General features: G+C 42.5%; 1 protein-coding gene across 1 annotated transcript; it reads right to left on the bottom strand.

The window, feature by feature from the left end:
• Positions 1-15,179: 15,179 nt before the first annotated feature.
• NLN (neurolysin) lies at positions 15,180-70,068 on the bottom strand. Its single transcript, XM_075269817.1, has 13 exons — positions 69,992-70,068; positions 66,009-66,265; positions 64,308-64,456; positions 63,653-63,760; positions 60,872-60,974; positions 58,350-58,510; positions 56,593-56,728; positions 55,082-55,448; positions 54,123-54,324; positions 21,642-21,828; positions 20,434-20,562; positions 18,163-18,299; positions 15,180-15,864 (listed from the first exon to the last, which is right to left on the bottom strand). The coding sequence occupies exons 1-13, from the start codon at positions 70,027-70,029 to the stop codon at positions 15,733-15,735; spliced, it is 2,106 nt and encodes a 701-aa protein (XP_075125918.1). The 5' UTR covers positions 70,030-70,068; the 3' UTR covers positions 15,180-15,732.
• Positions 70,069-72,089: the final 2,021 nt, after the last annotated feature.

The following is a 72,089-nucleotide window of genomic DNA, read 5'->3' as shown; positions in this document are numbered from 1 at the left end:
TTGTCTTTTAAACTGTTGTGTCCACAAAAGAGCAAAAAGGTGATAGTGAGAAGTTTTGAATCTTCACAGCGTGGGTATGGGAGGTCACGGAGGGGGAGACGGCCACTCACCCTCTGTCGCCTCGCCAACCTACAAGTTGGGGTTTTACCCCAAGTTAAAATCTTTGTGCAAAGGTTCACGGCACACAGAGATTGGATTACTGGTATCATCTATGTATTACAGAGAATATTCTGATTTTTACTTGTTTGGTTATATTTCTATGTGTTTATGTCTTATTTATGGGAGTGGGAAATAATGAGATGAAACTTCTTCTTTGTGTCTTATCCCATAGTTATGTGTTGAAATTTATGTTGGAATTTTATATCCCGTTGTGTTCTGCTAATTATTCTAACGTGTCTTCTTCTTGTCTAAAAATTTACCATAAGAGACCAGAATCCTTTTCCTGAGCTGACTCAGATCGCGGTTATGAGGGAAGGTAACTCATCTGGTCTGTGCTGTATTTTAATCTTTGTATATTAATCTTTATAATTTGTATCATACAGAAGTGTGCACAATTTCACACTAGCTTCCGTTCTCTTCTTATGTAGTCACTGATCCCACATAGAATTGTCTTAGTAAAGCATTTGGTGTTGCCTTCTTTAAAGCCGTACCCGACCCCTTAAGATAGTTGGAAAAACATATAGTGCTATAAGAGGGGTACGGTAGAAGGTTTTTCTTGTTAGGACTGTGTTGTTAGCAACATTTTGATCTTAAAAGTAAAATTTTAGGAAAATTCTGATAATCTGGAATTTTGAGACGTCCATCCAATAATCCGGAATATAGTGTGAAATTGTGTTAAACATGTATCTTAGTCAATGAGTGGTCACAATGTGTTAGATTATGTGAATCGTGAAATGAATGGTTGAAAAATGTTGATGTAATGAAGAGGTGCCAGAAAGTGGAAAGAAACAGGAGGTTTAAGTATGTTGTCTAAGTTTAGGATGTCAAAGAGATGGAACTTGGAATGTTGAAACATAAAGTGATGTGATAATATGCACATAATAGGATGGGTATCGGATTTTAGGGTGAAGCAAGTGGAAAGATTGCTCCAGCAAGTGAAGAGATTGCGCAAGAAAGTGAACATAGGTTGAGATAAGCTGATTGAAACCAGGATTGTCCCCATTATAGGAAAACTGTTATTGAAACTTAGAAACTCAGTAAGGTGTCCGAATTTGAAAACGTGTGTGTGTATGTTGATAAAAAAAAAAGACGTAGAACAGATTATCTTTGTAATGATGTTTTGGTTGTAGGAAAAAGGAAAGAGAGAGAAAAATTCCTTTGTGTCTAAAAAAAAAAAAAAAAAAAAAAAGAATTAGAAGTCACTCTCATACCTGTTGTATAGTATTCTGTGTGTATGATTTTGTTGTGTGACCAGGAGATTGATTTGATCCCTCAGTTAATGTTTCTGCTTTCTCTGCTGATATATATATATATATATGTTCTATATATGTTCTGAATATGTGCCTAACCTTATTGTATTGATATTATGAGATTGTACAAATGTGTTTCTGTTTCTTTAAGAGAGATTGCTGAAGTCTGTAGTCCTACACAAGACACAGCTATGAGATACAGGGGGGGATACCCAGCCGCAGCTATGAGTGGGATGAGCAGCTATGTGAGCTGCAGCATGATAAGATAGTACTGGCTCTTCTTGTATTGTCTAGCTTTGACCTTGCAGAGACTCCTGCGCCCCGTCAGACATGTATCTCTCTCACAGAACATGAAGTACTTTTGGAAAAAAAAAAAAAAAAAAAAAAAAAAGGGTCCAGTCCACGTAACATTAAGATTGTGTTAAAGTTCATTTTTCTGACAAGTCACATTTGCTTGCTGCATTAGAAGGTTTTTGTTTTGTTTTTGTTTGTTTGTTTTTTTGTTTTTTTTCCAGGGGGGAAAGACAGCACAGTCATGTGTGGGATGTGTAGCTGCTTGCACAAGAAGACACTGATTAAATCTCACATTGGAAGTAAAGATGGGAATGAGTCTTGTTGAAGTGTGTCGTGTTTATGTCTCCTAATGTAGCCTTTCCACTCTGCACTAAAAGTTCTTTTTAACTGGTTAACTGTCAGGATCTGAGTTGTTTGGGAAATTGTTGTTTGTTTTCCTGCACGCCCCATCCTATTTGTTACCGTTGGCAGCTGCACCTATTCTTTCATTAGGGGTGACCATCTTTAGTATCCCAGTCCCTAGCCTCTTTCAGCTCTCACCCCACCTGTCTGTTAGGTCTTCGTGTTTAGAGAGCCAGAAGTTGTCGGGGCCAAGTTTAGCTTGGGAACAGCTGACCAACACCCGCAGGCAGGGCCTAGTCAGCCAGTAGCGCCAGGGAGAGTTTTTCTACCCCATTCCCATAGAGGTGCATGCAGCATTCAGTATATGGTTGTTTGGGCATTGACACAACCGAACCGTGATGTTATCAATATCTTCAAGGGGGGGGGGGGGGGTGAAGAAGCATAAGATAACTTAAGAAAACTTTGCTGATATGAATCTGTTGATAACTTTTTTGATTGAGCTCTATTATAGATGGTCTTATATTTGGGAAAGATGGTGAATCCTGCATCAGATATGCCACAGTCACCGTATATGAGGTAAACCAAGCGTAAGGAGACCTATTATGGGACTCCACGGGTCTCAGGTGAACTTGAAGCCATCGCTTGAACATGGTACAATGTCTAAGGGTAGGTGGTTGATATAGTAGAATTATGGTCCGATCTGGAGGGCAAGAACTTTTGTGTGATGGAGACCCTGCGGCTGCTCATAGGTTGGTATAGTCAGAAGTCAAGGCTGATACGAAAGAAAGTAGAGGTAGCATGTGGGCAGACACTGCCATTAGCCCAGCTGCGGAAGCCTAGGGGACATGTTTTACTGGTAAGACCCAAACCTTTTAGCTCTCTTTTCAGGTTTTATGACACTGATGCACCGTAGATGGTCCAGGAGGAAAGGAGACTTGGAAAGAGGATGTACAAGTCCTGGTGTCTGGTGGTAAGAGAGTATGTACTGAGAACATTGTTCCCACTGATGGCATAAGCAGATTATTATTATTAAGTGCACTGTTTAGTAGTAGCCATGTGTGACCTGGTAAGCGGAGGATGGGCAGCTGCAGGATTTAGCATCACTATAGTCAGATATATAGATATATATGTGAGCCTGCATGGCATGTGCTAGGCCGGAGAGCCAGGCCTGAAGCCCTTGTACCTGTTCCAGAGATTGCAGGTTGAGTATATACAGTGAGACGGTATGAGTACGTGCTTGTGTGTAGTTGTCTCCCTTCAGGATGGCTTGGGGCATATCTGGTGAGGAAAAACCACCACAAACAGTCCGTGTACAAAGTCCACTAGTTCTGGGGCAGACGTGTCTACGCGTGTCATTATTGGTTACCTGAATCTATTGTCCATAAGTATGCAGTGTGTTTCACACTAAGTTGAGAAGAAGGAAAATTGATATTTAGCCCTGTCTTTGGATTGTATTCTTTTATAAATGTTCCAGATGTAATATGTTGTACTGACTGACTATGTGACGAATCATCAAAGACATATGATTAATGTATATTCTCGAGTTTTTCCCTTTTTCCCTCCAGATTCTAAGTCAGTGGAAGGAACTTCTAAACTAAAACCCAAAGATTGGATGGTGATAAGGAGATATATGAGATTCAATGGTCACTTCCGGTTCCTGTTGATCGCCAGTACAGCTGTGAGAGTATAAGGAAAACCTTAAACCTTCGCCCACTTGATGATGTTCTTGAAAATAAATGGGACAATAAACTGTTAGAGGATATGGACTTTGAGAAGAGAAAATTTGAAGACTGTTGGATCTATCTGAACTTATATTCCTGTTATGTTTCTATAGTTATTATATTCATATTGCTTATAGGTCTGACAATAGTCAATGTATATGCTTTCTATAAGATCTGAAGGGTATTTCCTTACAGTCCAGTAGTGAGAGATAGGGACAGACATCCCACCCTGCATTCCCTTTGTCTGGAAGCTGTTTCAAGGGGGGACTATTAAGGTCATGTGTATATACATGCTGGTAACTATACCTGTTTTACTGTCATTGAAACATCTGGAGTCAAACTAGGCATATTTGGCTCTGACTTCTGCATGGAAAACTCTACCACACCCTCCTCCTCTCTCCAAACCCGTCTAGCTATAGATATGATCACAGCAGAAAGAGGTGGAGTCTGCTCCATGATTGGTGAAGAATGTTGTACTCACATTCCAGATAACACTGTGTAGGGAAAGAAAAATATAATTTAGGGGGGAATGTGAAGGTAGACCATGTCCATTCTTATTTTTATACATGCTTTATACTGCTTAAGAAATTATATTTTTCTTTGTGCAACGTTTATACATTAAGATGGCGCCTGTATCCAGTACCGCACCCAGATGCTGACGCACATGATCGTCATGTGGTTTACAAGAAAGACAGTATCATTTCCTGGGAACTCGAAAGCTAAGAGATGTTGAAATTTAACAGCCAATGACTGATCGCCAGTGTATTCGGATACAAGACGTATATGCTTACAGCCTGCCTTTTTCTTATCTTTCTTGCATTCCTGTATAAAAACTGTAACTTCCTCAATAAACCTCAGTTCTGTGTGAATAGGCATCACGCTCATTGCATGGACTGAGATTGAAACTGCATCAATGTCAGTGTTTATCTTTGTCAGCGCGCACATGCATGATTGATTTGGAGCAGGTGACTGACCACTGTAAGTGACCCGTATTCTGGCGGGGGTTCTCCCTCAACAATATGAATAGGGCTTTATATAGCTTTGTTCCACTGTGACTTCCACACAGTCCAATCTGCTTCACAGTGACCCCCACGCAGTACAATCTGCTGAACAGTGGCCCCCACACAGTACAATCTGCTGCACAGTGGCCCCCACACAGTACAATCTGCTGCACAGTGGTCCCCACACAGTATAATCTGCTGCACAGTGGTCCCCACATAGTATAATCTGCTGCACAGAGGTCCCCACACAGTACAATCTGCTGCACACTGGTCCCCACACAGTGCAATTTGCTCCACGGTGGCCCCCACACAGTATAATCTGTTCCACGGATGGGTGGCCAAAGAGAGGGCTCTGATTGCCACCTCTGGCATCTGTACCATAGGTTCGCGATCACGGGGATAGGTCATCAATTAAAGACTTGCAGGGGTCTTACACTTGGCACACCAGCTGTTTCAGTGAGCGCTGCCTCTTCAGTACTGACCATGCACAACACTGTATATTGTATAGCTACTGTGCTTTTTATCATCGTCTAGCCCATTCACTTGAATGGGACTGAGCTGTGATCAAGTATGACCAATAAACATATCATCATATGGTGTTTGAAACAGAAGCAGTGCTCAGGGGCTGTCGCTTTAAATAGCTGATCCGTGGGCATCCCATTGTCAAACCCCCACGTATATTCAATTGAACCCCTATCCTGTAAGTGTTCAATTAAAGAGTCCCTTTAATATTGAGCTCTATACAGAGGTAAATCCTCTTTTTTTCCAATGCAGAGATCCTATGTTCATTTACATAATTATTTGGGTGCCTGCAACATTCTGCCTGATTGCAGCTACCACTAGAGGGAGCTCAGTGCATAGGGGTTTATGCAGCTCCCATTGAACTCAAAAATTTTCCATAAAATCTTGGGAAAACTCTAGGATGGGACTCCATACACTAGGAAACCCCCTCTAAATCCACTGCAAGTGGAGGACCACAAGTGCAATGGAGTAATTTATTGACCCTGATAGTGGTTAAGTCAACATTCAGTGTGTAAATGTAAAATCTAGCATTCAGTAATATATCATCAGTCCTGTTTTTTGCTATGTTATTTTTCAGTTCATTTTCTATTTCACGGAGGGAAGAAAAACCTCCTGTTGCTACCTGCCGCAGACAGATCTCATTATGACTTAATTCTTATTATAATGATGGTTTGTGTGAATATCCAGGGCTGCTCAGGTCAGTATCCTATGAATCCTATGAATATCTGTCGCTCATTAACACATCCACATCCTATCATTACCATATGGATGAATACTTGGTATCCATGCAGGGGGTATGAAGATGTTAATGAGACAATCAGACCCATCGCCCCATTCAGAACTGGGCACAGTTACTCACTAAAAGTACGACATTGGTTTTAGGCGCTGTTTTAGTGTCTGTATTTCAATCACAAGACTTGGACCCTTGTGGTTCTGCTACATGTCTACTTCAGGTACAATTCAGTAGAATTACAAGGTATTACATGTACGGGGTATTCCCGCCTTGGACAACTATGAGACGACAAGTCCCAGAAGTGGAACCCGCACCTATCTCAAGAATAAGGAGTCCCCTGACCCATTTGGTCGCCATAGTAAATGGAGAAGTGGACCTTGTAGGTACAGCTCTTTCCATTGTCTTCTATGTGAGTTCCGAAAAGAGCGGAGCAAGTACTCCATTAAAGTCAATGAAGAGGGTCATGTAAATGTACCTACCTCTCCATTTACAGCAGCTGCAAGGTTAGGGCTTCCTATTTTTCAGGTAGATGTGAAACCCTGAGGTAGGTTATGCCAAAAATATCAGAGATGGGAATACCTATTTAACCCTTTACAACGTCAACTAATTTACAATTTCCATTTTTTACTCCCAGCCTTCCACAAGCCATAACCTTTTTATTTTGAACATTTATAGGGCTTAATTTTTGCTGGACAAATTGTACTTTTTAATGGTACCATATAATAGTCCATACAATGTAAGGAAAGTGGTGAAATTAGAGAAAAATTGCATTTGTGCGGCATTCTTATTGGCATAGTTATTAGTATGTTCACTGTGTAGCCAAAAGGACAGGTATCCTGTATTCTGTGGGTCTTTATGACTAACTCTTGGTTCACATCTGCATTCGGTAATCCGTTCAGGGAATCCGCATGGGGATCCCCAAACGGACTACCGAACGTATTTGCAAGCGGTGTGAAGTGAAAGCACACGGACCCCATAGACTATAACGGGGGTCCATGTGTTTGCAGCAAGAGCTCCGCGCAGAACATGTGGACATGAAAGTAGATTGTGAAGTTTCCTGTCCGCATGTTCCTGCAGAGATCTCACGGCAAGCACACAGACCCCATTATAGTCTATGGCAGGGGTGCCCAATACGTCGCTCGCGATCTACCGGTCGATCGTGGGATGTAGCCAGGGATCCCCAGTGTCAGCTTGTTCACAGTGCAGGCTGAAAGTCATCTCCGGACACTTGAAGGCGGGGCCGCCGCAGCCCTGACTGTGAACGAGTGCAAGGCCCTTGCACTCATTCGCAGTCAGGGCTGCAGCGGCCCCGGCCTGCCAGTGTCCGGAGATGACTCTCAGCCTGTGCTGTCAACAAGCAGCACCCCGGCTCCCTCCATCCCTAAGAGCGGGGAGCGCGTCATCCCCCGGAGCTGCTGCTGCCCGGCCTGCAAGTGTCCGGAGTGCTTGTTCACCGCGCAGGCTGAGAGTCATCTCCAGATGACTCTCAGCCTGAGCTGTAAACAAGCAGACACCGGGGATCCCTGGGCAGCCGCCTTGCTTTCATGTTGTGGGCATTCTGTGGCTTCCCATCATGCTGAGCGAGGGCCATTACTAGGCAACCACAGAATGCCGCTGCCTCCTGCTCTCACACTCTGCCCCACTCCGGCCACGCCCACAGGCCCAGCCCACAAGAAGTGGGTAGTAGATCTTTGGACTTGGTCATGTTATAAAGTAGCTCACATGCTGAAAAAGTGTGAGCACCCCTGGTCTATGGGGATCCGTGTCCCCATGCGGACTGCCCAAACGGATTACATAACACAGATGTGAACAAGGCCTAAGGCAATACAAAATTTATTTAGTGTTTATCATGCTTTAACATAAAAATACTAAAAAATACTAAACTTTGACTACTAAACTACTAAACTAAACTAAACTAAAATTCTGTTTTTGAAGGACCAGATGTACTTTTTATTTATACTGTTTTATAAAATTTTTCGGGGGAGGCGAAATAACAGCAATTTGGCCATTTCGGTTTTTGGGCATTTTTGGACTTGGGAATACATACTGTATATATAATTTACTAGCTTTTACCCGCGACTTCATCTGCGGTGATTTGAGAATTGGGCGGACACAGACGTGTGAAACTGTAAAAGTGCTCTAAAAAGTTTGGTAGGATAGCAAATGTGATATTTTATATTGTGTATGTAGTAATACAGACAATGTGATCTGTTATATTGTGTATGTAGTGATACAGACAATGTGATCTGTTATATTGTGTATGTAGTAATACAGACAATGTGATCTGTTATATTGTGTATGTAGTAATACAATGTGATGTGTTATATTGTGTATGCAGTAATACAGACAATGTGAACTGTCATATTGTGTATGTAGTAATACAGACAATGTGATGTGTTATATTGTGTATGTAGTGATACAGACAATGTGATCTGTTATATTGTGTATGTAGTGATACAGGCAATGTGATCTGTTATATTGTGTATGTAGTGATACAGACAATGTGATCTGTTATATTGTGTATGTAGTAATACAGACAATGTGATGTTTTATATTGTGTATGTAGTGATACAGACAATGTGATGTGTTATGTTGTGCATGTAGTGATACAGACAATGTGATCTGTTATATTGTGTATGTAGTAATATAGACAATGTGATCTGTCATATTGTGTATGTAGTAATACAGACAATGTGATGTGCTATATTGTGTATGTAGTGATACAGACAATGTGATCTGTTATATTGTGTATGTAGTGATACAGGCAATGTGATCTGTTATATTGTGTATGTAGTGATACAGACAATGTGATCTGTTATATTGTGTATGTAGTAATATAGACAATGTGATCTGTCATATTGTGTATGTAGTAATACAGACAATGTGATGTGTTATATTGTGTATGTAGTAATATAGACAATGTGATCTGTTATATTGTGTATGTAGTAATACAATGTGATGTGTTATATTGTGTATGTAGTGATACAGACAATGTGATGTGTTATATTGTGTATGTAGTGATACAGACAATGTGATGTGTTATATTGGGTATGCAGTAATACAGACAATGTGATGTGTTATATTGTGTATGCAGTAATACAGACAATGTGATGTGTTATATTGTGTATGTAGTGATACAGACAATGTGATCTGTTATATTGTGTATGTAGTAATACAGACAATGTGATGTGTTATATTGTGTATGTAGTGATACAGACAATGTGATGTGTTATATTGTGTATGTAGTGATACAGACAATGTGATCTGTTATATTGTGTATGTAGTGATACAGGCAATGTGATCTGTTATATTGTGTATGTAGTAATACAGACAATGTGATGTGTTATATTGTGTATGTAGTAATACAGACAATGTGATGTTTTATATTGTGTATGTAGTGATACAGACAATGTGATGTGTTATGTTGTGCATGTAGTGATACAGACAATGTGATCTGTTATATTGTGTATGTAGTAATATAGACAATGTGATCTGTCATATTGTGTATGTAGTAATACAGACAATGTGATGTGCTATATTGTGTATGTAGTGATACAGACAATGTGATCTGTTATATTGTGTATGTAGTGATACAGGCAATGTGATCTGTTATATTGTGTATGTAGTGATACAGACAATGTGATCTGTTATATTGTGTATGTAGTAATACAGACAATGTGATGTGTTATATTGTGTATGTAGTAATATAGACAATGTGATCTGTTATATTGTGTATGTAGTAATACAATGTGATGTGTTATATTGTGTATGTAGTGATACAGACAATGTGATGTGTTATATTGTGTATGCAGTAATACAGACAATGTGATGTGTTATATTGTGTATGCAGTAATACAGACAATGTGATGTGTTATATTGTGTATGTAGTGATACAGACAATGTGATCTGTTATATTGTGTATGTAGTAATACAGACAATGTGATGTGTTATATTGTGTATGTAGTAATACAGACAATGTGATGTGTTATATTGTGTATGTAGTGATACAGACAATGTGATGTGTTATATTGTGTATGTAGTGATACAGGCAATGTGATCTGTTATATTGTGTATGTAGTGATACAGACAATGTGATCTGTTATATTGTGTATGTAGTAATACAGACAATGTGATGTGTTATATTGTGTATGTAGTGATACAGACAATGTGATGTGTTATATTGTGTATGTAGTGATACAGACAGTGTGATCTGTTATATTGTGTATGTAGTAATATAGACAATGTGATCTGTCATATTGTGTATGTAGTAATACAGACAATGTGATGTGTTATATTGTGTATGTAGTGATACAGACCAATGTGATCTGTTATATTGTGTATGTAGTGATACAGACAATGTGATCTGTTATATTGTGTATGTAGTAATATAGACAATGTGATCTGTTATATTGTGTATGTAGTAATACAATGTGATGTGTTATATTGTGTATGTAGTAATACAGACAATGTGATGTGTTATATTGTGTATGTAGTGATACAGACAATGTGATCTGTTATATTGTGTATGTAGTAATACAGACAATGTGATGTGTTATATTGTGTATGTAGTAATATAGACAATGTGATCTGTTATATTGTGTATGTAGTAATACAGACAATGTGATGTGTTATATTGTGTATGTAGTAATATAGACAATATGATGTGTTATATTGTGTATGTAGTAATACAGACAATGTGATGTGTTATATTGTGTATGTAGTGATACAGACAATGTGATGTGTTATATTGTGTATGTAGTGATACAGACAATGTGATCTGTTATATTGTGTATGTAGTGAAAGCTATATGTAAATGTGAGTGAGTAGAGTGAGGGCTACTCCTGAGGTGACAGTAAGGAGTGTGCAGGCAGGTTGAGGCAGGAAATGCCAGGCAGTGTGTGTGAGTCTATAGCTGGGGCTAGGAGTCCTGCTTTTGTGAGTCTCCTGCTAGGAAGCCATGTTGTTTAGTGGCACGAAAAGTAGCCTGTGACTCAATCCTAAGGGAAAACTATGTTTGTGGAAAATTGCACGCAAATCTGTCCAGGCGTTTTGAGGAACAAACATCCGAATTCACAAACATGCAAACATCCAAACACACAAACTTTCACATTTATAATATTAGTAGGATACATAGTTAATATATAGATAATTTGTTCATGTTTATTTTGGTTTATTTGTCTTTACTTGAGATTTAGGGAAGGGTATCAGTTTCAAAGGGATGATTCCAGATATTACAGACGTGTTTCCACTGTACAAAACAGTAGAGACCTGGTGCCTGTTTAGCTTCTGAGTGGCTGCCATGTTTTAAGACCTGACATCCAGTGAATAGTAGGAGATAAAGGGGTTCTCCAGCCCTAACTCATTTTTTCAGAAGATCTATTACATTGATGCTAAATAAGTGTAGAGTTTTACTACCGAGTACGTAATAGATTTGTGTATATCATGTGCATCAAAAAGAAATCTTATTTTATCCTTAACTATACTTAATCATGTGAGCCGGCCTCTCGTCTAACCTTCCCCAGCCGTTCCTAGGAAGTCTGAGGTGTAACAGATCCCCCTTAGCCAGCGTGAAGAACATAAATCTGAAAAGCCCTGACTGTCTGCCAGCCGTTCCTCAGGGACTCTGAAGTTAAGAATTTAATATTCATACACGGCCAAGACAACTCGGCTTCAATGTGTGACCTCTAAAATAATTAAAGTAACTTAAGGCATCTGTGGACGTGACGGAGATTACCAACACGCTGAATACAGATCTTATTAGGAGGCACTTTATAGAGAGCTTGCAATCTAATTTCTGGCCTGGTATGTAAAATAAATAAGATAACCTCTTAAAGAGACTGTCTTAGAATTAAAGAGGTTGGCCAAGAATGATCTGATCGTGAGGTGTGGACAGGCAGGCCCCCGGAAGGATCAGCTGTGTGAGGCCACTTCCGGCTATACTATACACTGCAAGGAGCCAGATGCAGTTGGCTCTGGTCCCTGTATAGTGGGACTGACGTGCCCGGTCACTATACAGCATAGGGAGCCATCTGCATTAGGCTCCGTGCACTATATAGTACGTGGTCAAAAGCTGAGCGGAGGTCGTCCTATCAGGTCACATATTTATGGTCTATCCTAATAGTCCATAAATAAAAATTTCTGTTCCAACCCATTTACTATTACATAACTGTCAGATCAGGAAAACATACATTTTCAGTTGGAATTACATTAAAAAAAATTCTACTGTCTAGATATCGATGCGATATACTTGCTATTGCACCCCCTGATGTTCAGTGCTAGATATAATGAGCCACTTGTAGTGCGTCCATGCTTACTGGCTGGCCCACACAACAGGATTCACTCCAATGCTCATGGAGGATCTGTGCGGTGAAACAGGGCGACTGAGCATGTGTGACCACGGAGTGCTGGACACAGGGTCTTAGAGAGAATCAGCAGAATACCAGGGGCACCATAACAAATATCAAACAATAATATCTGGATGAAGATGTACTTTAAAAAAGGGATGGCTTATAGATATGCACCATATTAATAAAACATGGAATATACGTTGTATGATTTGTGCCAAATTTATCAAATATTGCACTAAGAAAACAGACTTAAAAAATTTCTCTTTAAAAAATTCTGCCTATTAAGGGGCAACACGGTGGCTCAGTGGTTAGCACTGCAGCCTTGCAGCGCTGGAGTCCCGGGTTTGATTTCCACCAGGAAGGAGTTTGTATGTTCTCCCCGTGTTTTCGTCTATTTCCTCCCATACTCTAAAGACATACTGATAGGAAAAAAATGTACAATGTGATCCCTATATGGGGCTCACAATCTACACATCCTAGGTGACCTTTACCGTAGAAATAAGAGGTATGGTGCACAGACCTAAAGATGTCCATGGTGGCCACGATCAGTAAATTAGGTCCCCAGGCAACACCATAGTAAATAGTTATGCTGTATGTACCATAAGCATTGTCCTTAATCTTGAACCTTTATTGCAAAGACCATTGTATGGCAGGACAGACCTTCTAGCTAACAGTAGTGTTACTTAGCTGTCTGCGGAGAGGATCTCCTGTAATGGAATATAAAGTTGGATAGATAATACAGAAGAAAAACACTCAATGTAATTCACTGAATTAAAAGGATGTTTGGTTTAGAGGATGTATAACACAGTCGTAGAGGAGAGTCCCCCATTCAGGACCCTTATCTACTAGTCACTGTAGAGAGCCACTTCATACAGACTCTCTCTGACGGACTAGTCATTAGCAATTGTTGTAATATACTGTATTCATGGATTTTGTCTCCCGTCTGTAAAATTCTGTTCTGGAATCCATTTTCTTTCCAGTTTGTATTCTTTCTCCTGTTTTCTTCACTGCTTCTTACTGGAGTGTAAGGCTAAGGCCCCACAGGACGTCCAGCAGCAATAAAGCACTGCTGGAAAAAAAACGGTGGCAATGCATCGCCATTCTTCCTGCAGCGCATTAGACAGAAAGTTCGCAGAGTGTTCCTCCGCAGACTTTCTGTTACAATTATACCTATGGGAAAACCGCTAGCGTTCCTGTAGGTATAACTGACATGCTGCAATTTCCAAAACCGCACCAGTTTTTACCGCAAAGTGGGCATGGGATTTGCTAGAATACTATCCACTTTGCCATTACTGTAAAAAGCCATGATTTTTCCACCGCGGGCAAATTGTGGTGTTTCCGTCCTGTGGAACCCTAGCCTAAAGCAGGAAAACTTATAGCATCAGTTATAATTGGGGTATTATAAAGCACAGAACAGTGATTCTGGTGTCATATGAAAGATTAGATTCTATCTTATTTCCAGAAATATTCCAAACTGAAAACACAGTCAGGATTTATATTTATAGTTCTATGTTTTATAAAAATGATACAACTTTCTCATTTTTCCATTTACCTAGTTATATGAGTCATACAACTTGTACTTCAAAATGGTACCATTTATTATTCTGTACAACGTACTGGGAAGCTGGAAAAAAATTCAGAGCAGACACCATAGTTAGTCACGTGCACCATGTTGTACACATATGTCCTGGTGCACATAGGGATCACTCTACTCCCCTTACTCACAGCCAGAAGCTATGAGGATTTCTGCTGCCCATAACAGGAGAAAGAATACAGAGTCGACGGATTTCACATTTTCACGGAATGACGTCAAAAACCATTAATATAGAATATTATAAAATGTAATAATAACACGAATGTTAACAAACTCAAAAGCTGTGTAATTCACTGTGCCTTATATAGGTCACAATGATTTACCGTATATACTCGAGTATAAGCCGACCTGAATATAAGCCGAGGTCCCTAATTTTACTACAAAAAACTAGGAAAACTTATTGACTCGAGTATAAGCCGAGGGGGGGCGGGAAATGCAGCAGCTACTGGAAAATTTCAAAAATTAAAATGGCCGGAATTTTTGGGTGCAGTACATGCTGGGCGCTGGGGAAGGGGAGGGGGTGTTTTGGTTGTCTGTCTGCCCCTTCCCTGAGCTTGAGGACTGTTTTTTTTTCCCCCACTTGGAATTCAGGATGGCTTGAATATAGGGTATCTGCAGTGCTCCTATTAACCCCTTCCCGATGGAACAGAAGCACTGCAGATCCCCTATATTCAGTAGACCGGGCACTGTCTTTGTGTTTGTGTTTCAGTAATTTTCTACTTTTGTGTCTATTCTAGGGAAAGGAGGGATTTACAACTGTCATATTTTTTTTTTTTTTTTAAAGCTTCTTTTTTGTTTCCACTATTTTATGGGAGATTCTATACATTGATATTTCAGCTGGTCATAGACAAATCCCCCCCCCCCTCCTTAAAAAAATTTTTTTTTTTTCCTTTTTACTGACTCGAGTATAAGCCGAGGGGGGCTTTTTCAGTACAAAAACTGTGCTGAAAAATTCGGCTTATACTCGAGTATATACGGTATACTTCTGTAATCGCTAAAATACTACAAATATGCCATATTGTATTGGTATATGGGATTGTTATGTGACTTATCAAATCCAGAAATATTCTGGTTTCTATATTTAGCAAATGCGAAGCGCACGATATGAAACATTTACCGTTTTCTTTCTGCTTTTCACCTTTAGTTTGTAAACTGAGACAGAACCAGCAGAGTCATCTCATAATCACAAGTTTTGATGCTGTTACTGGGACATGTATGAGATTAGATGGCAGTGTACTAAAAGTGGGCAGACATCTTCATTATGAGACATATATTAACTTCAGTAAGATTAGATTTATAGACCACCGGCTTCTACACCATATTTTTTCTATATACTGTGCTTTAAATTCACCGGCAATTGCCTCATACACTGCAAATCCATTATATAAACCGTACATGCACTTTATACAACCAAGCTCCATCTTATTAGCAGCCCACATCTGATCCTTTCCCTTTGTGACCACAACATCACATAGAGGAGTGAAGTAAGGAATGTCAAAGTCCGGCTGTCAAGTCATTTCTACCTGCTGGATTGTAAGACGCGCAGCGGGGCAGTGAAATGCCTGAGCTTAGATCTGTAGAAAACGAAAAACCTGATTGTTCTTATTTTGGGAAATGCCATAGACGATGGAGAGGTCAAGCCTTTTATGTACTATAAGCCACATTTGGCATAACATTGTGACACATTTGTGTATGGTTTGGCACATTGTCAAAACGGTTCATTTCCAAAAGGCCTATTAGAAAACACAGTGAGGAGGGTTAGATGTGTTTTACGGGCTCAGTCCTTTACTCAAAAGAAAAGCTTTTTGGTTTGGCTCACAACCTAGAAATCCTCGCAGTAAATCCATGCCATCTACGGAACCTCCGGGTTTTAGGATAAGGTTTCTGTATTTCAATCCAACCTAAATGAGAATAAGAAAACATGTAATACATTTATTAAGAGGAGTATGTAGATAGAAAGTGCACAGCTGAGACCGCAGAGGGGAAGGTGCCAAAGGAATATATAACTATTACCTAAGAGGCAAAAAGGATAAAGGGTTTGTCCAGTCGGAACAATGTCTAAATGCAGAATCCGCTGCTGTAATCTCCAGCAAGCTACAGACAGCCACACATGTAGCATTGCACAGTGTCCATGCAAATGGTCAAGGTTTTGTCTAGTCATCCCTTCGAAATAACAAAGGGGAGTCACATTAGAGAAAGTCCAAATGGCACTAAATCTTTAAAGGGGTATTGGCATTTTTGATGTTGACGAACTATCCTCAGGATAAGTCATTAGTGTCAGATTAGTGGTAGTCTTAATACCTGAGCCCTGCACAGATAGGCTGTCCCAGGAAGCCTCTAGTTCCAGAACCGAAAGCAGAGAACTCCCTTTACTGTATAGAGGTGGTGCCAGAGTATTGCAGCCCTGCTCACATTCAGGCCTCCTGCATGCGGGAAAATCCAGGCTAGAAAATCCAAACCATATACTGCCTGCAATTCCCAAACTGAATTTGATCTGGAGACCAAGACTCCTTGCATTATAGTGAAGTATAATGCTAGCAGTCTCCATGTCCCAGTAGCTCTCAGCAGTACTGGATGGAGTACAGGACAGTAGAGTCAAGGAGGGGTAGGGACCCCTAGATTCATAGATTTGTCCAGGGTCCGGATGCAGGATTACCACTAATCTGATACTCATAACCGATCATGAAAATAAGTGATCAGTATCAAAAATGTGCCCCATCCCAGACACCCTTTTAAAGACTGGGTTCATACACTGTGGACAAAATACGGTAATTATGGTGATACTATGTTTCAACAAGGCTTTACAATGTAGGAATTAACTATGTGAACCAAATAATATTAATCCTGAATATAGGAGTATGAATGGGGCCTTTACCATATCTGCAGTTGTATAGGGGCACTGTAGGCAAATGCGCGCTATAACCTTAAAAAAAAACAACAATTAGTGCACTGTATAGTTGTATGTAAATGATTGAAAATAATTGCCATGGCTCAAAATGACAGGGGATATCCAATCCACATAAGGAATGGACCACTGAATGACATTGGCATTGTCGTGTTATTATTTGCTTATGATCCCAAATATAGGATGTAACCTTAAAGTCTTTGAGCTTCTAATTCCCTTCTTAAATCTTAAAGGGATTTTCTTGGCAAAAAATGTTTTCTTTTTTTTTTCTTTTAAAAAAAGGTCTGTTAGTGCTATTGATAGGTTAATAAGTGCACCCAAATACCTTTATTAGTGTTTTGTGTGATTTCTGGGTGTCTCTGGGAGCTCCTGGCATCCTCTGCATTTGTTTACCTGGTGTAGCTTCCTGCTGTCTTAGCTCATGTAATGTATCATGGTATTTGTAGGCTGACTCAAACTACTTCCTTCTCACTCCTCTCACATCCCCTCTCGGTCTCCCTAGTTATCCCGCCCACTACTAGCCCTTCCCAACTAACTCAGCCCACTCCTCCACCCCATACTTACCCGTCTTCCTGTCCAAACTTCCCTTCTGTAGGGGCGGCTCCTCGTCTTGTTTGACTCTGTTGGTGCATGCACAAGCCGGAGGTCCCTTCGAGGCCTGTGGAGCAGATATCGAGCACTGGCAGAGTCAAAGAGGAGGAGGAGCTGTCCCTGCAGAAGGAACTCTGGATAGGAAGACAGGTAAGTATGATTGGGTCAAGTGTGTGTGTGTGTGTGTGTGAAGTACTGGTGACATTCCCTTTCCAGAAACAGGGAAATGTACGCTATACATAGTAACGACAATATAAACCACCCTGGTCCCTTGAGGTGTCATGGGGCACCATGTATCTACTGTGTCACTCCACAATGACTGCTGCTCTCTGCTTCTCCCCATGACATCCTTATGCCTTAATAGAGCATGTGGGCAGGGTTTTGGATTCCTTACAGGGTATATCATACAACCATTGCTCTCCATTGAGAATAACTATTCACATACATTTTAGGAAGCGACAAGGTGCAAATAACAGAATTATACATAAGTTGTTCTCTTTATATCAGTTTTTGATGTATCTAGGTTAATCGAGCTTCCGTTCAGCTGTCAGAAGATTTTTAGTCACAGCTAAGAACTTTGATGTTGCTGAAGAAGACTCAAGTCAAGTGTCATTGAAGAAAAAGCATGGCCTCTTTTGAAGGACGGGGAGTCTTTGTCCTTGCTTCAAAGAGGAACTAATGATAGGAAGACAACATGACTTACCTCAGGGTTCATTATTCCTTTCTGTTTAAAGCAGCTATAAAAGATATCCATTGAGAAGACTTCACTCCACAGGTATCCATAATACTGTCCATCATATCCTCCAGCCAGGTGACCAAACGTTGCCGGCATGTTGGTACCTAAGTCATAAAGGCACAAAAAAATTCAGATGTATAAAATATATACATTTAATAAGCAAATGCATATAGTCTGAGCAGCTCATTTCTTCAGGGTAAATAGCAGACAGACCATGGTAGTATGCACTATGACCTATGTTTGGTGGAGTGGTTGAAAGATTATTCAGAAGAAAACATTATCATTGTAGAATAATGGACTTCAAAAACTTTGCAAATGGCCATATAACCTTACCCAAATTGCTTCTCTAAAATCATTGCTGATGTCTTTCCTCTTTAACATTATGTTAAATACACCTGAATGTGCCATACCAGCAAACTGCCAAAACTTCTGCTTTTATAAGGTGGTCACATAATCAAGGACATTTGACTAGTTACCATCTTAATCCACATAGAAGAAGAAATGGTGTACTTAATTTTTCACACACTGCCTTTGGTCTAGTTTTTGTTAAATAAATAATAAGATGGTGTAATCTGTTGTGTCTTGTAGTTTATCAGAGGGTGTCTTGAACTAATTTTAGGATTTTCTAAGGACCAGTTTTTTTTTATTTTTTTTTATTGAGTCATGATATGTAAATCCATAGAATTTGGAGAGGGTTTTTTTCTACTCGTCTCTAGCCTCCTGAATCCTGGCTGGTTGCCTCTCCTTCCCACCTTTCGAATTTCGGGGTTGTCCTCCTGTCCCCCCTCCTCTTCCTCTCTCTTCCGCTACCCCTTTCTCTTCTCCCTTCCTCCCTCCCTTCCGCCTCCTTTCTCCCTTTGTCCTGTTTTGATGGGTCCTTGTGTGTAGCTTGGTTTGCGGGTCCGTTAGTTCTGGGCCTTCCATGTTATTGTTTTGCCCTGTGTTTTGCTTATTTGTACATTGTTTATAAATAAAGAATTTATAAAAAAAAAAAAAAAAGAAGAATTTAGAGAGGGGTTTCTTTGTTTTTCTCACGACTCTATGCTGATAATTTCTAGGATTTCTTATACCTATTCATCCCTACCATAATAAATCTACATCCAACTGTTAAAAACCCAAATTTGGGTGTACATATGATTCTGTGCAGGTGTTTCTGTAGAGTTTGCAGCTACAATGAAATTAAACATAGGCAGAAACGGCATGAAAGCTGTCAGAAAGAAGTCCCATAGAGAACGAATTGCGCTTCCTGCTCTCTCTACCTTCCCGATTGCTGAGTACACGGAGCTTAAAAAGTGCTGAATGTGCGAAATTTCCAACGTGTATAAAAATGGGCGCGCTGGTCTAAATGAATAAACGTTATCACACGACGCGTTTCAAGTCCTTTTCTAAAGTGTGTGTGAATGTGCGAAGTACGGAACAGCAATGTCACATTCCGATTCAGTCTCAGGGATCACAGTTGTAGAGTAAGTGCAGGAACTTCTAGGTCTTAACAGATCTATTGCTACATGAACATGACTGTATGTTTTGGTCTGTGAGCTTTGACCATGATGTTCAAAGATCTGTGTTGGGTCTGTGAGTCCTAGGATATGTTCTATTATGATCCATTTGTGGTGTATGGGTCTGTGGAAAGCACATGGGCGTGGATGCCACTTGTGTGCCGTCTATTCTGTTTTTTCATGGACCCATACATACACAAGGTTGTGTACCTTTAGCCTTCTTGTTACTGGGGACTATAATTCAGTCCTAGGTAGGCCTCATGCATTTTATCTGCAGCTGCAAACATTTCAATGGGACCACTCCTTATGTCATCCCGTGATGTTTTTACTGAGCCATACACTACACATGGTCGAGTGCAGGAGGCCTTACAGGGTTAGAAAAAAAGACCATGCAAAAAATACGAAAATACATAAAAAGGCAAAGAAAAAAGGCCAAACCACAGTGGTAGCCACATCCCGATGACCTGAATCCATGCGTCAAATAAAAAATGGCCATAAAGAGGAGGAACGGCTTTGGCTTCATAGTTTTATATTTTCCCCTAGTAAAATAGTCAAAAATGTACTAACATGAAACAGTATGGAAATATGGAAACCCCAAGTATAACAGAGACAGAGGCAGAAGGTATTTGGATCACTGAACAAGAAAACCAGTTTGAGTCTTCAATCCTGCAATGAATGGATACTATATATCAGCTGCACGTTTTGTGCATGAACAGGCAGGTCTACAAAACTCATACAATACCCGATGTGGCCGATATGCCCAGAATCTCCTCCGAAAACTTGGCATATTCACTGGCTGTGTCAGCAGATGACTTTGTGTGGAGACACTGGTCGAGTTTACTGAGTACAATCTGTCGAAGAGTCAGAAGACCTGACAGACACAAAAATGCAAAGTTTTAAACATAAGGCTTTATTAGATGATATTCACAGTTTCATCAGGTTTTCTTAACAATAGTCAGTACTTTTAATGTTGTTCATGTCCTCCTGCACATGCGGTTTTATATACCGCTAGAAATCCGACAGTGCACTGGCTTTCCTGTTATGTGCCCCTGGGCTGGAGATATCAGTACTCTTATGGTCAGCACCGATCTCTGCCCACTGTCAGAAGGGCATTCCTGACAGTCTACCTGGGCTGTGAGCAACGCGCCCCTAACAGTACTCGTCTATAGACTTGTACTGGGGAAGGGGCTGACCCTCACAGCTCAGCGTCATTCCTGGGCGGTAACGAACGCCGCCTCTGACTATACAGGGCTATGGGCGAGTATTGTAAATGGATTACCCATTGTGCTTACGTGACTGGTGGCCCATTCACTACTACAGGGCTACAGAGACTGTACCACCATACCCGCAGCCCCACAGAAGTGAATGGAGAATTGGTCTGGCTAGCACACTGGTATTCCACTCACAAGTGGGCCTTTAGGAGGACTTTTGGTCCCTCATTCTCCTGAATGAAGGTGGCTAGACCCGCACAGATCAGTTTCTGCAGCATTTTTTAGACTAAGGGGTCGTTCACACTACCAATGGAGACCGTCAGTGGTGTCCATTGTTAGTGTTCGTTACAAGATTTTAGCAAGGGGCACTAGCAGAGCCATCACAAATCCTTTAAAAATTTCATTGATTTCAATGGAATTTTATCAGCTGTCCATTAGTGCCGTTAGTGTCCATTTACACCAAATACATCACATGTCCATTATATTTTGCAGACAAAAAAATCCTACATGGAGGACTTTGTGTCCGGTTAAAAAAAAAACAGTTTCCCCGCGGACAGGCAGAAGACGTTCACGGGCAGTCACCTCTGCAAACCCATTCAAGTGAATGGGCTTGTAAACTGACTGCTGGGTTTCCGTCCCCTGTCCAGTTTTGCAGGGCAGAAGATGCAAACCGCCCAGATTGGCTAAACCGGAGACTGGGCACAGATGTGAACCTGCCCTTAATGACTTATGTATGTACCTGTGTTGGCCAGTCTGGATTCAATCAGTTTGTCCAGTAGTTCATCTGGTATTGGGCTGCCATCTACATAATGTGCGGACATTCTCTGTAGAGCTTCCTTCTCCCACACCCAGTTCTCCAGCATCTGTGATGGCACCTCAACAAAATCTGTTTCTACATTTGTTCCACTAAATCGAGCAAACTTTGTCTAAAAGCAGAGAAAAATACTGTAATTCACATTATTAAATAAATTATATAAAATTATTAAATACATAAATAAATAAATTTGTAAATCATATCACGGTCCCATCAAAATTTAGCACCCTTATCTGTTACACAGAGAGGAGAGCTGCTACAAAAAGTGTCTCTCGCTCTGGAGGACCAAACAGAGACAGAACATTCATTTCAGTGAGAATCGTGTAATACCTCACTTCACCTCTGGTGTCACTGTAGGGATCACATGTTGTTGTGATCATAGATAAATTACATTTGATCAGGGACCTCTCCAGTCCCCAGAGTAATACAGTCTTTTTATCTACATATAATGTATACAGTAGAGAGACGCATCTCTAATATTAACACAATATGTATATAAAGAAGTATATTGAGGTTTTCAAGCTCACACAGACACCAGTGCAGCCTGGTCATGACATCATGTCATCAGCTTATTGTTGAGGCACCCTACTAATAAAAAAGGATTGTCCTGTTAACATTTATAGTGTTGTGTCCTCATTGAAAACGAATATTCACTCCTTGTAAAAGGCTCTTCCTGACATACTCTACTTATATTCTTAAGGCCTCTTCCCCTATAAATCATCACGTCCTTGCTCCGGCGTACATATCATACATTAGCATTCTGTTATTCAGGTTGTGTTCTCTTTTCCAGATTCAGATCCGCCATTGAACGGAAGAGACTATTATGGCTTATAAGAGGAACAAATACAGCATGGTGTGGCAATACAGAAATGAGTCACCCTAACATAATTGACTCTAGCTAGGTGCAACAAGTGAATTCGGCATCTCAAGTGTCAGTTTATTAGTACATCCTGTGTCAGGAGAATGAAGAAGAATGAGATCATCTCTCCTCCAGCAGATAGCTATAGAAGAATGGAGGAGATACGAGGCCACATCCCGTGTGGTCATTATTATGTCCATCTATCAACAAGAGTTAGCCAAAATCGGTGCTAAAAATGTACAAGAATAGATCTATGGGAATGTTTATTGACATTTTATCAACTCATAGATCAAAATAAATAGATTTGTATTATCACATCATACAACCTGTGGGTCCCTGTACAAGAACAGCAATGGGCCCCTTGTTTTCCAATATCTCAGCATAGAGCACCCCCATATGTCTCTCTAATAGGGTTGAGCCGATCTTGACTTTTCAGGATTGATTTTGAAATCCGATTTCCGATAATTTTTCATTTGAACCTGATCTCGAGCCCAATTCCGATCATAATGCAAGTCAATGGGATTTTTTTTTACTAATCGGAGATCGGATTTTAATAACAATCCTATTCACTATACAGCATGGAATCTAACAATTGAACGCTTTAATTGTTAGAATCTTTTTTTAATCACTAAGTAGCCAGAGGATTTTTTTTTTAATCCTCTGGCTACTTAATCCCCCCTGGTGTCAACTTACCTGCAGAGATGGCTGGTCCAGTGCCCAGTGTTCTCATTCTTCTTCGCCTCTCTGCCCCTGCCTCCCAGGTTAGGAGAGTGTGGGCGGGTAAAGGGAGGGGAGATGTCACGTCTCCCCGCCCTGTACCTGCCCACACTCTCCTAAGCCACAAGCCCCGCCTTCTTCCTAGCTCTTTAACACTAACCTGGGAGGCGGGGGCAGCGAGGTGAAGAAGACCGAGAACACCGGGCACCGAACCAGCCATCTCTGCAGGTAAGTAGCTACTAGAGATATTAGCTAGTCTCCCATTAGAATGAATGGACGCAGCCAGCGCGCAGGAGGTTAAGGCTGTGTGCCGGCTGCTTCCATTTATTCCTATGGAACCTCAGCGGAGCCTTCACACTAGGTATACACTCCGCTTAGAATGAGCGGGGCGTATACTCAGTGTGAAGGCTAACATTGTTAGCTTTTCCCACAATGCTTGGCCAGTAGCAAAGAATTGTGGGAAATAATCACCGATCTCGATCCCACCTAAAAAGATCACTCAACCCTACTCTCTAACAATCCACCAGTAGTTGTTAAGCATAAAGTCCTTAGCTTAGACATGTACCTGCAATCTAATAGACAGTAATAAGCTGCTGCTAAGGTGACAGGGCCCCTTGACCTATTGGGCCCCCGTAGAGTGGCACAGGTGGCACCAATGGTAACCCAACCTAACCCTGATGTATGGCCCAGTACGGAATTGTTACTGCTACAGGGCTTTAGCCTAAATGAGCTTTCAGGGACTTGCTCATTAACGACATATCCTTAGAATAGGTCATCAATTAAAGATCAACAGAGGTCCAAAAATTGGTCCCAGGCCAATCAGCTGATTGAACAGGCTGCAGCGTTCACGTGAGTGCTGCCGCCTCTTCGGTACTTACCAAGTACAGCGCCAATGTTTATCGGCAACATGTAACTGATGTATGTAACGTGACAGGGCCTAAGAAGCAGAAGTGCTACTGCCACATCAACCATCACCAGGTCAAGGGAACCCCCCTCCCACAAATCTATAACTGATAGAATAGGCCATCAACTAGAAGTCACAGAAAATTTCTTTAAACAAGAGTGGATTGCTAAAAAGAAAAAACAAACGAATACCGGAGTCGCGTGTGGTCAAGCAAGACTATCTAGAAATTCTGGCGTGTTAATAGCTTAGAGATGAGAACCACTCCTGCCTAAAACTACACATAGAAGAAGTTTATTAGCTGAAATTATAGTGTGTCAAGAGCACGCCACAACGCAGGAATGTGTAGCTGTATCATATCCTCCAAAATAGGAAGACAGACTTGTAAGATCTAAGAAACCACTAAGATATTCACTGACAGATCTGCATTCACAGAATAATATAACTATGGAAGCAGAACATGATAGGAGCCAAAACACAAAAATGTGACACGTCCTGCTCATCTTATTTAGTTAGGGGGATTAGTTTTATCATCTGAAAGATTCATCAAGGTCACACATGTCCACCAGAGGAATCTCCAATGGGTCCAAAAGTCCACCACAAAGTCAGTGGTTAGCACTTCTTATGTGCAGAAGGACGTTGCTGACAGACTGTCAGAAACGCCCTTCTAATGATGAAGAACTACGGTACCGGCACAGACTGTGAAAGCAGACAGTACGCAGAATTCAGTGCACTGTTGGCTTTCCAGCAGTATATAGAACTGCCTGTGCCCCAAACCATGAAAGGTCCTCTTTAAAAGAAAAAGTACTATAGCCTTCAATTTTTAACTCTGACCACCAATCCTAATAATAAACTGAGACTTGCTAATTCTGTAGGGGTTTTCATCGCAGCGATTACTTTATTCAAATACCAAACAAGGCAGATAAAATAGCAATTGAAGCTAACTCCTCTAAAGATAATACCCAAAGTGAGACATCATTGCAACCATTAACAGTAGGTGATTTGTACTCCGGTCTAGAAAACTCTCCCATAGACCTCAATGAGTTGGTTCAAGACTTTTGCTGACTAAGGCAACAATTATACTGTGAAGCATATCACTAAATGTTGTTAACAAAACAGGAGACGCTCAAGCAACATGGCGGCTCATAATCATATAGAGAAAATAGAATTAAAAAATCTACAACCTAAAAAAGTGATATTTTCTGGAGGGTTTTCGCAATTCTACTGGAACTGTTAGGGGGTTAAACAAAAATATTTGATGTAAATGTGTCAATGTGTCCTAAGCCTGAATAAATGCAGGGGGGGGGGGAGGGGGGGAGGGGCCTGGTTTCCTGTGGTGGGCCTAAGGTAGAGTAGTCACTCAACGCTGTGTTTGTAGGGGTATATGGCGGGTCCTATAAATGACTGATCCGCAGATCTTCACATAAAACAAGGATAAAGCCGCATATTAATCCAGGAGTTGTGACTGTAATTTTTCTTTAATGTTGTCATCAGACCATGCAAACACTGTACTAAGCAGAAATAAGAAAGTCCTGAGCGGCCATCATTAAAGGACTATAAAACATAATAAACTTAAACAACCGCTATTTCCATGCGATTAATTTTCATGGCTCTATTGTGGATATTACATCCTCCTAGAGGTGGTTAATAGGTTAACTTCTTAGATTACATAAAGGAGGGTGTCCATTCTAAAAAGCCTCTTAGCCTAAAACCGACAGCAGCACGTCTTGTAATCGAGAAGGAACTGATCAGAGCCGGAATCTCCTATAGGTCATATAATGGGGTTTCGGAGAGAACATGACCATTTTAGGTTCCCCAATGCAACTGTTAAAGGGACAGGCCATGGAAAAATATGGTATAAAATAATGTCACTTTCTTTGCTGTTATTTGACACATACTGTATTTTCTACTGCCCTTTACCAGCACAGGTATACACCTCTACAGAGAGTACCATTCTCCATTCTTGTCACCTTATATAGGTCAGTATGGTTTTTCTATAATGGCACTGAACATAGCTTATGTACAGTATATTCTGGGGTTCCGAGGATGTCACTGTTAATGTAGATTCTATGTCTCTTATGGTTATTGATCTTTCTACCAATATTGTCATTATTAGGAAGCTGCGGCAGTCACTTTACCTAGGGGTAATGTAGGGGTTATTGCTGTTTGTTGTGTTCCCATGGCTGTTCCTATTACTGGAGGTCCCAGGGTTGATACTATTACTGGAGGTCCAACTAATCCCAAAGGGATAATACGGTTATTGAGAGTTTTGCAGTGACTTTTTCTGGATACACTTGTTGAAAGGAGTAGATAGCAAAATAGCAGACATAACAGCTGTCTTCTCTACTCAGGGGACCCATTTCTATTCAGACATCAGGTGCCATTCGTGATAACCAAGAAAGGACGAATGGGGTGTCTCTGTACATGGCTAGCACTCTTGTGTGCAATATCCCATCTGTGGATTCTTACTTTTTGCATTATTCATCATCGCACTATACCTATACAGTAGTTCTAATGCATACATGAGAAACCATTATATATTGTCTGATCACTGCTTGTTTAAGTCATAGACTGTTTATTGATAAATATATATAGTGACAAGAACAAATAAGTTTCTACCGTAAGACACACCTACACTATTGGTATAAATAATTGACACATACACATATGGACTACACAGTGGGCTAGGGAAGAATCCTCTAAGATAACAACTGCACTGTGACATTGTGACATCACTGAGTGCATCAGCTCTAAACTGTGACATCACTGAGTGCATCAGCTCTAAACTGTGACATCACTGAGTGTATCAGCTCTGTACTGTGAGATCATCACTATATTATCCCTGTACTTTGAGACAACTGTGTTTGTTATCTTCTTATTGTGACATCACTGTATACACTATCTCTGTACTGTGACATCACTGTATACACTATCTCTGTACTGTGATATTACTTGTAATGTAACAGTGTGCACGATTCATGATCCCACTACTGTGCACAGTACAGAGAATAATGTATACAGTGATGTCACAGTACAGAGACAATACACACAGTGATATCACAGTATATGGATAATAGTACACAATGGTAATGTTACTGTATGTATTATCCATATACTGTGACATTGTGTATATTATTCTGTACTGTGATATTACAATATGTATTATCCCAGTGCTGTTACATCACTGAATACATTATCCCTGTGCTGTGACATTACTGTGTGCACATTCCCTACTTTGCACATGGTCACACTACTGAGACACCATTGTGCACATTATCCCTTTACTGTGACATGACTATATGCATTAACCCTGTACTGTAACATCACTGAGTTTATTATACATGTGCTGTAAGGCCCTGTTCCCATGGAGTAACACGCTGCGCGTATCACATTGAAAGCAATAGGGAAAAAAGCCTCCCATTGATTTCAATGTATAGCGCCCGTAAGTCGACACATTGAAATGAATGGGATCTGTTTTGCGCGCTCACACTCTGACACGTGTATACGTGTCAGAATGCGCGCATGTTATCTCCGTGTCAACGGAGCCTTACGCCCGCTACAAATTGAAATCAATGGGTTATAAGTTATGAAGTCAATGGGATCGGTTTTGAAGCGCCTCACACAGACACGTGTATACGTGTCTAAATGAGCAGCGCATTACTGCGTGGGAACGGGGCCTAACAGTGTGTGTATGATCCCTACTCTGCACATGATCCCACTACTTTGGCATCATTATGTACACCCTACCTGTACATAATGCAGAGCAAAATAAGTTTTGCCATGGTGCCCCATTATTAGTTATTGTGGCAATGCTGTTACTTTTCAGAATTCTGGCACGCACCTGATCTATCACCATTATTAGATATGAGACATGGCATCCATTGTAAACACATTCTGCCACTTCAGCAAGTACTTACAAAGTCTTTTTTATAGCACCAAATTTATCAGCCCCACTTCAAATAGACTATTGTAGGCTAAGATGCCCGTTCTATAGATATGGTCTGTCTGCCAATTCCTATGTATCTAAAACTGGCAGCGGGCATATTACAAATCATCTTTATTCAGTGCACATAATGGCAATTTTCTGTTGACACAGAAAACAAATATAAGTGCAGGTTAAATAAAGCAATGAGGATTGAATCCCCACGCGTTCCTCCTTTGTCACACTTCTTTAATCAGCTTTTTCCATTCACCATGCAAGGTCTGCCATTCGTTTTTAGGGCTAATTTTAGACATTCAATCTAAAATAATCCAGGGGAATTAAGATGAATATTTCCATGGCCACTTTACCAGTTGTAAGAAGACATGAAGCATAAGATATCCCTGTCGTCTAAAATACACGGACATGCTTTTATAGTTCATGCATAATTCCTCAGCTGAGCGGTGTAAATCATATTTAACTCTGCACATGTCATGGTCTTTGAGGGATGTTTCAGGACCTGGAGGATGGTCTTTACCTTCAGGGTATGCTTCACTGGAGGTCTTAAAAAACAAAAACAAAACAAAAACTATTCACATGTCAAAGTTTTGATCTCTGGGTCCTACACGGACAACTGGAACCATAGGCAGAAGTGTTCAGCAATTCAACCCAACCGAGCAAAAAACTTCTGGTATGTCAACAAGTTTCGACATGATAGTGAATAGATGGAGGGCCTTTTTCAGGACCCAAATCTATTAGTCAAAGCACAGGGTGGTTACTGAGAACATCTCTTGCTTTAATGGACCAAACACATCACTGTGTTATAAAGACACCCTTATTGAAGGGGTTTCCAGTCAACCTGGGAAACCCAAAAAGCAAAACAGATACTCAACTACCCCAGATTCGGGTCTCCAGTACCACCCTGTGCCCATTCTGGTCAGGCTAGAAGTGAAGAAGCTTGGGTGACACTGCAGCCAGTCACTGACCTCAGGTGTCAAATGTTAGGGACTGTTGACGTCACTACAAACACATAACCAATGCTCAATATGTGACAGCTGAGACCCCTTCACTTTAGGCCCAACACTGAGCATGCACAGAATGCAATGGGAGACCTGATGCCGCAACATCCCAGCTCCAATCCACACTGCTGGTCATTGTTTACGTGGTGGAAGTCATGTTGTCATCAGAATAGCATGTGACGCCAAGGACTTGTTCTCCACGGCTGAAGTTTTTTCAGATCTTGTACAAACCTTTAATGGCTTATTCTTGCTGTCCATTACCGTGCACCATAGCAAGTGTACAGCAAAGACAGGCCAGGTAAACTAGACGGGGTATTACTTCTAAGTCACCATCTTGTTATGTGGCTAAATGCTGTAATGCCAGTTATCTGGAAAGTGCACAAAATAAAAATACACTTCTGGAGAATTAAATGGGGAGATTTTAAATATTATCCGAGTCCTCTTCAGACATGTCCATTTCCCCATTAAATAGCAACGCGAGCGCCTTTTCTTAGAACACTGCATAGTGCTGTTCCTCTGTTATTCCTCTTAGAAATCTACATATTACTTATTTATCTATGCTTATTTGTATAACACCATCATATTCTGCAGCTCTTTACAGACATTGTCACATAAACTGACCCCAAAAGGAGCATACTTGTATTCCTACACAGAAGAGCCACACCATGTACAGTTATAGCAATAATATTCCCAAATCGCTACTCACTGGGAAACAGAAGCACCAAAACAGAGACGTCAGGAAAGGCGGCAGGTCCTCTTTAATACAAGAACTGGACTATGTCACAATCACACTGGCATTTTGTAAGGTTATCTGGTGTGATAATAACAATACAGTAATGGTGTCAGAAATGGATCCAATGTCATCGCGTGCAATAGCTTTTTCTGAGAATATAATCGTTGTGCAATAGAAACGCGGAATGAAAGGCCATTAAATATTTTATAGTCACAGCATTTACTAAACAAATCCATGCCTGTAAAGTGTGTAGGAGCGCCCAGATCTCCTGGTTTAGAATGTGACTGCCGAAATAATCACTGTGGCGTACAGATGGCAGGAGACATCAGCTCCAAGAGTCACAGATCAAGTACTGACTTGTATTGATATAGAGGGAATGTAATTTGTGGGGTGTCGTGATATTAGATGGTGAAATGACTCATTTTATACTGCAAACTAATATATACAGTCCTATGAAAAAGTTTGGGCACCCCTATTAATCTTAATCCTTTTTAGTTCTAAATATTTTGGTGTTTGCAACAGCCATTTCAGTTTGATATATCTAATAACTGATGGACACAGTAATATTTCAGGATTGAAATGAGGTTTATTGTACTAACAGAAAATGTGCAATATGCATTAAACCAAAATTTGACCGGTGCAAAAGTATGGGCACCTCAACAGAAAAGTGACATTAATATTTAGTAGATCCTCCTTTTGCAAAGATAACAGCCTCTAGTCGCCTCCTGTAGCTTTTAATCAGTTCCTGGATCCTGGATAAAGGTATTTTGGACCATTCCTCTTTACAAAACAATTCAAGTTCAGTTAAGTTTGATGGTCGCCGAGCATGGACAGCCCGCTTCAAATCACCCCACAGATGTTCAATGATATTCAGGTCTGGGGACTGGATGGCCATTCCAGAACATTGTAATTGTTCCTCTGCATGAATGCCTGAGTCGATTTGGAGCGGTGTTTTGGATCATTGTCTTGCGGAAATATCCATCCCCGGCGTAACTTCAACTTCGTCACTGATTCTTGAACATTATTCTCAAGAATCTGCTGATACTGAGTGGAATCCATGTGACCTTCAACCTTAACAAGATTCCCGCTGCCGGCATTGGCCACACAGCCCCAAAGCATGATGGAACCTCAACCAAATTTTACAGTGGGTAGCAAGTGTTTTTCTTGGAATGCTGTTTTTTTTGGACACCATGCATGACGCCTTTGTGTATGACCAAACAACTCAATCTTGTTTCATCAGTCCACAGGACCTTCTTCCAAAATGAAGCTGGCTTGTCCAAATGTGCTTTTGCATACCTCAGGTGGCTCTGTTTGTGGCATGCTTGCAGAAACGGCTTCTTTCTCATCACTCTCCCATACAGCTTCTCCTTGTGCAAACTGCACTGTATAGTTGACCGATGCACAGTGACACCATCTGCAGTAAGATGATGCTGCAGCTCTTTGGAGGTGGGTCTGTGGATTGTCCTTGACTGTTGTCACCATTCTTCTTCTCTGCCTTTTTTATATTTTTCTTGGCCTGCCACTTCTGGGCTTAACAAGAACTGTCCCTGTGGTCTTCCATTTCCTTACTATGTTCCTCACAGTGGAAACTGACAGGTTAAATCCCTGAGACAACTTTCTGTATCCTTCCCCTGAACAACTATGTTGAACAATGTTTGTTTTCAGATCATTTGAGAGTGGGCTGTCCATGCTCGGCGACCATCAAACTTAACTGAACTTGAATTGTTTTGTAAAGAGGAACGGTCGAAAATACCTTCATCCAGGATCCAGGAACTGATTAAAAGCTACAGGAAGCGACTAGGGGCTGTTATCTTTGCAAAAGGAGGATCTACTAAATATTAATGTCACTTTTCTGTTGAGGTGCCCATACTTTTGCACCGGTCAAATTTTGGTTTAATGCATATTGCACATTTTCTGTTAGTACAAAAAACCTCATTTCAATCCTGAAATATTACTGTGTCCATCAGATATTAGATATATCAAACTGAAATGGCTGCTGCAAACACCAAAATATTTAGAACTAAAAATGATTAAGATTAATAGGGGTGCCCAAACTTTTTCATAGGACTGTATATGTCAGGGTCTGGGGTTGCTAGGTGGGGTGGCATAGACACAAAAGTCCAGTTTCTTTTAGTCCAAAACAAAGGTAGAGTTTTATTTTCACTCAAAAAAGGTAGTGCAGCAACAAAAGGAAACAATACAAAAATAAATACCTGCCCGGCTAGGCTCTAACTAAACATAGAATAGGTTACCTCACCTAGGATAACAGAAATCAGAAGCCAGTAGAATCATTCAGGACACAGCTCCAAAAATATGACCTCTCTGTCAGCTCTCCAGCCAAGTTCTGCCAAAGTGTTGCTGCTGGAGCTGGCTTCCTAAGCCTCCTTGATGAGGAGACTCTCTACAGCTGAGTCGCTGCCGGAACATCCCCAAAGTGTGGACTGGAGGGGGGTGGAATGACAGGTCCCACTACCAATCCTACCTGTCATTCCTAAAAATCAACAACGCAGATGAGCTGAAGGCTGCTATTGTAAAGGTTATAATCATGTAATGTATGAAAAACATTGTTATCCTTAAAAGCTGAACGCTAGATATAGTTGCTTATGCTTGAAATTGGTATAATGTTATTTAATAAGATGTCACCTGCATCCAGGATGGGTGCAAGAAAAACAAATGCTTGGCTTGCTGTCAGAAGACATCTCCCCAAGGTTACCACGCAGGGCTGGGACTAGCTGGCTATATATGGAACTGCTTAAACTTTTTCTGTTCGATTGAAATGTACCATACCAATCAGGAATGAATATGAAAACTTACGTTGTCGTTATCTCTCTTCCCTTCTCTGCAACTATGTAACCGCATGTTGTTTTAATAAAAGTGTGTCAGCACACATTTCTCAGCTGAGAGAGGAACTAATACCAACACACAGAGTGGTCAATTTCGCAGGGATACAGTTGTTGTTCCAGTGTCGAAGCTAGGGTCCCACCCCGTATCAATAGTAAAGAAAGGAGCTTCACACGAATATATGCCAACCAAACCAACGTGTTTTATTGGTAGAGCGTGATGGAGCAAACGTTTTCGGTCACAACAGACCTTTTTCAAGCTCTACACAGAAAAAATAATAACAATCAATACCAGTATATACAACACCAACACTCTTCCTATTCACAATATCCCAAATATATACATATGAACATTTATATACATAGAAGAACCATGTTATAGTTGTTATTATATTCCGGGTGATTTCAACAAGAATGACTTAGAGAGATGATATATAGCATAAAGTCAAGGTAGGTGAACATGTCATAATAAAGTTGAAGTATATATAGGTGTAGAAATAAGCCATAATGTCACCCGCACTTCCGGGTACACGCAGACGCATAGCGGACCTATCACAGGAGGTCCGGCGTCCTTTTAAAGGCAGGGGAGACGCCACTGTTTCACGCTTCCCTGCGGCTAACAACCTTTTTGTGCGCATTTCATCATTTGTTCATCTCATTTTTCCCTACTGAGAGAGCGGGTTTCTGGGTAGCGGCGGCAGAGGTAAGGACCCCTTGAGACGAGCATTGATGTCATATTGATATATATATATCAACCCTGGTTCTAATTGGAACCTTATGGTATTCCCAGGTAGTTGGACATCTCTCTACCTCCTGACTCTAGTCAATTGTGACTATTTACATCAACTTACAGGTATCTGTTGTTTTTTTGTTTTCTGTCTTTTGTTTTCTGGTTTTTGCCCTCTATGTCTTTCTATATATAGTACCATGGTTTGTACATGACATTATGGCTTATTTCTACACCTATGTATACTTCAACTTTATTATGACATGTTCACCTACCTTGACTTTATGCTATATATCATCTCTCTAAGTCATTCTTGTTGAAATCACCCGGAATATAATAACAACAACTATAACATGGTTCTTCTATGTATATAAATGTTCATATGTATATATTTGGGATATTGTGAATAGGAAGAGTGTTGGTGTTGTACACTCACCGGCCACTTTATTAGGTACACCTGTCCATCTGCTCGTTAACACTTAATTTCTAATCAGCCAATCACATGGCGGCAACTCAGTGCATTTAGGCATGTAGACATGGTCAAGACAATCTCCTGCAGTTCAAACCGAGCATCAGTATGGGGAAGAAAGGTGATTTGAGTGCCTTTGAACGTGGCATGGTTGTTGGTGCCAAAAGGGCTGGTCTGAGTATTTCAGAAACTGCTGATCTACTGGGATTTTCACGCACAACCATCTCTAGGGTTTACAGAGAATGGTCCGAAAAAGAAAAAACATCCAGTGAGCGGCAGTTCTGTGGGCGGAAATGCGTTGTTGATGCCAGAGGTCAGAGGAGAATGGCCAGACTGGTTCGAGCTGATAGAAAGGCAACAGTGACTCAAATAGCCACCCGTTACAACCAAGGTAGCCAGAAGAGCATCTCTGAATGCACAGTACGTCGAACTTTGAGGCAGATGGGCTACAGCAGCAGAAGACCACACCGGGTGCCGCTCCTTTCAGCTAAGAACAGGAAACTGAGGCTACAATTTGCACAAGCTCATCGAAATTGGACAATTGAAGATTGGAAAAACGTTGCCTGGTCTGATGAGTCTCGATTTCTGCTGCGACATTCGGATGGTAGGGTCAGAATTTGGCGTCAACAACATGAAAGCATGGATCCATCCTGCCTTGTATCAACGGTTCAGGCTGGTGGTGGTGGTGTCATGGTGTGGGGAATATTTTCTTGGCACTCTTTGGGCCCCTTGGTACCAATTGAGCATTGTTGCAACGCCAAAGCCTACCTGAGTATTGTTGCTGACCATGTCCATCCCTTTATGACCACAATGTACCCAACATCTGATGGTTACTTTCAGCAGGATAATGCGCCATGTCATAAAGCTGGAATCATCTAAGACTGGTTTCTTGAACATGACAATGAGTTCACTGTACTCCAATGGCCTCCACAGTCACCAGATCTCAATCCAATAGAGCATCTTTGGGATGTGGTGGAACGGGAGATTCGCATCATGGATGTGCAGCCGACAAATCTGCGGAAACTGTGTGGTGCCATCATGTCAATATGGACCAAAATCTCTGAGGAATGCTTCCAGCACCTTGTTGTATCTATGCCACGAAGAATTGAGGCAGTTCTGAAGGCAAAAGGGGGTCCAACCCGTTACTAGCATGGTGTACCTAATAAAGTGGCCGGTGAGTGTATATACTGGTATTGATTGTTATTATTTTTTCTGTGTAGAGCTTGAAAAAGGTCTGTTGTGACCGAAAACGTTTGCTCCATCACGCTCTACCAATAAAACACGTTGGTTTGGTTGGCATATATTCGTGTGAAGCTCCTTTCTTTACTAACATACAGAGTGGTATGACTTCTTCACCGCCTGGCATTCAGCCTAATTAATAAGAACGACGACAGTTACCCAGGATTATTGGTCAATTAGTCATAAAAACGACTTTTACCTTATCACTATCATACAAGAAAAACTTGAAGAAGTTCACTCTTCAATCATATTCTAATTTATTGAGATATTGAGATTGTAGATCCATAAATATCCATATATTTATTTATGTATATATATTTATGTATATTATACATATACCGTTTATACTCAAGTATAAGCCGAGTTTTTCAGCACAGTTTTTGTGCTGAAAAAGTGCGCCTCGGCTTATCTCAAGTCAATACGGTAATTGAAAATGTCACATGACTGGTCCGCAGTGAAAGACATCTGTGGGAGGCCGCTGGAGCAGCGCTGCTGCCAATAGGCGAGTGGTGAGGCAGCGCTGTCTTCAGGACAGCCCCAAGATATTTTCAGAGCATCTTCTCTGCCTTGGAAACATCTTAAGGCTGCCCTGGAGACAGTGCTGCCTAGCCACCCACCTATCGGCAGCAGCGCTACTCCAGCGGCCGCCCACAGATGTCGTTGACTGCGGACCAGTCATGTGACATTTTCAATTACCGTATTGACTCGAGTCAATACGGTAACTGACTTGACCGTATTAACTCAACTGCAGTGGGCCTCCGCGCCAGTCCTGGCCCCCTCCCCCCGCTACATCACATGCCGGGTGACGTGGCCACGTTAGCTCAGGCCCACACCTGGCGTGTGTCGATGACGTCTTACTGCGTCTCAGCGCAGGCGGCGTCATCACACCCCTTACACTGAGACGCAGCGTACTGGTGGGAGAAGACGAGCAAGCTCCAGGAGAAGAGGAGCAGCGGCGGCAGCAGCAGCGCGAGGTCGGTAAGTATGAGAACTTAATGTTTGTTCTATAATAGAGCGCTACCTGCTGAAGTATTCCCAGCAGGTATTGGCCTATTTACCAACCTCCCCGGGCCTGCTCACTGCTGACCCCCGATTCACCTTATACTATAGGCCATGGAGGCCAGAAGTGAGTAGGCCCGAGCCCAGGCTGCGATCCCACTGCCGCTATTATTATACTCGGGGTCTTTTCAGATGACAGATGACAGAAAATATCCCAGACGTCTGGGGCATTATCATACAGGCCCAAAGCCTTAAGGTAGCAGTAATAGCCTGTTGCCATACAGGCCCAAAGCCTGTGCTAGCAGTAACAGGCTATTACTACTACCACAGGCTTTGAGCCTATATGGTAATGGTAACACGTGACGTCTGAGACATTATCATACAGGCCCGAAGCCAACTAGGATTAACATGAGCACAAACAATGTCATGCATTTTCCCCCTTCGGCTTATACTCGAGTCAATAAGTTTATCCATTTTTCTGTAGTAAAATTAGGGGGGTCGGCTTATATTCAGGTCGACTTATACTCGAGTATATAGGGTGTGTGTATATATATATATATATATATATATATATATATATATATATATATATATATATATGTAAACTATATATATTTAGCAGCTGCAGAGAAAGTCAGTGTAGCCTGGATTTATTATGTACATTACACAGGACAGAGAGGATTTGTCCCGGATTTCACACTATGGATTGCAAAGGGTGAAATCCATGGTGAAAATCTGTAACATAAATTGACATACTGTGGGTGTAAAATCCCCACTGCAAGTCCGTTTCCACAGGTATATATTCAGCATTGTTTGGATTAGCTTTGGATGTGTTTGCTACTACAAATACAGCCACAGGGTGAATGAAGTTTCAGGGACATGATTTTGTTACTTAATTAATGGGATCGATTGGTCGTCTTGTCGCTGCTATATGAGAGTGACAGGGCCAAGCAGAGATCCCAGGGTCGCCCCCTAGACTATTGGCACATGTGCAGAACCGCTCACTACATGCCAGGCTGGAGCAGCTGGTTCTGTCCACACACTCTACCAGCCTGGTGACCGCAAACTTATCTCTGTAAGGAAGGCCAAGATTTGGAAATGGAAAGAGCCATTACATTCAGATGACCGTAAACTATCTAACAATGTTTTTGCTTGCATGTGCTCATCCCTGGTGACAGACTCCTTTGGGACATGCATCAAAACAGCACAAAACCCCAGATGTGACTTTAACCTTAACTATACTGTTCTACAGCATATTAGACCCTAACGCATGTACTAATTTAGCATTTGCTGGCATCTGAACCCCAAAAAAAGTTTAAGTTAAAAAAAGGCACAAAAGCTTAAAAAAGCATATACGTATACATAAAAAATGGTTGTTCTACATAGATTGCTCATAGGGGGTTGTTTCTGGTGGAAGTCTTCTGTAAAACAGGTGTCCAGTACGGTAGAAAGTTCCCACCCTCCCAAAAAAAATGATCCCAGGGCATTTCACTTCTGTGGCCTTCAGCAATGAGTTGTGGGGAAACCTGACAGCAAGTATTCACCTACCCTGCAGTGCCTCCACAGGAGGAGTTAAGCATTGCATGTGTCCACTGAAATCAAAGGGCAATCCATGTAATTCCATGGAGGTGCTAGGTCCTCCAGAGCAAGAGGTGCCTTGTAGTTGCTCTCCACTTTGATCGATGGGAACCACAAGTGGGAAATTTGCTCTGTTAAGTCAAAATATCCTGATAAAATCTCATATTGGTTGTTTGAATGGAAAAAAAAAATTTGTTATGGAGATACCCAGGATTTGCTTCTTCACAATGATGTCGTAATGTCATAAACTGCGAGTCATCTCCACAAGGTCATTTTATGACCCAGAGACAGAAGGTAGGAAGAAGCCCTTACAGAAGGAGGCGTCTGTAGCACGTGACGCAGAGATAAAAACGATCATGTCACCACAATACTTGCCACGTCCATGGTAATAAAGACAAGACTGGATTATATGAACCTGCTAAACATGTTCGCTCATTTATGAAACAGCGGTAGGTTCTCGCTCCAGTTGTATTGTACTGGTGCACATAAGACACATTACTCCAGGCAGTTTATCAGAATGACACGAATTTCAGGATCTACAACATTATAAAACTTTTATTGGCATGTCCTAAGAACGCTTAGTCAAATGAGTAATACCTAAACATATAACAAGTGTGTGGTTACGAGACGTACTCATGTAATATATGGAGCACCTTACTCCAGCCCTATGTATTGTTTATTATTGCAACACTATAACCCATTACCTGTAGTATAAAGTCCATTACATATCTAATGTCGGAAGAATATGCAAATCTGAGTTCCATGATGTAATTAGGATGTCAGTGCCTCAAGTATGTACACCAATAGAGGGCGCTGACTGAGAATGTGCAAGTCTGTCTTCCATGATGTAATTAGGAAGACAGAATCTCAGTCAAGCAAGCCTATAGAGGGCGCTCCCTTTAACTTCAGGCCGACCTTCTCAGAGGCCTTTGTTTGCAATGATGTTGGGATTATACCAGATACAGACTCACAGCCAAGGACAGCTGCTTCGATGTACTTGCATCTCGTCAGCTTGGCACAGAGAGGACTGATCTGGCAGAGGTGAGAGGCTTAGACAGGGTTAAGGGGATATCATCACTCCATAGGGAGAGACCACCAATATCTAATGTCGGAATAAAAGTGATAATCCATCTTTATTACACTTATGGCACCTCTTCATGGTCTAATATATGAAAGCACACCTTATATTTTTGGTATTTGCTTAACTGTAACCCTATGGATTCATGTAAGAGGCAGATAACCAAGCTGTACTGGGTATATGGAGCCTATATGCTGCCTGATGTGAACAAGTAAATGTTGCTTATTCTCTAAATTACAGGGCCATATGAGACTCCCACTGATCAGGAGAACAAGGACCCCCTGTCTACCATTCTCTTTAACCGACTTGGGTATGAGAAGGAAGGGAAAGAACGGGGAGAAGATTGTATAGACATGGGCACTCACACATAAGTCTTTGGGAGACAATGGAATCGACAAGAGAGTGTTTCATATCTGTCCAGACTACAGAATACAGATTATGCTCCATTCTTGTCTTGTGCTAAGTCAATTAGAGGGACCAAAGGCCCCCTTTATCACAATAGTTGATAGGCAAATGTCTGGTGCCTAAAGGAAAGGGTTAATGCGTAAATGCCTGATGGTCTCGGGGAAAGGGTTAACAGACACACAACTGATGATCTAGGGCACTGAAAAAGGTTAATGGTCAAATCCTTCAAGCTCTTGATAGAAATCTGGAGTGATAACAACAGCCTGGGGGACTGAGGAAAGTGCACTCGGTATCTGCCACTAACTTCATATTGTAGGACACATATGCTCAGGACACAGTCTACACAATACACTACACAAGTAACCCAAATGAAGTCCACGCTCCAAATTTACAACCCTTGCAGTCAGGGGAAAACCGTACATCAGATGAGGTTCTTTAATGGTCTCATGAACGGGGCACACCTGCTACATACAGTATATATCTTATATACATGTGCAAGACTAACCAGGGCTGTGGAGTTTGAAGGCTAAAGCACCGACTCTGGATCCTTAATTTTTCCACCCCACAACTTCAACTCCTTCATAAATGGCCGCCAGCCATGGTCACACCGAAGCAATAAAGATGCTCAAATTCACTAAATGTGATTGAATTCCTATGAAAGAAACTACATGACAGACAATATAAAAAGTGACCAACTCCAGCTTCAAAATAAAATGATGAATTACTGTTGATTATTCTATATTATACGATGATTAAAACTGTATGAGTAATTAGATAATCATACAATATTGTTTAATAGAAAATAATCAAAATTGATTCATCATTATATTTTGCAGCTGGATTTGGTAACTTTTTTCTGACCCACCATCCTGATATTAACAATATGTCTATAAGACAATTCAGTCCTCCAATAACAAACTCAGGGACCTCCACCAGGGGCGAGTTCATGTCCAGGCAGAACTATAGTCATCCCCTATGTATTCCTTCATCACGAGCTTCATTGCAAGTATATAGTGATTATATGACCATTCCATACTGTACCATGCACTCTTTCCTACAGCAATGCTCAATGGTACAGGCCTCTAGTATCTTATGGAAAGGCTAACTGCGCATTCGCATCGCTGGGTCCATGTGTTCATTGGATTATCTGACCTGCACAGTGGTCCGGGAGAGGGACTCCTTGCATTAGAGTTAGGAGTCTGTACCTACCAGTGACATACTGTCTCGTAGTGATTATATTAAAGGACAGTATGCCGCTCGGAGTCCTGGACTCCTAACGTCGTACATAACTATACTGCTAGGAGTCCCTCTCCCGGCATACTGTTCAGACCGGTAAATGTGGCCAACACACGGACCAAGTTTCATGGTTTATAGTCATGTGAATGTGGGATAAGGCTGGATTCACAAGAACATTGTTTTTTGCACCCAAGGTATACACCTTTTCACAGATGCCTTATATATTACCTGTGAGAATGAGAATGTTCTATTTTTTGATGGTCCATGAAAACCCCCCAAAAAACGGTCATGTGAATAGCTGTGTGAGCGGTTAAAAAAACTGAATTTTTTTAGGTTTATATTGCCTTTGTGAATAACAAAATCAATGTATGTAACATACTGATAGATTAACATACAATATACTCTACCTAATGTAAATGCTTACTATATTAGAAATTACCCATATAACTGCAATGGGAACCATAAAACAGAAAAGCTGAAAAATCAGTCTTCCACCAGAGACAGAAAGCTGCGGTTAAAATGTGGAAATGAAGAATGTCCTTTGTGATGAAAAGTGAGAGTGAGGAGTCAGTAATTATACAGCAGGACTGGGAAAATGACTGAAATGGAGTCGGAGTCGGACGCTGCAGATAGAACAGCTTGAGTGCCATTTAACAGGTAGACGACGTAGCTTTTCATCGCTTTATGTCTCCACTGATATTCTACGTTCTAATCAGATATTCTATACTCAATGGCACAAATCTGGAATGAGAAGTAGTCTGGCTCTTCGCTTAATACACAGCGCCTTCTAGTGGCAGGCAGCACCATTTTCTATAAAATTTTGGAGGTTCTTTAAAAGGTATCTATCGAATACTTAAACTGTCTTTGCTCCAGGGGTCCTGAGAGCAGGAGGTGCGATATAGTGACGTCACTTACATCGTGCCTATTACTCCATCAAGGCTCCACGGCCAGAGAGAAGAGTGAATGGGGGAAGGTGATTATATACAGCGGGGGCATGAAACTGTGGAAGCAATCTGGGGAAAAAGGGGTACATGATACTGTGGGGGTAACCTGAGGGGGACATGACACTGTGGAGGAAATACTGTGGGGGAAACCTGGGATGTGAGGGGACATGACACTGTAGGGGCACCCCGAGGTGAACATGACAGTGTGAGGGCAACTTGGGGGTGGGGGATACATGACTCTGTAGGGGCAGCCATGGGGGTGACGGATACAAATCTGTAGGGCAACCTGGAGGGGGACAATATGAGGGGCATTATGGGGCCACTAGGGAGGCAATAACCACTAAGGGGCGCTATACTATGTGGGGGCTATCGAGGGGGCATTAGAATTTGTGCAGGTCAGGTATTTCTAGGTGATGATGATGGGGGGGGGGCCACTTATGAAACCCTTGCACAGAGCCCATCAATGTGTTAAAACGTCCCTGGACATAGGAGGTTTCCCTGGTCAGGACACAGCTTTAATATCAATTGCTGATGAAAATGTGGCTTCCACTCTGGAGGACTTGACATGAGTATGTAAAATATATTCATCTGGCGGCACTCTATGTGAAACTAGACTTCTCTTGCAATATGTGGTTCCCCGCAGCTTCCCTCATCCATATCAGCTGATCTTCAGCAGGTCTACATTTGCAAAAGTAGTTTAACAGAAGTGAAATTTTAAAGGAACTAAAGTAACAAAAAAAAACTTAAGCTTGTAGATTCATTGTATCCTCGCTCGACGTAGATGTTGCCCTGCTCCACTTACGTAACAAGCTTTCAGTTTTCTCTTAGCTGTAAATGGTAAACCATATGACCATAAGAGAATCTACACTGTGCATGCGGTGCAATACAAGGGTGCTAGATTTACATCAGATAGAGATGATGTTATTGATGCCAATCTTCAAAATCTCCTAAAATCCAATGACCAATAAGCCTTCATGGTTACATTCTTCAGACATAATCCCCCTTATGTGTCGCCTACTTCTTGCTTACAAAATAATATTAATCAGACTACACAGGAGTTGTTTGGTGTCTGTTACCATTGGAGATGTATACAACTACATAGAAGCAGTAGACCTAAGAGTCCGTGTACATGACCATGTATGCATTCAGGTTAGGGGTCCGAGTTTATCACAGACTGCAGTCAGATAACATCTCTGATACATTCATATCTATGGAGCTTCCGAAATCCATTCCATTTTGAAAACACGGCTGATTATAGAACGCGTCCTATTCTGCTCTATGTTAATGGATCTGGAAACCCCATAGACATGAATGTATCACACATTGCAGTCTGATGTCACCCAAATGCATTTCCATGGTAAACTTGGCCCCAAACTCGGTTGCACGCTTCGTCATGTGCATGGACCTCAAAAATGTTTAGGACATATTTAGTAAAGAGCAATTACAAAGATTGCCATTTTAGAAGAAGATGGTTGTAAAGGCGTACTGAACTTCATTGTTGAGTCAATAATGAGAAAGAGGCATGTCTCAGACTACCTTAGACTCCCTATAGGCAATGTAGCTAAGCTGTAGTCATAGATGAAAGTTCTGCTCTACTGAAGCCAATAAATCTTTGATATATTAGAAAAAAGTTAAAGTGGGGGGCGTGGCTAGCTGCTGAAGAGACTAGACGCACATCTCGGAGCTCTGCTTCAGGTACCAGGAAAGAGGGATATACCGTCACCATTCCCTGACTTAGTGTGCAGCTGGACACCCGGAGGTATCCCCCGTACCTCAGTTAGTGCACTGCGGGTGTTCTCCATCTCCCGCCGACCTGCGGACAGCCCGGGACCTTTGAGGCCTAAGCTCCGTCGGGAGCCGCCTGCCGCCACCTTAGGCCTTCCACCACGCCTGCCGGACATCTCCCGGCTTGCTCCCCGCCTGTAGAACTACTCTCGCAGCTCCCATTTCTGCTCCGACGGTGGCTTAAGACTGATTCACTCCTGCCTCTTCACATATCCGGACTGCTGTTACCCGGAATACCGGTAGGTGCTGACTACCCCTCTGGGCGCCATTTTAGTGTGAAGAGCACCTGGTCTTAGAGACTGTTCCCGGGCCTTGCTTACCCTGCGGTCTGCCCCCCCCCCCCCCCCACATCACATTGCATCATATCACATCATATCCTCATAAGAGACGTTATCTCATACTATAACCCGGAGGACTCTCCAACTTTTCAGGGGAAATCACATTTGGACTTCTTCTTATTGCCTCCCCCCTGAAACAGCTTAAGACACCTATGTGACACTCCTCCCCCCCACATTGGTGGCATCCGATTGACAACCTTGCAACTAGGCATCTCACCTTTAAGGATGGTAAAGATTGGTAACAAGGGGGCCGAGCCTCCTGTCACCCCCAAAACCTCCAAAACGCACGGAGATTTGCAGAAATTCCTACGGAAAAAATCTCCAGCTCGTTCTTTGAAGTTGTCCGAACCCTTATCAGAGGCCACTGGGTCTGATGATGCGAGCATGGACTACGAATTACCTGCAGATGATGCCCAACCTACAGTGATTACTAAGAACTTCTTGCGCAAAACACTGTCAGCGGCCCTCCAGCCCTTGGTTTCGGAAATAGCAGCAATGCGTGCCGAAATGTGCCAATTTAGCAAGAGGATTGACACACTTGAGGAGACGTGCTCTGCTCTCACATCCACTTCTGAGTCACTCTCTGCCCGCACAGCTCGAAACACTGAACACCTAGACAGAGCCTTTGCCCTCATTGAGGACCAAGAAAACAGGAGTCGGCGTAAAAATATCCGCTTCAAGGGGATACCTGAGACTGAATCTACTGAAAATCTCCCTCAAATTGCCTCTACTCTGTTTGCCTCGCTCCTGGGTGATGAGAGAGCTGCCCAGATTACAATTGAAAGGATCCACAGGGCATTGAGACCTCGCCCTCGACCATCTGACCCACCCAGGGATGTCATCTGTGGCCTGCTGTCCTTCGTGGACACGTCTGCCATCCTGCGGGCAGCCAGAGACAGTGACACACTTCTCTACAACGGAGCGGAAGTTCATGTCTATCAGGACATCGCTCCAACCACCCTAGCGAAGAGAAGGCTGATGAAACCGATCTTGGAGGTGCTGAGGTCCAGAAATATTCCTTACTCCTGGCAGTTTCCATTTGGCTTAGCGGTCTCGTACCGGGGCCGTCGTTTGGTAGTCACCTCACCGGGAGACCTGGATAAGTTGTGGCACTTATTGGATATGCAGCCTCTGGCCATACCTTCATGGTTACCCTCGGCCTCCATGATGACCCCTGGCTCAAGCTCAGCATCTGCACTTTCGGGCTCAACTTCGGATCACAAACAGCCGCAACGACAGATAACAAAATAGTTTTTACATCTCTGTTTATTCTTATGTTCCTGCATATAGTGGACACCTCTAGACTACTCCTATGGTTAATATTTCCTTTGGTGTTCACGCCTCACTCTGATATTTTGGTTCTTGTACCTATCTCATGCTTATTGTTGCTGTTATTGGAGGTGGACGAATAGTCCCTCAATTTTTGTTATGTACTAGCTCCGTATTTAGGGGATTGGTCTCTTCCCCCCCAAGTATTGAATGATTTAGGAAGTTACACATGGTTGATGTGTTGTCTATCTACTTTGTTTATGTTTGCTGCCTCCTCCACACTCATTGGTACGTGCGCTAATGGGTTGTAGTTGGATGCCACCAGTTCTCCAGTTTATCACTATATTGGTATATACTATACATATATGTTTATTTACCTAACGGTTACACTTATTTGTTCATCCCTGTGGAGTTCCTACCCCCTGCCCTCTTATATAGTGGGGCGGTTCCTCAACCGGGACTGAACTGTTGTTTCCCAGTGTTCCAGTTGTTATTGTAACAGATCATAGTCTATTCTGGGCTGCGCATTTCTTCTAGTTATTTTTTTTTTTATTTCTTTTTTTTTATCTTTCATCTTTAGCGAATTACTTATTTGTTTTGAACGTTTACTCACCTTCCTCTCTTTTTGTTTTCCTCCTCCCTTTTCTCTCATTCCCTACTCTTACTCTCTGTTACTTTATTTCTACTAGTTCTTGACAGTGTTGACGAGCAATGTCGTTGATCACATCCACCACTTATAATGTTAAAGGGTTTAACTCCCCTTGCAAACGAAGTCATGTTTTCTCCTTGCTGCGTAAGGCAAAAACTGATATATTGTTTCTCCAGGAAACACATTTCAAGTCTGATAGAATACCCAAACTCCCGACTCGCACCTTCTCCCAATGGTACCATAGCGGTAGTCCTAACTCCTCATCAAGGGGAGTCTCAACCGGCATTAGGGGTTCTGTACCCTTTCGCTTAAAAGCTGAATATAGAGATAGTGACGGTCGAGTGCTTTTCCTTAAAGGCGAGTTGGCTTCCTCCGTGTTTACACTAGCGAACCTTTATACACCTAATACTGGCCAAGTATCTTGGTTGTTAGACAGGTTAGATGAACTGAGACTCTTTGCGGAGGGACCTATCCTATTAGGTTGCGACCTTAATGTGGCACTCAACCCATTGTTTGACTCCTCTGTGCAGAGATCCTCCCTCTCACAGGCTGCACTGAGGAAGCTTCATATTAAACTTCAGGACCTAAATTTATTCGATTGCTGGCGTACTCTTCACCCAAATGATAGAGATTATACTTTTTATTCACACCCTCATGACACCTATCAGAGATTGGACTACCTGTTCTTGTCTGGTTCCTTATTGTCCCAGGTCAGAGACTCCACTGTCGGTAGTATCACAATCTCGGACCACTCTTCTTGCTCATTGTCCTTCACTCTGGCTCATTTGACCCCGAGAGAATGGCAGTGGCGCTTAAACGAGGCTCTCTTATCCTGGCCGGAGGGCGCAGAGACGGTTCAAAAACACCTTGAACTCTTTTTCGATAAGAACACCGCATCCAACCCATCTCCACCTTACCCGGTAATCTGGGAGGCCCATAAATCCTATATTAGGGGTATCTTGATCTCTGTAGGGTCGCGTTTCAAAAAGAAAACCCAGAGTGAGATTGATGACCTACTAAAAAAAATTTCGTCCTTAGAAAGGGCCCATAAGGCCTCAGCGGTTGCAATATCCCTGACAGAACTGACATCACTACGGGAACGCCTGAAATCGCTATTGAATATTAAGTTTAATAAATCTCACCTACTCTACCAGCAGAAACTTTTTGCCCACGGTAATAGAGGAGGTCGTCTGATGTCTGCCCTGATCAAAAAAGCTAGAGATAGGACACACATACCTCGGATTGTCGATAGTCGTGGCGTGCTTGTTCATGCTACCCCAGATATTGCCCACGCCTTCAGAGATTTTTACTCTGAACTGTATAATCTGAAAGAGCCGTCTGCAAATAGTTCGGGGATTTCGAAGGAGGAAGCAATCAAATCCTTCCTTGACTCCTTGCATTTACCTTCGATCCCGACACAATCGATCTCAGCCCTGGTCGCACCAATCACGGCGGATGAGGTCCAAACAGTAATATCAAGCTTCCCACCAGGAAAGAGCCCCGGCCCTGATGGTCTATCCCTCCCTTATTATAAAAAATTCCTACAGATTCTCCTCCCACACTTAGTTTGTACCTATAACGCCCTTTTAAATGGCCATTCTTTTCCACGACAAGCTTTAGAAGCTCATATAACGCTCATACCGAAGGAGGGAAAAGATGAAAGTTTATGTAGTAGCTATAGACCCATCTCCCTCCTGGACCTCGACATTAAGATCTGGGCCAAGTTACTCGTATGTAGACTTCAAAAACTTCTCCCTCAACTAGTTCACAATGAGCAGTCTGGCTTTATACCTGGTAGGGAGGGCAAGGATAACTCGCATAGAGTTATCCAGGCTATCCATTTTGCAACCACTCGTAGAATACCAGTGGTCCTTCTCGGCATTGATGCCGAGAAGGCCTTCGATAGGGTATCCTGGACCTTCATGCGACATACGCTATCAAAACTTGGCATACCCACACAATTTATTGATGCTATCTTTACCCTATATTCCTGCCCTTCCGCTAGACTGAAGGTGAATGGCACTCTCTCTCCCTCCTTTGATATTGCGAACGGGACCCGTCAGGGCTGCCCCCTTTCCCCTACATTATTTATTTTAGTGCTTGAAACCCTCCTTCAGAGTATTAGGCAAGACCCGGAAATATCGGGGCTCCAAGCGGGGGATGTACCCCTTCAGGCAACTGCCTTTGCGGATGACCTCCTATTCCTGATTACGAAACCTGAAATCTCCCTTCCGGCCCTCGCCCGTAAATTGGAGATGTTCGGTACGTTGAGCAATTTCAAAGTTAATTTTGGGAAATCGGAGTTACTCAACATTACTTTGTCCGCCTCTTCGGTTAACGGTTTGAAACGACTCACCCCCTTTAGCTGGGCCAGGGACTCTATTCGGTACCTAGGAATTTCGATTCCCTCCTGCTTGTCGGACTTATATAAAGCTAACTACGAGCCGTTGCTTTCCGCCATATCTGCTTTACTAGATGAATATGATATTCCTCTCATCTCCTGGATGGGCAGAATTAACCTCCTAAAGACGTATATAATGCCAAAACTATTGTATGTACTGAACATGGTGCCCATAGAGCTATCGCATACTTTTTTTAAGACAGTAAGATCTCTGTTTAGCAGATTTGTGTGGAAACGCAGACGACCTAGGTTGGCCTACTCTCTATTGGTTAGACACAAGCAGACAGGGGGAATGGGACTGCCTGATACATTTGAATATTATAGAGCCATTCAACTAGTGAGATGGATCGAGCTGGCACGTCCGGTACGTAACCCAGCTGTCTCTCGCTTCCTTCAGGCCACGCACGGGCCCTCCTTCCTAAGGGATCTATGGCTGGGCACTGCAGCAAAGGAGTGCAGATCAGGAATCAGCCCTATCCTTTCAGGCCCGATACAGGTATGGTTGAAACTACAGCCCTCTCTAGCGCCCTTCCCCTCCCGAGTTATGCCTCTATCCCTACTACCACATGTGCTCTCTTCGCATGACTCATACAATTTGTGGTCCCACCTCTCCCACGAAACTCTAATGTCTCTACCCCTTTTGTTGTCGGACGCTGCTACCTCACTCTTCAAGAATTTGCCGCCACTGAATGTCCTACACCAAGAACATCTTAGACGACTAACTTTACAATTCGGCTCCAAATTCACTATCAGGCAAGCTTCCACCGACTTTGAAAAGCTCCTTCTGGCCCCTCTACCCAAACTTAGGAAAATGTCTCTAGTTCTTCATACGTACCTTAAGAAACAGAACCTAGCTAGGCCGTCTTACATATTGTCTTGGGAGAGGGATCTGGGTGTGACTCTATCTGACGATCAGGTTAAACAAGTGCTAGCTCATTCACATGGGTTTTCCAGCTGCGTGAGGCTTCAGGAAAACCACTTCAAATTATTGTCACGTTGGTATAAAACCCCTGAGTGGCTATTCGCATATAAACTGTCAGATAGCGACCTTTGTTGGCGGTGTGGCGTGGAGAAGGGTTCGCTGACGCACATTTGGTGGTCTTGCCCTGTTATATGTAGCTTTTGGAGTGAAGTCGAGATGTCAATTAGATCCATATGTGGGGCTAGTTTCAAATTGACTCTACCTCATGTTGCTCTAGCGTTGCCCGACGCCCAGCTTTCTCCCTCCAAAAAAGACCTCAAGACGCACCTTATTGTGATTGCTAAGTTCCTTATCCCTCAGAAGTGGCTACAGACCACTGCTCCCTCTCATACTGAGTGGGTAGCTAGAGTTAACCAAGTTTGTAGATTTGAAGAAATTTCGAGTTGGGCCTCGGGTAACCATTCATCATTCCTGAGGACCTGGTCCCCCTGGCTTCGGTTCGCTAAGCTCAGACATCAGGTTTAGCGTCACTCAAGTGCTCTGCTCACACTGTCTTACCCCCCCCCCCCCCCTTTCGTTCTAACCCCCCCCCCCCCCCCATTTTCTTTAGCTTTCTTTCCCTTTAAAAAATGTTAAAAATGTTGGCCTTCTACTCAGGGGTGGCGCCCGCGCGTGTCCACCCCTTCTCGAAGTTCTTTTTCATTGCATGTTTGTATTATTTTTGGTTGTGCCATTCTTTAAATAAAGAGTAGAAAAAAAAAAAAAAAAAAAAAAGAAAAAAGTTAAAGTGGACCTTTCATCTCCTCTGACATTGGCGGTATTATATACCGTTAGAAAGTTAACAGTGCACTGGGCTGTGATGTACACCCCCCGACAGTATTCTTCCATATGCTTGTACTGTCAGGGGGAAACGTTCCTCACATCCCAGCGATGACACTAAGCTGTAAGTCCTGCCCTTCTGACAGGGATATCAGCACCAATATCTCCGGCACCCAGGTACATACCAGGAAAGCTGACGGAACTCCGCCCCCGTCAGCTTTCTAGCAGTATATAATACCGCATGTCCCTGGGGATATAAAAGATCCTCTTTAAACAACAGGATTCCTTTTTGTTGCTGACGTGGATGTTAGCACTCTTGGTACATGTTTCCTCATACTAGTAGTACTTCTTTCTTCACATACAACTTCCTTATGTTTACCATTTTCTAAAAAAATGTTTTTTCTTTCTAAATTGAAGATCTAGGTTGAGTTCCCCTTTCTCAGGCCTCTATTTCAGTATGCTTGGATCAGCAGCCATGATAAAGTTATAGGTTATTCTGGAAATTAAATAAAACATAAAAATAATCTGGTAAAATGTCTTCCTCTGGTGTATTGGGTAAACACATGTTGGAAATCTTCACATGTATGGGCATGACAGCCTTGGTGCCAGTCTCATAGACACAAAATAGGTCATGTGACCTAGCGGTATCCCTATAGGCAAGGGATAGAGGCCCAATTATAAGTAAAAGGAGATAAAGGAAAAGATAAAAATATTCCTCGGAGTGTCTCTTTAAGATTGACTACCAATGGATGGCTGATAGTGCCCAGGAATCCTAACATTCAGTAGAACAAAGGGGCCATAGAACTGTCATGTGAATGTGTCCGTACAGCTGCATGGGCAGCACTGTGGCTCAGTGGTTAGCACTGCAGCCTTGCAGCACCAGAGTCCTAGGTTCAAATCCTGCCACGGGCAACATCTGCAAGGAGTTTGTATGTTCTCCCCGTATTTGCGTGGGTCTCCTCTGGGTACTCCGGTTTCCTCCCACACACCAAAGACATACTGATAGGGAATGTAGATTTTGAGCCCTATATGGGACAGTGACTGACAATATCTGTAAAGCGCTTCCCATTCACTTCAATGGGAGTGCTCGTAGTGAATGAAGCAGCCCATTCATTTCTATGGGGAGCGCTCGTATGCCGGCTCCCATAGAAATGAATGGAACTGCTTTATACGCCGCTTATTCTGAACGTGTTTTACGTTCAGAATAAGCTGGCGTTTACTCCGTGTGAATGCCCCCTTAGTATTAGAATATACAGCAGAGGGGGACCCCATAACGAAGATCAAAATGTGCCCCTCCATTATGGTCAAGGCGGCCTGATGTTTGTTTCCCCCTTTGATCTTCCCTTGACCCCTTGGTGAATTTCCTATTCACTTGTTTGCTAACAATCCAGTCCCTCTGAAAAGGGGATTTCTACTAAGGCCACCCAACAGAGAAGGGAATGGGACCAATAAGGGTTGGGGTCCCTATTTGCACAGGCCCCCAAAGTAACTGCATTGTCTACCTTTACAGCATGATGGTCCAATAATGCAAGATTAAAGGCATTTTTGACTTTTATTTTATATATTGCTGGTCTTTTAGGAAAAACACTATTTAAACATATTCATTGGTGCTGCTGCATCAAAAAATAAAATCTTTGGCGACAAAAAACAAACAAACATATAATCACTATCACGCTAAGAATAGACAATGATAATGATCCTGCTGATGGCAACGAGGAAGAAAACATATTACTCATACATCGGATTCAAAAACATATCTGCTACCTGTCTCTGCGGTGGTAAAATACGATAGTAACGTTCGGCATAATGCTATATGCGGGAAGTCTAAAAGCCGTATTATTTTAGATTCCTGTGCACTCTCCAAAAACTAAATTTAGGGTTATAAACAGAAGCATCTGACAGATAGCAGCTCCCTCTCTCCCACAAACCCTTTGTACTTGTCTTCTAGCTTCTGGCAATGCTATCCCATCACAACATGAAGAAAGCAAAGACTGAAGAACGGCATGGTATCGGTTATTCCGTTCTTCATGCAGATGAATGCAAATGTGCAAGTTTAGATTTGCAGAAATACATATTATGAAGTTGACCTGTTTTTCTCTATGATTAAAAATACATGAAAATATTCGACTTCTTAATCTCAGTGTCGGATTCCAATGTTGGCTCTCTGGTTTAGGGGTGGTAAAATAGCAGACAGAATTTGCCTGAGCCGTTACAAAGCAAACGCGTCGCGTTTTTGGTGCGTTTTTTTACACGTGTAAAAAATGTCATTGAAGTCAATGGCAGTCTTATTTTTACACGAGTATTGTGCCAAAATGAGCGCACGTTTACTCCGTGTGATTGGACCCTAAGGCTACGCTCACATCTACGCTGTAGTCTATGTTGCAGATGTAGGAGGTAAAAGTCCTGCACGGAGAACTTTTTCCTCAGCTGGTTTCTGTGTAACAGTGATGGATACCCAATGGGCCCCATTATAGTTAATGGTCTGATAGATGATATGTGTTATTTTAGCAGTCTGTCTCTCCATTGTTCTGGTCCTCCGACGGACTAGAACAACGGAGATACAATGCTAGTGTGAACCTAGCATAAGGAAATGTTGGAGGATAGCTTTTTTTGTTCCGTTTTCTCTATCATGTCTCAAGGTTTAGTCCTCCCCTTTTCATCCTGCCCTTCAGATCCATTATTACAATGCAGACCAACACTGGCGGCCTATCACCTATCTTATTTATTATCATATAGCCTGAGGACAGGACAGAGGAGGGACGTACATGAGCAAAATGTTATCACAAGTATTACTGTAGTCTGCTCACATTCGACCTCTTCACGCTTCATACACATCTAGATATGATGGTGTAACCTTTAACTATAAAACTGAGTTTTCCTATCCGAAATCCCATAAAAAATTCTTTATTGCAGACTGTGATGTAAGACTTTATATTAAGGTGAAGTCTGTACAAACAAAACTGCACTGTCACCAAGCAATGGGATCAGACAGATGTCACTGTGCATTACAGTAGACATGGCTTCATACATCACGCTACCGGTGATAACTCCTAGTAGTTTTATAATTTATAGCAGGGAGTCACCACGAAACTCAATATCAAACCAGCCACAGTGCAATGTAGGGGACATTACACAGAGAACAGTCATACCAATAGATTCACAAGGAAACGGTACAAGATATTTTATACCTATGCAAATTAGACTCAAGTGCAGTCAGGGTGTGGCTTGGCATTCAGGTTTGAAATACAAAGGTTCTGGCACGTGCTCATTGCACTTGTACCTCATTTGCATAGATCTAAAAATGTTTCACCTATTGGACTATCTACAAGTATGATGGCCGTCAGTATCAGGGGGAGTTCACACGGAGTAACGTGCCGCGTGATGTGGCAGGTATACGGCGTGTGAGACTTTGAGTGCCATATACGCTTCCATTGATTTCAATAGGAGCCTGGATCATATACGCGGCGTTATTTTGCGGCCGCAAAATCACGGCCGCAAAATAACGCGGCGTATACGATCCCAGCTCCCACTGAAATCAATGGGAGCGTATACGGCGCTCAAAATCTCACACGCCGTATACGTGCCACATCACGCGGTACGTTACTCCGTGTGAACTCCCCCTAATGGTGAAGGTTTTTAGAAATCTGAAAGTTCAAAGGACAGGACCTGGAGAAACCATATTGAACTTCTTACTCAAGATACAGTTTGATCTGTATTTTCAAATCTATATGACAAAGGAGTATCAGCTATGTATAGAGAAAAGAAAGCTCCACCGCTGCCAACGACAGGGCTTCAATATAGTAATGGTTAATTCACTAAACACGTTCAGGAGGGGTCTGGATGTCTTCCTTAGGAGTGCATTCATATTTGCGCCATTTAATCCATTCACATCGTAGTGCGAGAAAAACAGATTGAGCAATAAAAACAAACCCATCTAGTGACCAGTAACAACGGATCCCGAGGGTCCCACAATGATTATAATGAGTTCCGCCAGGTATCCATTATATTAGCACTGACATTGCTGGACAACAGTGCTTGCAGGACTTTTTAGTCTGTGATTTCAGATGGACTCTGTGCCAGGCACCAAAACACAGATGCGAACGTAGACTAAATATATCTAATATTGCACATTATGGGTACTAGATTTCTAGAGATGGGGCACTGACCCAGGGATTAAGACTGAATGCCGGATTTGGAGTTGGTAAGGAATTTTTCCAATATGGTGCAACTCACGTTTCCTTCACAGGGCTTTTTGCCTTCCTCTGGATCATCACAGTAGGATGAGAAGTTGTACATAAGGGACCTCTGTCTTTGTTTTAAACCTTACCAACTGCGTATTCAGGACTAATACTGGCGTGTTCATGGGATCAGTAAAAGCCCCAACTACCAAATCTAAAGAGACCGTGTTCTGTAAAACATTTCTATGGGAAAACCCTTTAACTAGCTTATTTAGCCAAGTATCTTTCAGCTTACTATGGCATAGTCAATTCACATGCTCTAGCTCTCGGTTGGATGATCCACCAGGGTATTGTCAGTACATACAATCAAAAATATACTGACCTGTGCACATATCTGGTGCATGACATGGCCAAACTCATGGAAGTAAGTTTTCACTTCATCATGTCTGAGCAGAGAGGGCCGCGTACTTGAAGGCTTGCTGAAGTTTGCCACCATTGCTGCTGCAGACATCATTTTGCTTCCATCAGGGAGGAGACAGCCGGGTTGTAGTCCAAAACACGCAGCATGCCCATACTTTCCTTCCCTTAAGATAAGGAAAGACTTGTTATAAGGACCAATTACATCAACCACATTAACATAGGACTGTCAGCATCCTAAGCTCCACTTGCTTTGTGGGAAACAGATTTCTTACATCGAGTATTACATGTAAATAAGGGTTAACTAGAATAGATAGCTCAGATGGAACCGGCTTGAATTACTTCCAAGAGATAGCCACTCAAGGCGCCACAACTTGCATTTATAAAGTCTATAAAGTTTTATATGAGGAGGCGATTTTACAAGTTGCTAGAAAATTGAGAAATTTATGAACATACTGTTGTTACTACACACTACTGCCAGCTACTAAACCCAGACCTAAACTAGAAGCCTACACCACTCCAGCAATGTCTCCCTGTCCGCTAGATCACATAGTAGCTCTTCTATTTCCCCAGCTCAGCAATGGATTGAAAAGCAACCATCATCTGAAGATAACATAGCCTGCCTACAAGTGACCTGAACTACAGCATTCGGCTTGGGCAACCTCCTTGACCATGCACTGGCCTTTTCCTTTTGCATTGTCCATTAGGTACCTGTTGTACTTCTAGTTCTGGTTCCTGACTACAATCCTGGATCATCTTCTGGTCTGTTGCATTCAGACTGATTTCCTAGTGATGACCCTTGGCTCCAATGCTAGCTAAGTCACTGCTTTATCACCTGTCCACAGTACCACACTGACTATTTCCCACTATCCTTATCTGCATTTCGGTAGCCATATGTGTAGTATAATAAGGCATCAAATTTACCTTGGGTAGAGATCCAGATAGAATTGCCCCAGAACGTCCCCAGTGGCACTGTCATATACGGCGTACAGAGTCACACTTTCGTGCCACACATGAGGATTCTCCACACGTTCAAATCGAAGACCGAGCAATTCCTGGTAGATGCGCAGCAGATTTTTGGTGACTGTCTCCATAGGGAAATACTCCTGTAGTTTCTCCTGATCTACAGAGTACTTTGTCTCCACAATGCGGGTGAGGTAGTAGTGTAGATCCCAAGCGTTGATTTTATCATCAAACTCCAAAGCTCTTTCTTCACATTCCTTACTTTTCATCTTTAAAATAAGCAACTTTTCTTCTTCACCTAAAGGCTTTACCTTTGTCTTTAGATTATCTATAAAGAGACGTACAAGAAATATTTGGGATTTGGGACACTAAACCACCCACTAGACCAGGGGTTTAGTGTCCCAAATTTCCCTGTAATAGTCATTTGTGTCTGAAAAAAATTAAAAAACCTTCAGGGCTTGTTCACACAGGGCAAGAGGGGGGCGGATTTTGGCACTGAATCCACGTCATAATCCACCCCCTCCCAATGGAGGTCTATGTACTTAGGCAACATGCTGTTCACGGAAAAAAGAAGCGAGATGACCGTTCTCCAGGCGGATTCCACGGCTGGTTCAGTCCTGGCGCCCGCCTCGTGGCAGCAACCTCCGTGTTAGGCCCATTCTTTTGAGAATACACCGGAAGGGGAAGCCGCGACAGTCGTGGCAGGCGCATTTTGACCCTATTGTGACGTGGCTTCCCACGTCACTCTCAGGACCAAAATCCGTCAATCCGCTCCCTGTGTGAACGGGGCCTTAGGGTCCATTTACACTGAGTTTTTGGCAAGAATTTTGGTGAGGAAAAAATCTGCTTCAGGAATTAGGAAATGTTTTTTTCTCCAGCACAGTGTATGGACCTTGAAAAAACTGATAGCGTTTTTTCCATGCGTTTTTTTGCCAATAGCACGTGGATTTTTTTCCACCTCCCATTGACTCCATTGGTTTTAGGAGGCAGAATCCACCTGAAGGAAGCTTTTTTTCCGCTAGCGGAATAAAAAGAGCTAGCGGAACCCATTGAACTCTATGGGGAGGGGTTTTTTACACGTGGATTCTGACAAGATTCAGCACCAAAAAACTCCATGTGAATGGACCCTTATACCTCCCCTGCCCCTGTAAACCCCACCAGCGCAGTTATCCAATGAAGCCAAAGGAGTACACCTCAGCTTCAGTGCGCATGTCCTGAATCTCCAGCAAATGTGTAGCAAAGACGGGGTGTACGTTCTTAGCTTCACTGAAGAACTGCGCAGGCGGTGATGCCAGCAGTAGCACACATATGACATTTGCACATGACTGGCTGTAGTGGCCACATGCTGGTTAGGAGGATCATATAGGTGTCAGTGCTGGATTGGTATAAAAACGATGAGCTGAGTAGTGTTTCTTGCATCTGTTTTTACACTTCTGTTTAGAATGTGGACAACCCCTTTAACTACGACTTACCTAGAAAGGTAGATACATTGCCTGTGTTTTTCGCCGTGTTTAATTCAAGTACAAAGTCTGCATGTGTCTGGTATCCCAGAAGTTCTGCCAGCTTAGACCGAAGGGTTATCAATTCTTCAAGTATTGCAGTGTTCTCCTAAAAGAAAGAAAAAAAAAACCTCATCACATAGGAAGATGCAGAAGATAAATCATCTAAGACATATCTTCATTACAAGGCTTCTGAATATTCAGCTCTTTTTGCAGATTTTGATGTAGATTTGCTGGAATTTCACACTTAGCGATTCCACAGCAACGTGCATCATAATAAAGATGTAAGCCATGCAGATTTTACAGCAGATTTATCTGGGGTGTACAATTATGGTATGTGTGAATTCAGACCAAGACCAACTGGACATTAATAAAGGGTCAAAGTGGAAAACATGATGGAAAAAATGAATTCCAGCTTAAAAACAATTATATTTTACAGTTATATATAAGAAAATCATATTTATCTGATCTCTGATACATACTTATGTCGATGTTTAAGGATTTCTATTAATATAAGAAAATCCGAAGAAGATTTTTCCAGTGTGATCTTTAAAACATAATTTTAACTATAAAGAAATCCTTAGGAGAGGTGATCAATATTAGACAATTGGAAGGCCCAAAGGTTCTTGCTGGAGCCCAAGAGAAGCGAGTAACACTATTGTTAGTTATTTGATCACCTTTGCAGGGTCTTCAATCATTATACTCTCTTAAGACCCCCAGAGTATAATAGTTCATGAGTGGTGAACCCTAAAATATTTGGAATTGGCCGAACCCAAAATTTTTTCAAAATTTGTAACAAACACTAGGGTCCACTGGTCCACTATGGGACATTATACTGTGTGGAGAGGCCACTATGGGACATTATACTGTGTGGAGTTGCTACTGTGGGACATTATACTGTGTGGAGAGGCCACTATGGGACATTATACTGTGTGGAGTAGCTACTGTGGGACATTATACTGTGTGGAGGGACCACTATGAGACATTAAGCTGTGTGGAGAGGCCACTATGAGACATTATACTGTGTGAAGAGGCCACTGTGGGACATTATACTGTGTGGAGGGGCCACTGTGGGACATAATACTGTGTGGAGGGGCTACTATGAGACATTAAGCTGTGTGGAGGGACCACTATGGGACATTATACTGTGTGGAGGGGCCATTGTGAGACATTATACTGTGTGGAGAGGCCACTATGGGACATTATACTGTATGGAGAGGCCAGTGTGGGACATTATACTGTGTGGAGGGACCACTATGGAACATTATACTGTGTGGAGGGGCCACTATGGGACATTATACTGTATGGAGAGGCCAGTGTGGGACATTATACTGTGTGGAGGGGCTACTATGAGACATTAAGCTGTGTGGAGGGGCCATTGTGAGACATTATACTGTGTGAAGAGGCCACTATGGGACATTATACTGTGTGGAGGGACCACTATGGGACATTATACTGTGTGGAGGGGCCATTGTGAGACATTATACTGTAAGGAGAGGCCACTATGGGACATTATACTGCGTGGAGGGGCCACTATGGGACATTATACGGTGTGGAGTAACCACTATGGGACAAACTAGGCTAATTAAACAAAGCAATGTCATTATGAGACATCCCCATTAATGTGAATACAGAAACCACTGAACCAGTATTGTCTACCATATTTAATACTATAATCATTAGAATGTGTAAGTCAGGGGTAGGACACAATGTAGACTGTAGATACTCACCTTCATACACCTGCTGTTGAAAGCTGCCTCCATTTTCCTCCTAGTTTCCGGAACAGAACACTTTTTAACAACAGGAAAGTAATGTGGATACTGGAGAGTTACTTTGTAATTGTTGTCATCTGTTTTTTCTAGGCTGTCTACGAAGTCAGTGGGAAGACCCTCTGTAAAATATACCACAATAGAGACCAATGTTACTGACATTCATGAATGCTTACAGGTAGACAATATCGTAAATCCTTCATGCAGGTTTTTCAATAATTATTTCATTTATTAAGGGCCCTATGTGAAAAAGTAATTGCCCCCTAAACCTAATATTTTCCCAAACATTGGGGATTATCAGGATGTTTTTTGTCCACTGTGAGCTGAGCCTTTTGGTTTTGCCTCTCTCACGGACACCATTTTTGCCCAGTCTCTTTCTTATTGTTGATTCAGGCAAGGCACTTCATGTGTTGTTTATGGTTCTTTAGCGTCAATGCGCTATTGGAGTATTTTTGGTAGGCGGCCACTCCTGAGAAGGTCACCACTGTTCCATGTTTTCTCCATTTGTGAATAATAGCTCTCACTGAGGTTCGCTGGCGTCCCAAAGCCTTAGAAATGGCTTTGTAACTTGTTCCAAACTGATAGATGTCAATGACTTTGCTTTTCACCAGTTCTTGAATTTCTTGAGATCGGGGCATAATGTGTTGCTTTTTGAGATCTTTTAGCCTACTTAATATTGTCAGACAGGTTTTATTTAGGATTCTTCAGCTCTGCCTAGTGAATCTGAATTCAGCTTTCCAAAAAATGTGGTTCACAACAGAAATTCATGGGGTGTGGGGGTATGGGGCTATTATTTTTTTTTTCACATAGATCCTGGTTGTTTTGATAGTTTTTTACTTAATAAATGAATGCGCCACCTACATTACTTGAATAGGTCCAGTGCTGCACATACAAGCTTCTGGCACCGGATGCTGTTGAAACAGCTGATCTGTGTGGGGTCCAGGTGTCAACAGTATGAAAAATCAATTTGGGTCCGGAAACCCACTATAGGATAAAGCCCCGCGTTGCGGAAAAGTCGCTATTTATGTTGTAGATTTTGCTGCAGTTTTTGAAGCTAAAGTTAGGAATGGGGTGAGCAGAGAGGAGAAGTATAAGGGTAAATTTCACAAGGGGTTTTTGGGTCAGGATTTTGAGGCCATATCCGCCTCAAAATCCTGACCAAAAAGACAGCTTCCATTTAAATCATTGGGAGCCGGTCAGTTTTTTTTTCCGGGAGACGTTTGTTCCAGCTTCTGGAAAAAGAAGCGACATGCTCATTCTTTCAGGTGGATTCGCCTCACGACATCCGCCTGAAGACACTCCCTCCCAACTAGGCCCATTAAATTGGGCCTAGTCCGGAGCGGAGTGCGTGACTGGATGCCAGTGCACTGCACCGGCATCCAGTTGTAACTACCCGTATATTGGTGCAGAACCTCAGGCGGCCTCTGTCTCAGGTTCCGAACCAAAAAACCCCATGTGAACTTACCCTCAAAGAGTCTTTTTATTTCCCATTCATTTTGTAGCCAAACCCAGGAGTTCCTGTCCACAATAAGGACATCATGGCAGGGTTTCTAACAAGTTCCAGACCGTAGAAAGTTTCTGCATTCATAGTCATATCCATTGGCAACTGATCAGGACAGACTGTCACCACTAGGATGGTTACCAAAAATTCTTAAAACTTTGCAAAAATGTTCTCTGCAAATTTAAATATGGTTATGTTCTCTGAAAATCCCATTGTGGGAGAGAATGACATAACAGCTGATCGGTATTGGTGCTGGACGTCATCCACCAACCAGTTGGGTATTAATCACCTATCCTAAGGAAAGGTCCTCAGTCTTAAAGTCTTGGCAAACTCCTTCAACTTTTACAGAGGATCTGTCATCTCTCCCAACATGTCTGTTTTAGTGAAGAAACATATTCCTCATTATATAACAACTCTGGAGAATATATTCTGCATTGTGTGTTTCTCTGTTATTCCTACTAGAAATTTTGGATAAGTTGACAGCTGGGCATTACTAGTTGGTGAGTTGTCCCTTTACATTCTCCTACTTTCCAATCAGCGCCAAAAGTAAGGACTACGTAGGGATAGACCCCTATAACAATGAGAATAGTAATACCCAATTGACAACTTAGTCATAAATTTTTAGGAAAGTTGAGGAATAACAGAGGAACAGCACAACACAGAGTTATAAGAAGATGCTCCAGAATGGTGATTACATGGGGAATACAAGTATTGACTAAGAACGGTATTGGCACCAGGGGCACAGATTGTGAAGGCCGACAGTGTGCTGAATTCAGTGCACTGTCGGCTTTCTAGCGGTATATAAAACCGCATGTGCCCCAAGTGATGAAAGGTCCTCTTTAATCTCAGGATCACTGGAGGTCCCAACGATAAGACCCCCACCAATCATGAAGTTATTCCCTATCCTATTGATACAGGGTAACCTCAATCACTTTATACATCGCAAGCCTACAGTAAGGTTATGGAAGAAACACAGACTTACCAAGTTCTGCTCTTGTGAACACGAGACTTGTGTTGTCCTCGGTGAGATTTTTGTTGAAGTCAATACTTAGTTCGCTGATCTTTTTTTTCATGACTTTTATTTCCTGGGTAAAGTTACAAAAAAAAAAATGAAACGAGAAGAAAACCTCAATAATAGCAACAAATGAGACTGAAAGCTGACCCATAACTGAGATACACAGGCACAATGGAGAGAATGAATCACCAAGTACAATAACATCTACCGAGAATTTCTGTCTAGTATAAGGTCCTGGAGGCTATATGGAGTCAAAGAACTTATAAGGATATTCACAAGAAGAGAAAAAAGAACGGAGGGCACTCACCCATATGAAGTTATTTCTTAAAACTTAGTCTTTTACTGAAGAAATGAAGGTAAAGCAAACCAGGAGAATGACATGCATCGCGTGGGCAATAGCCGTTTCGCGCCGGCACAGGCGCTTTCTCAAGCCAGGTATGTGTCAATTGAGAATCAGTAATTGGAGCTAAGCTATAGTGCCGCTCTTTCTCTGAACTTGTAAGGATGTATTCACACTGTGCTGTCAGTGTCCATTCGGTGCATGAAACCAGAAAAAATGTAGAAATATATATCATACGTATCCAACGTCTAGATGCAAAGAGTGCCCCTCTCTGCATCTGTAGGGCTCCTATATGTCAGTATAACATTTTTTCAACTGAATGGAATAGTGTAGTTGAATACTCAGAGCATGGTTTATAAATGCATGTTTTTGGGGTTTTTTAACATGTGACCTTATAAGTGATAAATATTACTGTATGCCTCCCTACATACACTGCAAACACAGTGTGAACTGATCCTGACACTGTACTACGAAACAGGCAACCATCATGTGGTGTCTCAATAAGGCATCCTATACTGTATTACAATATATCCCACATTAAATCATTTATTCTCTTTAACACTGCCTTTGACGCTTTCGCGAAAGTGGGCAGGGTATGAGTAGTGACACTGGCCCCCTTCCATGTCACTACACCCCTTTTAAAAGTCAGTTAAAAAATGAACTCCTTTGTTTGCGATGGCCGACAGCAGGCGTCTGTCTGCTGGACATGTGAATGGTTAAAATGGGACATGTTGGTCTGTTAGATGAAACTAAGTGCATGGCATAATCGGCCGAATTAGACCAATTATTTGCCAATTTGCAGAAGTCTCAGCGGCTCCATGTACTTATAAACCAACTCCCTGATAAGTCAGTTTAGTCTCTGTACACACACATTATATCCCAGAAAATTGATCGGCTGCATGATCTTATGGGTATGACAGACTTGCACAAGGAGGATGTAAAGTAAGATACCCCTGACACAAGCAAAAAACATACAAGTCTGCACATTAGCCTAACAATGATATAAAACAAATCATACAACACTGAAAGATATCATACAGAATATACTTCCCCTGGCTCTTACCACCACCAAGCCTGGATGAGTCACAGAGCCCTGAGCAAACCCGATATCCCCCAACCAAGCATCAGCCATCTGCCAAGCCAAAACCCCCAACATGCCCTGAACAAGGATCAAATAAAAGGAGCCATTGAGAGACAGAGAGCAGTACATCGAGGAATGGAGAAGCGCAATAAATAACTCCAAGAAACTCACTGTGTACCAGTCACTGCAAAGGGACTACACCATGGCCACCTACCTGGAGAGAATACGCCACCCCAAACACAGACAGACCCTGAGCCGGTACAGACTGAGCGCCCACAGCCTGGAGATGGAGACGGGGCGACACAGGCAGACGTACAAGTCACGGGAGAACAGACTGTGCCAGCACTGTGACCAGGGGGCCCTAGAAGACGAGACCCACTTCCTGCTACACTGCACCAAATACTCAGCTGTGAGGGCCGTCTACTACCAAAGACTCTCTGCCCACATCCCAGACTTCATATCTGCAGACGAGAAGAGGAAACTCTACATCCTACTGGGAGAAGAAGAGGCCACTGTGGAGATCGCTGCCCAATACGTGTCCAGCTGCCACCAAACAAGAGGAAGATGAGACCCCATGGACTGTTATACCCCAAATCACCCCCCCACCCCACCTCCCCATATAACGGCCACCAACTAAGAGGAAGATGAGACTCTACGGACTGTTATACCCCAAATCACCCCCCCCCCACCCCACCCCATACAGCAGTCACCAACTAAGAGGAAGATGAGACTCCATGGACTGTTATACCCAAATCACCCCCCCCACCCCCCCATACCCACCACTCTCCCCCCCCAACCCCCAACTCTCCCCCCCGACTCCAACTCCCCCCCCCCACCCCTTTACTAGCTTTGGCAATGCCAAATATCTATTCGGACGTGCCAATAAAGCCTATTTGATTTGACTTCATAGTAATATTCACTAGGTGGCGCAAGTGTTCTCTCTATATATATATTATTATACACAGACATATATTAGTTTATAGTGAACAGACATACATGTTCACTATAAGCTACATGTTAGGCTTCATGCACATAAACACGTGCATTGATAGAGTGCTAGTCGTGTATTTTCTATGACTCCATACATACGCCCGCGTATAATCCCTGGTCTGTGAGCCTGGGTTAAAACTCATCACAAATCCTATACCTGGCCATTTTGCCATCCAGGCTCATTGAACAAATGAATGGGTCAGTGAAGCCACAGGTGGCACACAGATATCATCCATGTGTCTTCTGTGACGTTCAACCACGGATGCGGCACACGTACACATTTGGTGCATGTAGCATAATAAATGACAACTTGTATACGCAGTTCTGTAATACTCACGCTCTGTACTTCTGCAGGAAGATGGAGTCCATTGCGTCTTCCAAGCTGGACTGACTTTTCCAGATATCGCCTGACCTCCGGCTGCAGCTTCTCCAGGTCTTGTGTCTTCTATAAACAATATTCACAAGCAGATTTATCACATGAGCATAATAGTATGACCCTGAGCTGTAACATACAGTGTGGACCTGACTCTATAGGGTTTTATAGGGTCAGGGTCTATAGAGTTTATAGGGTCTAAGTTCTGTCTGGTAGAACGCAGAAGGTTGGAATCAAGGTCTTCCAGCCATAATACAATAACATGCAGCCACATTGTGGATATGTCAGACTAGCTTTGGCCACTGCAAAACCACCAGTGGCTAACTTGCTGCAAGCTACGTTAAAAATCTCTTGTGCTACGGGTTTTGAATAGACAGAATATCAACAATTGCTGCGTGTTTGCCGCGGTTTTTATTCTTTGTAAACTTGGGGTGGACCACACTGGAATCACGTCTGAAAGCAGACATCATGCAGTGGACCAGTCTTGTGGTCCCTTAGTATTTGGGTGTGTTCACACATTCAGGTTTTCAGATGTAATTTATGAAGTCCAAACCAGGAGTGCTAATGCCAATTTCTTAAAATGGATGGTAAGGAGTTGTGTCCACCATATTGTACTCACATGAAAGTGGAGAATTCTTCGAAATATATCTTCCCGCATATTCATCTCAACATCAAAATCAGACAGCCTTTTATCAGCTTGTGTGCTAGCCATCCGCACGTCTCTGCTCGGGGACACATGTTGTGGAAAGTCTAACATGCTCCGCTCCACTGTGGGACAGCAAGAAAGTTTTGGTTAGAGGAAAAGTGTTCATGAAACGAACAGGTTCACCAAACAGAACCTCCTGGAGAAACGTCTATATCCGGTCAGACTTTTATTCTGATTTACAACATCTAAAGGTCTTCCATGAATGGGACTGGAATGTTCAACCGCATGCACAATTTTGTTTTTAATAGGCCCTTCCTGACATGTAACATACATGTACATAATATTTTGCATGGGAGTATATGGCATTAGAGATGAGTGAACAGTAAAATGTTTGAGGTTCGATATTCGTTTCGAGTAGCCCCTCAATATTTGACTACTCGAATTGAATATCAAACCCTATTATAGTCTATGGGGGAAAATGCTCGTTTCAGGGGTAGGCAACGTTTAATCAAATTACACTTACCAAGTCCACGAGTGAGGGTCGGGCTGGATCCTCCGAGAAGTCTTCTCCGTGCAGCGTCCCCGCGGCGTCTTCCGGCTCTGAATTCACTCTGCCAGGCATCAGGCCTGGGCAGAGCCGACTGCGCATGCCCTCACTACAAGCGGACATGTGCAGTCGGCTCTGCCCAGGCCCGATGCCTGGCAAAGTGAATGAAGAGCCGGAAGACGCCGCGGGGAAGCTGCACGGAGAAGACTTCTAAAGGTAGGAGAAGAACCAGCGTTGATTGGCCGACTGTATAGCATTCGGCCAATCAATGCTGGTTCTGCATCGAACTTTTCCATTCGAATAGCGAGTGGTACTCGATCGAGTACGAGTAGTTCGAATACCGTAGTATTCGATCGAACACCTACTCGATTGAATACTACTCACTCATCTCTATATGGCATATGCTCTTGCCTGTAGCACCTAAAATCAGAGAGAACTAGTATTCTGCAAATTTCCCCTGATATGTGGAAGCCCTTTCCGCAAAATGTAGAGGGGTTTGATGAGAGGTTGTCATCGTCAGCCCTTTAAAGTCATTGTCCGCCCAAATGGTACCAACAAAAACTACAGCTCTCTACACAAAAAAAAGGATCAACCCTCACTTGTTCCACTGGCACAAAGCAAAAACGTATTTGTAACAATATTTTAAAATTAGTAAAATATTAGAAAATCTATATGAATTATTACATATATTTATAAACTGAAATCATGACTATAATGGTGAATATTAAGAGGGCATATTCTCGCTCAGACCAGTGATGTCAGGGAAGATAAAGTATTATATGACGGTCACTCAGATGAACGGCCGCCCTGTAATACAAGCATGCAGCTCTTACATCAATAATCCTAAGGCCAGGGCCCACGTAGTGTAAACAGCGCAATTTTGCAGAGGCAGAAATGCTGCGTTTTTCAGAATCTGCAAAGTGGATGGGATTCTGGCTAATCCCCTCCACACATTGCAAAAAAATAAGCTCCAGGCTGAGACTTCTACACAGATATAATCATATTCTAATAGGGCTTATAAACAGGGGTTGTTACCTTTAATCAGTTTATGTCTAAAATGTCTATGGCCAAATTCATGTGACGTTCTCGCTGATGCTCTGAGCCCACTTTACTGCCATGACTATTACCTGCATATTCTAGTTCCAGGTCGGCTAAAACTTTGACAGTGTTTTCATACGTGACTTTCTCAATCTCCAGGGCAGCTACGGCATCATACACACTCTTAGTACTTGTTATAAGTTCTTCCGTTCTGGTATGAATATCCTCTGGAGTTAAGTCCCACTGCAGGACGTTCTTATTGGCCACCATATTAGACGCCATTCTGATGGATTTGGGATGTTCGGACCCCATTGTCATCTTAAATACAAATCTCCTGCTCTGTAACCTGTGGTTAAAAATGGAAATAACAATTATATTAATAATATAGCAGAGTGAAATTCCTGCATGATGAAAGATGGGTCAACTCCACTTTTCCTGAAAAAATACTATAACCAAACATGTTAAAGAAATATGCCACATATATTCACACGATCAAAACCACAAGGTGGCAGCATTCAGCATTTATGTATCTGCTTTAATCCAATCTGCTCCACATGGGGACTCCTATGTTCATTATTTTAAAGGGGCTCTATCATTGCTGAGTTCTATAGTGAGCTACAAGAAAATGGCGCTTGGGCACGTGCAGTAGCGCTCAGAACGGAGCGTTACTGCGCATGTCCGGGATTTGAAAGCGCAGGAGCGAGACTGGGTGGAGGCGGTTACAGCAAGTGTGGAGGAGGGCATAACACAGCACAAGCCACGGAGGGGTGTGAAAGGGGTATGACGCAGGGTAGTGCTCGCTGGCCCTGGGGAATGCCCAGAGTGCTCGATGAGCATCATCAGCATATTGGTTTTACCAATATTTAAGAAAAATGGGGGGGGGGGGGGGTCGTTTAAAAACCTAGTGGCAGCACCTGATAGCCTTTTTAAGGCTGTATTCACACAGAGTAACGCCAGCCGTTTTTTGTGTGCTTTTTGCACATAGAGCCGCGTTAACGCGGCGCTACGCGGCGCTATGTGCAAAAAGCACACAAAAAACGGCTGGCGTTACTCTGTGTGAATACAGCCTAAGGCTAATTCCCCACATTGCAGAAACGCAACTTTTTTTGTTGAAGATTTTGCTGCGGTTTTTTGAGCAAAAGGTAAAAGTATAAGTATTCCTATATTTCCCATTCCCTTTGTTGTCATTCTTGGCTTTGGCTCAAAAAAACGCAACAAAATCTGCAACAAAAATGCTGTGTTTCTGCAACGTGGGGACCTTAGCCTAAAGACTATTCAGGCATATCAGTATCTCAAAACACGTTTTGGCAATGATAGAGCCACGTTAAGGTGCTCCTGAGAGTTCCATAAATATGTAACATAAATAAATAAATAATAAATAAATAAATAAATAAATAGATAAATCTGCTTTTTAATGCATATAGGTTTCCCCAAGCAGACTCCCCGGATGGAAACCTGACGGCAGATGTGAACCAGGCCCGAGTATACAAAATATTTTCAAATAACATGAAGATCTAGTTTATAGAACTACAAGTCCCAGCATACATCATGTCACCTCTAGAGGCCCCAGGTCTATAGTACTACAAGTGAGCCTCAGCAGACAATACAGTCCTATGAAAAAGTTTGGGCAACCCTATTAATCTTAATCATTTTTAGTTCTAAATATTTTGGTATTTGCAACAGCCATTTCAGTTTGATATATCTAATAACTGATGGACACAGTAATATTTCAGGATTGAAATGAGGTTTATTGTACTAACAGAAAATGTGCAATATGCATTAAACCAAAATTTGACCGGTGCAAAAGTATGGGCACCTCAACAGAAAAGTGACATTAATATTTAGTAGATCCTCCTTTTGCAAAGATAACAGCCTCTAGTCGCTTCCTGTAGCTTTTAATCAGTTCCTGGATAAAGGTATTTTGGACAAACAATTCAAGTTCAGTTAAGTTAGATGGTCGCCGAGCATGGACAGCCCGCTTCAAATCATCCCACAGATGTTCAATGATATTCAGGTCTGGGGACTGGGATGGCCATTCCAGAACATTGTAATTGTTCCTCTGCATGAATGCCTGAGGATTTGGAGCGGTGTTTTGGATCATTGTCTTGCTGAAATATCCATCCCCGGCGTAACTTCAACTTCGTCACTGATTCTTGAACATTATTCTCAAGAATCTGCTGATACTGAGTGGAATCCATGCGACTCTCAACTTTAACAAGATTCCCGGTGCCGGCATTGGCCACACAGCCCCAAAGCATGATGGAACCTCCACCAAATTTTACAGTGGGTAGCATGTGTTTTTCTTGGAATGCTGTTTCTTTTTGGACGCCATGCATAACGCCTTTTTTTATAACCAAACAACTCAATTTTTGTTTCCAAAATGAAGCTGGCTTGTCCAAATGTGCTTTTGCATACCTCAGGCAACTCTATTTGTGGCGTACGTGCAGAAACAGCTTCTTTCTCATCACTCTCCCATACAGCTATTTGTGCAAAGTGCGCTGTATAGTTGACCGATGCACAGTGACACCATCTGCAGCAAGATGATGCTGCAGCTCTTTGGAGGTGGTCTGTGGATTGTCCTTGACTGTTCTCACCATTCTTCTTCTCTGCCTTTCTGATATTTTTCTTGGCCTGCCACTTCTGGGCTTAACAAGAACTGTCCCTGTGGTCTTCCATTTCCTTACTATGTTCCTCACAGTGGAAACTGACAGGTTAAATCTCTGAGACAACGTTTTGTATCCTTCCCCTGAACAACTATGTTGAACAATCTTTGTTTTCAGATCATTTGAGAGCGGGCTGTCCATGTTCGGCGACCATCAAACTTAACTGAACTTGAATTGTTTTGTAGAAAGAAATGGTCCAAAATACCTTCATCCAGGATCCAGGAACTGATTAAAAGCTACAGGAAGCGACTAGAGGCTGTTATCTTTGCAAAAGGAGGATGTACTAAATATTAATGTCACTTTTCTGTTGAGGTGCCCATATTTTTGCACCGGTCAAATTTTGGTTTAATGCATATTGAGCATTTTCTGTTAGTACAATAAACCTCATTTCAATCCTGAAATATTACTGTGTCCATCAGTTATTAGATATATCAAACTGAAATGGCTGTTGCAAACACCAAAATATTTAGAACTAAAAATGATTAAGATCAATAGGGGTGCCCAAACTTTTTCATAGGACTGTATAATGGCATAAGCTCACATATCCAGAACTACAAGTCATCTCCAGATATCCAGAACTACAAGTCATCTCCAGATATCCAGAACCACAAGTCATCTCCAGATATCCAGAACTACAAGTCATCTGCAGATATCCAGAACTACAAGTCATCTGCAGATATCCAGAACTACAAGTCATCTGCAGATATCCAGAACTACAAGTCATCTGCAGATATCCAGAACTACAAGAAATCTCCAGATATCCAGAACTACAAGAAATCTCCAGATATCCAGAACTACAAGTCATCTGCAGATATCCAGAGCTACAAGGACCCTCATAAAATACCAGAATAAACCAAAAGTTTCAATATTTGGAACTATAAGTCCTAGCATACAATATGATGCCACAACTGGAGAGCCTAGATAGTACTGTACTATAAGTCTCAGCATACAATATAATGTCATAACACATGAAGCTCAAATACACAGAAGTCCCATCATAAAATATCAGAATAAATGTGTAAATGTCCCATTACATGGAACTACAGGCTCCAGCAAACAACAAATTAGATAACAAATCACTGGACTCCAACATATTCAGAACTAAAATTCCCAGCATAAAATCTGTCACTGTGGGCCCAGGTACAGAGCACTACAAGTCTCAGCATGCATTACAATGCCTCCACAAGGGAACCCAGGCAGTACTACAAGTCTCAGCATACTATATGATTTCAGATCACAGGACATTCAGGTGTATACAACTACAAGTCCCAGCATACAATAACGTCATCACTAGATACGCCATCCCAGTACACAGTACTAGCCTAAGCCTCTGCCACTAGGAACTACAACTCCCAGCATGCACCTGCCATAGGGCAGAGCTAGCCAGTAAATAGCTGACATGCAGGTACCTGCAGAAGGTGACCACACACAGACGTGCTGCATACATGACCTGGACAGCTCAGTGTGCACTCCCAGGCATGGCTACTAGCCACATGTCAAGGACAAGATGGCAGACATATTTGATATGGGCAAGTCTCCCCGGTAACCGGTGCAAACAATAGCTGCAGCTTCAGCACAGTGTCGTAGTCTCCGCACCAGCATCCAAATTCATGCAGCCTTAGCGTCAATACCCTACAAGACATGTGCTATACCAGCTGCTGACACATAACCAGTGAGAGGCTGACATTACTCACGAATATGTGCAGTCTTATTGCCCTCAGTTAACATGGCCGCACAGGAACAGAGGCGGGCGGTGCTTACCTGTCAATCCACTGAACACGTCCTGGTATAGCGCACCATCTAGTGGTAGAGGACGGTATAGCAGGAGGCTTCTGATTTAGGGTTTGAAGGAAATAATTTGGAAGAGGAGACTGGTTTTATGTAGTCTTTTTTTTTTTTTTAAATAAATTCTTTATTTATAAGCAAACAAAGTAATGTGCAAAAACAAAGATCAACAAAACAAAATAACAGGTAGACAATCACAACAGAGTGATACAGAATAAACTGAAACACAGCTGAACAAGGCCGTAGTCATTAAGTCGGGCACAGAAAGGATGAGAAGGGCGGAGAGAAAGGGAGGAAAGGAAGGAGAAAAAAGAGAGAGAAAGAAAAAAAAAAGGGGGGGGGGGGGATCTGCAGTCAGTCCAACGTCCACCAAGGAGCCTCAGGCCACCAAGTCCACATGCGTATCTTGGAGAGAGGCAGTGAGATCCTTCATAACCCTGATACCCTCCACCATATGGACCCAAGGACGCAGGGAGGGAGGGAGGGAGGGCTGGGTGATTTCCACCGTGCCGGAATACAGGCCCTGGAAGCATTGAGCATTGAGGGGACTTCCGATAGGTGCGGAGAGGGAAGTCTGAGAGATGGAGCAAGAAAAAGGCCGGGGTGAATGGGAGGGAAGATTGAAAAACCTGGCAGAGCTCCCTGTGAACTCCATTCCAGAAATCCTTCAGAACGGTACACTCCCAAAAAATGTTCAGAAGGGTCCCCAACTCTGAACCACAGCGCCAGCAGGTAGGAGAGGAGGACGGATAAAATCGGTGTAATTTGGAGGGTCAAGAGCTTGTAGCCCGTCTCTTGGTACCTGCTGGCGACTGAACTTTTGTGAGCTAATTGGAGGATCCTAGTGCGTTGGGAGTCAGATAGCGATATGTTCAAGTCCGCCTTCCACTTGGTAAAGAAGGGAGGTCTGTAGCCTGGAGGAGAAGAGACCAAATGCAGGTAAAACTCAGAAAGGGAGTGCCGGATCGGACCCGACCCGGAGCAAGCCACATCGAACTACGTGAAGGGTCTGTCAAAATCCGAAGAGACAGGGAACAAAGAGAGGAAGTGAGAAAGCTGAAGGGCTCGCCACGGGTCTGGGGGGGGGGGGAGAGGTTTGGATCCACTGACAGCACCAGGAGCTGCTAGACCAGAAATGAACAGCCCTAAAAAAAACCTGGGGAATCCATGGAGAACTGTCGGGGACCTGGGAGGGGAAGAAAAAGAGAGAGAGAAAAAAAAAATGGTGGGGGGGGGGGGGGGGGAGTTTGAGCCCCGGAGGGGCTGAGATGTACAGGTACTAACAATTACTAACAAATTAAACTGTTCTGAATCCAGCTAATCCGGAAGTGGACAACACCAAACAGTGGGAGAACCCACTAAAGCAGGTCTCAGAGGAACTACGCAGTATACGCTCGGAGGGCTACCAAGCCTAACTAGCAGGGGAGAGAGGTAGTTCAGAAACGCGAAGCTACCCATTCCCCGAGCACCAAAATAAAATGAAGTTAAGGCAGGCAATGAGAGGGCCAGTCCCAAGTACAATGGGTGAGTCCGGGGGGACCCCAAAACAGCGGCCAGCAGGTCAGAATACGGTGCACCAGAGGATGGAGGGCCACAGGCCGTGGGGCACCCCAGCCCAGGGAGGGGGAAAAGGGGTGGAACACACCACTGGCAAACGACGCGGAGCTAGGTCCACGGCGGTCACCAACAGGGCAAAAGCACTTAGGAACAACATGACTAATA

This window comes from Leptodactylus fuscus, chromosome 1 (genome assembly GCF_031893055.1).
Source record: "Leptodactylus fuscus isolate aLepFus1 chromosome 1, aLepFus1.hap2, whole genome shotgun sequence".
Taxonomy (NCBI): Eukaryota; Metazoa; Chordata; class Amphibia; order Anura; family Leptodactylidae; genus Leptodactylus; species Leptodactylus fuscus.
This window is presented reverse-complemented; position numbering and strand designations above follow the sequence as displayed.

Coding starts and splice junctions, on each gene's coding strand:
- NLN (XM_075269817.1), bottom strand. CDS start 70,029: ATGTATGCAGCACGTCTGTGTGTGGTCACCTTCTGCAG. Junction 58,511..60,871: donor GTTCACAAGAGCAGAACTTG/GTAAGTCTGTGT, acceptor TATATTTTACAG/AGGGTCTTCCCACTGACTTC. Junction 55,449..56,592: donor CAATGTATCTACCTTTCTAG/GTAAGTCGTAGT, acceptor GTCTCTTTATAG/ATAATCTAAAGACAAAGGTA.